Here is a 72,089-nt window from a genome sequence, read left to right on the forward strand (position 1 = left end):
TTTATAAGAGTAAGCAAAGGGCATTTGCCACAATCTTGACATTTGAGAAAGAAAAGAATGAACAGAACCATGTAGTGTCAGAGGGAAAAATATGATGATTTCAGCAGTTTAAGAAAAACATAGTATTATAGGTATTGAAAAAAGTTAGCAAAGGGCAAGACAAGTTTTGTTATGGCCTGGGACATATGCTTAGATAAATGACATGATAGTTCCAAAGAACACAAATGAAAAAAACCCGATTCAAGTTCATGAAATGACAGACTATGGGAAAAGCAAGAGAGAATTTGACCTAAAAACCTATTTCTTAGAATATGATTCCTACTCTAAAATTCAAAGACAAGCCAAAACTAATAAACAATTATACAATGTCAATGCTTATGTATAGCAAATCATGATGTGCAAAGAAAAGAATATCAGCAGTTCAAGTTACTAAGTGAACACCCAGTGAGGTGTATCAGTTGCTCAAACATTCATGGGGCAATGAGATGGCTGAGAAAGGCTGCAGCAAACTCACTCTCTTAAACACAACAAAAGAGGCCAATAGATGTGTGACTGGATCCAACTGGATCTTTGGAGTGCACCACTGAACAGGACTGATTTCTTCAGTGTTGATAACACTGAATGCATGAATATGGGCATTGCTGCTTAGAAGTCATAAATATATAAGTACAACAATGTATTTACAGTTGTGTTAAACAGCAAAGGAAAAAAATCTGTGAGGAATGACACCTAGAAAACTATCCCCCAGCTTGATAGTGAAAGCCACAATGCTAAGCCAGACTATCCACCTGAGAATAGATGGATATGTCTCAAATATGTCCCAAGTCAGAAAGAAGCTTCATGATGGGGTTAGGCTTTCAGCTACAGACAGTGGGCATGGCTGTCCCAGCTGCCAGTGTGGGGCACCTGTGGCATCCCAGCTAGACAGTAGTGCAATGCAAGAGGGCTAATCTCTCACTGCAGCTTGAGGGGATCATATATGATGAGGACAGTAAAGTACAATTCAGCACATAGGAAAGAGTTCATTCCTATTTAACCAGAAGAATAATACAACTGAGTTTGCTGATACCTAGATTTTCTATTATAAAACAAGTAATAGCAGCTCTACTAGCAGCTCTAACAAGTAAGAGAGTGTGAGAAGAGCACTATGGACACATTTTCATTCTCCTGCCCATATGTGTTTCCCTCCCCCAGCTGAGTCTCAAGAGGTGGTGGCAACTATCAGGAGACTAAGTTTTACTAGCAATGGAGAAAACAGCTCATATAAGTAAGTTCCTTTCAGGTCTTTACCACTCGGACAGCAATGCTGAGATGTGAACCAGCATTTTCATTTATTTAAAAAAGTTTTGATATAAATTCTCTGCTGGAATGCTCTGGAATAAATTAATTCTATGTGGAAGAGGAAAAATGCCAGGAGGAATGGGATTATCTGTTGTGATGGTCTTCTTTTTTGGGATTTTCCAGGTAAAATTTGTTCCTCTTACAAGCATTCCTTTGATGAAAATTCAGTCTCAAGTGTTGAAATAAGCAACATCTGTGACAGTGAAATAGAAAAAAAGTAATGTGTCAAACATTACACTAATGACTTGAAGTTGTTGCCTATTTTCTGTATCCTGGTCTGAGTAAATTAAGTTTAGTGACTGCAGTCCTGTTCACACAGCACAGAAATCTCCATGAAAAGCAGCACTGCAATCCTCTGGCTACACCTGGTAGGGAGGTAAAGTATTTAAAAGCCAACAATATTACCTAAGGCCATCTCCAGATAATCTTCTTCCAAAGCAGGTTAGAGAAACAGCAGAGGGATAATGAGAGAAAATGTACGTTAAGCACAATTTTCTTTTTGAATACACAGTTAAGGTTGGTTTTGCTTTCCGTTAGCCAAGGACAACAAAAGCCCTAACTGTGATAAACATTTTTTGAGCAAACTGAACAGAAATGCCCTTTAAAATTAATCTAGGGGGGAATAAAAACTCCTTCACTTAGCAACAATCCCTTAGTCCCTCAACCCTTCTGAAAGTCTATCCCTCCAAAAGAGGTGCCTCTAGTCCTGTCTGTTCCTTTTGGGCTGTTAGATAGGAATCGTAGCTCTCAGCTAATTTCCAGTATTTGGGTACTGTTTTGTTATACAGCGGCACCAGCTATTCCCACAGGTCCTTCAAGGGGCCACTGTTGCTGCACTGTTCTAGTCCTTCTTCCCATGCTGTCAATATAGCTGTCCATACTCCCTACAATGGCAACAAAATTAATTCTGAAAGAAGAATGCTTAAGACCCCTCCCCCCCCCCCCGCCCCCCATATTTTAGACCATAAGTAGAACTTTGTGTCCAAAAGGACGTTTAAAGAGCTGCTGGGCATGACTTCTTGTGAAATTTCAGGGCACACAGTTCCTTCAGCGATCACATCTGATACGACTCATCAGATCTCAGATCTTTTTGACAGCACCAGAATTTTTGCTGATGCTGAGAACATTTCACTGCTAGTTTATATCCTTTCCCGAGGAAGCACAGAAAGACAAGCCAAAGCTTTAACTCTTCTAAGCTATTATTTTTATTTTTCTTTTGATACACAGTTTAGCCATAGGCATCTTGGTTGCTGGCTGCAGTTGAGAGTTCCACAAGTACTTTGGAACACTTCTCTAAGGATACTTGCTCAGAAATCTGTTTGCTGAGAGCTTGCTGAATAAAACATGTTCATCTTTAGCTTCTCCTTACAGACTTTTCTAGGAACACATACTACTCCTACCTTCTGCGGTCTATTAGGGTACGTGGGGTCCTACCCACAGCACTACAGCACGTGTTGTGTAGTCTGGTTCTTGAGAGGGTAGGGCTGTCTCTGTGACACTCTTCTGTGCTATTATACCATATCTAAAGCTCTAAGTGTTGACATGAACTTCATGAAAACAAAAGGGAGATTCACAGGTTGGTACAAGAAAAAACAAATCTGAGGAGCCTATTCCCACACCCTACGGTGGTATCTGTGTTGTGTGTATATGCTGTGTATCTGTGTGGTACCAAGAAAATCCCCTGCTTCTGATCTGTCTTTTGTGAAGAGGGACAGGACAAGAAACTAGTTGCTATGATCTGCAACTGAAATACAGAAATACTGTACAGGGCAAAGGAGTGGTAGGATAAGCTCTACAACAGACAAGCAAACTCAGTCAGCACATTGTTGCAAGCAGATGACGTGCCAGCAGAAGAGAACAGCAGTCCCAAGACAATTGTGGATGGCCCATGACCTCAGTCTATGTCAACTCTGTGGCCTGTAAGCCAAAGGTTTGCTTTTTTCCCACTCCCTTGCCATACCACATGGCATCTCCAGCCTTACACAATTACTGACTTCTCCCTGGATCTTTGGGTGACAGAAGCAAAGTTGAGGGAAGACTACAGATAGCAGCAAACAGTATGTTAAACACTCAGTCTGAGAGCTGAACAGGAGGGGTAAAGGCTTCTCTGACTCTGAAGAATGTTCCTCCCTCATTCAAATCAGCTTTCTTGGACCTTCTGCACACATGACAGCAATCTGTGCCCAAGAACAGAGCAATTCACTTTTCTGGCAATTCAGGTACTCTTTCACAGCTACATAGAAGTTGTTCCTTTTTACGCATGCTCTCACTCTTTCCTGGTACCTATGTCAAATGACTGTGGTTGTTCATGTAGTTCTTATTTTACTGGAATTCACCCCTTTACAAGAGGCTGAAAAATTCCCTGTGGAACAGTTTGAACAGAGAAAAAAAGTCTCCACTGGATTACAGCTCATTGAACGTAGCAGAAGTTATTTAAATTAATTAAAATTATACTTAAACCCAGACTGTTCTGCAAGATAATTACTTCCTCTGCAAGATCATCATTATTCTAGCTAGTGTGCTGTTTTAAGTTGTGTGTCCTTTAATGATGGCCATGGTATCCAAACAGTGAGATACACACAATCAATTATAAAGTTGCTCTTGAACAATCTTCCATATATACCAATATGCAATTTACATTAAATTCCTCAGATTAACTAGTCTGGGGCCTCTCTGCAGCAACACAGACTGTTAGAATCAGGTATTTGGAAGAGATGATAGTTCAAAATGATTCCTCCTTCACAGAGAGAGGACAAGAACTAAGAGACAAACCTGTTCTAATGCCTATCTCCATAGAACATCAGAGAAGCTGCTGACTGAAAAGATGCTTGATAATCCAATATTTCTTCTGGACACAAAATAATACCAAAAGGGAAGAATTTTAGTGTGTGGGGAAGTGAGGAGGGAAAGAATCTGGGAAACTTGATCAGGCCAAGTTTTGAGGGCTCATCAATATGCTACAGGCAGTACAAGATTCTAACTACACACACCAAGGCGTAGGATAAAGGTAGCTTCCCTACCCTTTCCCCTCCTTCCCGGCATGTTGCCCCCGCACGGCCGGTCCGCACCAGGAGAGGGCGCTCGGACACCAACCAAGCGCGGGAGTTGCTCTAACGAGCTCTCCCGGCTAATTAGCGCTGCGGTGCCGGCTCCCCTTCCGCGGGATTAGTTTGCTCGCACGCACAGCCGGCTGCAAGCAGGACCGCAGCGGCCAGGGCGTGGGTCACAGGCCTGCTGGACTGCAGCAACTGCTGTCCGTCTGCAGAAGCTTCTCTTTTTGCTTTTCTTTTTCACTATGCCTGCCAAATTCTTCCCCAATGCAGGGGAGCACTATGGCTATTCCTTACTCTGTGACATCCCTGGGGCTGTGAGAAGCCTCCCGCTGCTCCTTTTCCAGCGTGCAGTACCTACAGGAATGGACACACTGGGAAGAAAGCCAGAGCTGCTCCTGCAAGAGTAACAGCATACTGGCTTCTGTCCTCTTGCTACCCTCTCACATCCCACCTCTCCATTAGACCTGGCATGTATACTGAGTGGTGATGAGGCAGCCATGGGGCTTCTGGAATGCAGAACCCACATCCCACCTACTGTGGTGTCAAGCTTTGGCCTCCCATGATGCTCAGGATGCCAGAAGCATCCCTCTAATGCCTGCATCAAGAACTAATGTTCAGAAAACCCTGCCCCATGAGGTCCCTCTGCCCCCAACCCCTAACCCAAAATCTGATCCATGAGGTCTCACATACCAGACAGAAATGGTGACATCCTTTGGACCCCAGTCTAACCAAGAATAACTCCAAAGTTGGCCTTGCTTTCTACAGGAAGCTGGGCAGTGACCCCCAAAGGTCCCACCTAAATCAAATGGTTCTGTGATTGTCACTGCTGGGTAAGTACAGATAAAATATCCTATTCCTATCTGATGCTGCGGAAACAAAAGTTAGAGATGGGTAAGTCAATTTTGACCTGAACATACAAGGACTAGGAAAGCTTCAGACATTGCAGACTCTGTAAGGTGATTGCCTCAGCACATCACTGCCTTCCTCTCTACACTGTCCTGTTCACATTTCTTTTACAAACTCTGTAAACAATGTGTGGGATGGGTTACATCCTGGATGCTCTGTACATTTGAACATCAATTCAGTTGATGGTGGATATCCATCCTGTAAGAAGATATGATGTTTACTGATGGGCCAACTAGAAAAATGTCGAATTTGCAATCATCAAGAAGTTTCTTTTAATGCTAGCAGGCAAAGGATTGTCACATTTTGTCATTACAGCTGCTCACTAGTGAGTCTGCTGGCTCACTCACTCTTTCAAATTCCACCACCACCAATGCAGAACTGGTTTAATTGAAGTCCTTGAGTCTTAATCAGTTTGCTTTTATTGCAGCCTGGTAAGAGAACTTATCCATACCTATATATATGGATATTTTTAAAAAAACATTGTCCATGATTAAACTTATTTTTAAGCTATTGTGACTATTATGAGGGGCCAAATTTAATTCAAAAATGAGTTAGCATATGATAAAGAAGGTTGCTTTTACTTTGTTCCTGCAACTGCTCTGATAATATGGTAAGAAGATAGGCTTGACCTAGTGGATGCTTCTGTAAACTTGCACTTGGACTTCCCAGGAGTCCCTGGATAGACTGTGTGCCACACCTCCCTTTTCCATCTGCAAAAGGCAGCTAACAGTTCCCTGCCTGTCAGGGGCAGTGGGACTAAAATCCTGCTAGGATTGCAAGATGCACAAACACTACATCAGTGAAGGCCATATAGGTGCCAAGAACAGATATCTATCTACATATTCACATAGCTACAGAATTATTGTGACTTAATCAAGTTTAAACATTTTAAGATAAAAACTGCTATTTCAAGCTTCTTAGTCTCAAGGAAATCCATAATAAAAACAAACCATCAGCACAGAAATCATTTGGATTACTCACACTCAGAAGAAGTGAGAGAAATCATTTGTCAAGGTCACTTTTGAGACTTTGACAGACTGAGGAGAAAACAAAAAAAAAATCAAGCATATGAAATCCATGACAGAAAAAAAAGACATTGGATTAAAAGTTCTTTCCCCATTACTTATTCAAATGCATAGGTAAATCCAGTATTTTATCTCCAGCTGAATACTCCTGCAGGCTGAAACACTGAAAATTAAAACAAGTTTGTACATAAAAAGCCAGATTTATCTTTTCTAAAATGCCTTAAGAACAGGTCTGGGGCATAGATTTGGTCCAGAACATTTACTCTTTGAGTAAAAATCAGTTAATCTTGAAAACACTGCAGCCATTCATTTGCCATAGGTTGCTGGAGTGTCAGGTGACAAATGCCTCATGATTTTTTACCTTCTCCTTCTCAGTTCTCAGATTCTGGTCTAATTCAAACTAATAAATTAGAAGATTGGTTAAATTTTAACCTCTGTCAGGAGGTTTTCCTCCTAAATGCTGCCCCACAGGAAATTCTTGTTTTAAAATAAGGTGGAGTGACAGTAGCAGAGACTTTCAATCAAAAGAAAATTTTGATCCAGCAAAAGTGCAAGACTGGTCCTATTGCCAATTCATTCTCTTGTGTCAAAGTTTTAGAAATGCAGTTGCTTGTACAGACAGCACTCATCCACAGCCTCTTACAAGGGTGGGCCTGAACTACCAGATTCTGGTCTGAATCCAATGTCTACCCCATGTACCCCTAATTCTGGATTTAGAGTTTTGTTCAGCCACAGTTCTAACACAAATAGTCACAGTCACAGTCACAGAAACATAGAGATATGCACTTCCCTAAGTGGGAACTTTCAAACATATATGGGCTTAATTGGATCCTTATCCCCATAGCTAATGACCAAAGGAGCATGAAACTCAGTGTTACACACTATGTGTAAAATGAGCTCTTCAGTACTACCTCGCCCTTGCTAACGAGGTTATATTTTTTGTGTGTGCATGTCTGACATGGACAAGCAGTACAATCCCTGGAATGGATTACTGAGGCAATTCTTCATGAGTTACTTGCTGCAGAGAAGATCTGGGACCTTTCCTGTAGTAGTTCTGTAGTTCTCCCACTTCTGCACTTCAGTGAACCCCTTTGGTCTGAGGCTTCCCCTACTGAGTTGCTTAATTTCTCTGCATTAGGGTGCATGTGTGTGTTACGTAAAGCATGGGGAAACATTAGTGTGGAGTCCTTACATAGCAGCAAAAGTGTCATATGTCTGCTTGGCAAGATATAGAGTGCTTCATATGCAAGTTATTAGTAAGATATGGATACAGATAAAGACATAGATATAGCTAGATATAGATAAGCATCTATATAGCTCTGGAAAATGTTGACTCTTTCCTGTGCAGGGGATAATTTTAAATCTACTAACGCCAGAGAAAAGGCAAGGCATTGTTCTTAGATGGTGTTTGAGGGATGAAAACAGTTGGTGAGTGCTTCATTTGGTAGCTGGAGTGAAGCACTGCTATTCAACTCAAAATTAATAAAATATAGTTGTGAAAACCTTCCATCCAAGTATGACAAAATAATTTCTCATACTATTACTTTTTAACCTTGTATTTCACTCTTAATTCCTGCATTTTATTTCAAGTAACATATTTTTCCTTCTTTCTTTCAAAGGAAATGGAGATCAAAGAATATTGTAAATCCAGAGAATCTCTGTTACAGAGATTGCCAGTTACCTTTTGCTTCTGCTACCCTTTAACTGTAATGAAAATGTGAGAACAGAGAACTGGAAAGGACCATCTGGAACCATCTGTGAACCGTTCCTTGCACTGTAGGCTACTATGAATTAGATGTTTAATTACAAACAGTGCATAGAACATCTACTCCACATGTCACAGGCCATGAAACAGTTCCTATGTAACACAATTAGGAAAGATGATGAATAATAATGATCATCCAGAACTATAATGTGTCATAGAAAGAATACAGCATCAAGCATCATCACCATCTAACTACTGGGAGCTAAAATCATTTTAGGGTAAAACAACCTTGAGAAATAAAGCATGAATTTTGCTGTAAGAAGAGAAACCCCCAAAATCCCAACATCCACTACACTGACCTAGGGGAATATTTTTTCTTTACTTCAGAACTTTGTAATCCATTTAGCTTGGAGTCTCTGAATCAGATTCACCTCCCACTCCCTTACAGGAGAGGAGTTCACGATGGATGCAGGTGTTATTGGCTGCAATTCATCTCCTTTTCATTTCCCCCATCAGTAGTACTACAGTCACCATATTTTAGCCATCAAGAGTGTCTGTAAAAGCTAGAGAAGCCCATGCAGTAGAAGTGCAACCCTGGGCCAACTCACCTGAAATGTACCTGTACTACAAAGATCTAAGGGTGTTGTTGGAGTACACTGATCTGCTGCCAGTGGCATTGTAAGGGAAATATAAGTATTTGAGGCTGTATTAAAGGTATAGCTTAAAAAGACAGTGCATGAAAAATGCTGCTGTTTTGTGCACTGGGCTGAAAAAACTTTCTTCTTTGCATTAATTCCCAGTAAGTCTTCCTCAGAGAGTGTGACTTCACCATCTAAAAAGGAACAGTAATAGATAATGGATTCTTTAACTGCATAGCTTTTGGGTTTGGGAGGGTATCTTCTAGCATTAAGGCCAGACTGAATCCCTGCAGCTTCAGTTTGCCACAATCATAAAACAGAGCTTAAAACAAGTAGCGAGAAGTTGAAAAAAAAAAAAAAAAAAAAAAAGCAGCCTTCAGCTTATTTTTCTCTCCCCTCATCCTTACGGGCTCATTAAGAAAAATGTGGTCTGTGTAAATGGAAGATATTCCTTAAATACATTGAGTGGAGCTTACAGTCTCCCAAGGGGGCTATTCATCACCTCCAACAGGAATACGCGCTGGGAGGCCTTCACTAAATTAAAAAAAAAAAAAAACCAAAAAGAAAAAAAACTCAAAGAAGGGCTATCCACTTATCTCATCATTTGGTTGTCTCTTATTTCAAGGAGTGAATAGAGAAATGTTAAACCTTCACTAGATTTTTAAAGCTCAATGTCTCTTTCCCTCCCCCTAAGTACAGGAGAGATATCCAACAATTTCTGCAAGTACTGTCTTGCATTAAAAGTACATTTTAATTACTTCTACATTACATGGGATTTAAATATTATTTTTGCACTCATTTAGAAAAAGTTATTAAAACCCAGACAGAGCAATTCAATACTCCACTGACAGACAGTTTTAAATACCATTGGCATGTACTAGTGTCCATTCTGCCTGAGCTTCAGCAAAGTTTTTGTAATTAAATTTAAGATTCTTTAGAGACTGTAAAGTGAAAAAAAAAATAGGTCAAGGTTCAATCTTACGAAACACTAAACATTTTCAAGACAGGTTGAGTGTCCTCAGTTTTATCTTAATCCAAATGAAAGCTAATGGTGCTCAGTATCTATCAGAAGTGCTCAGCACTTTGCAAGTTTAAGTCTCCCAAGGATACTGACAAGCCTTTAGAAAACACTCTCATAGTGACCTCAACCATGACCTGAGGGGCTATTTCTTGTGAGGCCAGAGATAATTCAGTGTCTGTCTGAGTTCACACTTGAGACTTTCCTGACCAGAAATGGTCAAGTTCTACAAATTACAATTTAGTGGTCAGGTTTCAAGATACAAATTACTATCTATTAAGAAGCAAGAGCTATAAATGAATTTTATTTGGGGCTCAACAATGGTATAAAAAAGGATACGCTATCTGAAATGTCATTGTTCTCAGGAGACTTCCATCTCCGATTGAGAAGGTCTGGAAAAGAAGAACATATTTATATTGACTCCACACTTTATTAGAACTTTTACATTGAATTCATCACTGATCTGTGAAGTATGCAAAGAACAGGCACATTTTGAATTTCACTGAAGTTTCACTTTTTGTCTATAGAGCAAAAGGTAAAACTAAGCATACAAGTTGTAGAAATCAACTTAAATTTGTGGAAATTACTAAGACCATTTTGAAGCTGTCTGATTCTTCTACAGTCACAAATGAACCTCAGCATTATGCACTTCACTAACCTGATCCTATATCTGGCCTGATGATATTTATCTCAAGGTATCAAAGAGCTGGCTGATGTCATTGCAAAACCTCTCTCAATGGTTTTTCAGAGGTCTTGGCAATCTGGGTAAGTCTCAGTCAACTGGAAGCTGCTAAGTGCCCCAATTTTAAGAAGACCAAGAGGGATGATCCTAGTAACTATAGCCTGTTAGTCTCAGTTCAGTGACTGGTAAAGTTATGGAGAAAATTATCCTGGAAGTTATTGAAAAACACTTGAAGTAATTGGTCACAGCCAGCATGGCTTCATGAAGGGAAAGTCTTGCTTGCAAACAATTCTGTTTTATGACAAGGTAACCCACCAAGCTGACCAAGAGAGCCTACTTGTAATCTTTTTGGATCTCAATAAAGCTTTTGATACTATCTCTCACAGGATCCTTTTAGACATAAAGTCCAATCCACAGCTGGATTAATACATCATGCAGTGCGTGAGCAACTGGCTCACAGGTCAGGTGCAAAGGGTTACAGTGAATGGAGTGACTTCAGACTGGCGACCTGTCACTTAGAGGGGTTCCACAAGGCTCCATCCTCCACCCTGTGCTCTTCAATATCATAGATTACTTGGATGTAGGACTGGAAGGAATACCAAACAAATTTGACAATGACGCTAAATTGGAAGGAGCTGTTGACTCCCTCTAAAGCAGAGAGGCCCCACAGAGAGACCTGAACATATCAGAGGGCTGGGAAGCAGCAACCATATGAAGCTGAACAAAAGTGCCAGATTTTGCACCTTGGACAGGGCAAACCTGGATGTATGGACACACTAGGGAATGAGATGCTGGAATCTGAGAGTTCTGCTTGGAAGAAAGCTGAAAATGAGTCAACAGTGCCCTAGCAGCCAGGAGGGCCAACGGTGTCCTGGGATGCATCAGGAGTTGGACTCTGTGATCTTTTCCCCTTTTCTAGTTGAGCACAAATAGCTCAGAAGTGAAGGGTGACAACTTGTACACATCACACCTCTGCTGTGTAGAAGGACTTTGGGAAGAATACCATGCAGGTAGAACTGTGATGGAAAGTTAGATCAGCAGGATGTAACTATCAAGTGAGAACTGATCAAAGAGGCAAGACTGAAGTAAATAGTTCGTTGTATGTATTCTTAGGCTGGGAACCATAATGACTGCAATTGGGCCAAAATTTGGCCTTGCTTGTTCTCCCAAAGGCATTATACCTTACCCCAGTATTAATCATTTCAGCTTCTGACATACTGGTACATGTTCTGTCAAGACAAAGAACCTCTTTGCCATCAGCTCCCCCATTCACAGTGATACCTTTCATCTAGTGCTGACACATCCATATCACTTTAACTGGATGCCTTAAAGAATGGTGGCACTGCCAGAAGGCAAATTGCTACACTTTTTATAGCTTAGCTTGTATGATTAAATCTCTCAGAATCAGAATACTACTGCATATAATGAACTTGCATCTTGTCAAATGAAAGAGACAGCCAAGTGACAGAAGGCAGTGGCGTAATATGACACTGCATTATAATGCAGTTCTGGAGAATAAAATTCAGTTGGAAATTATCTGGATGGAAAATGTTCAATCATATACAAGTTTTTTCCAGAAAAAAATGTTGACTTGGCTGGGCTGAAGCTTAGTAGAAAAGGACAATTTTCATTTATATCTTCCCTAGGAAATTAAGACAGAAAAAGTACCTGCAATTTCTGAACCAGTAGAAGTGTCAGTCATTCAGAAATTGAAAAACAGGGTTTGAAAACAATTTTCAAATTACATTCATAATGACAGTATGAAAATTTAGAAAAAATAAAAATGGTTGAAGCAATATAAAATTTTATTAATATTTCATTAATATTTTCTCCAGGTTTGTGGTTTTTTCCTTCATTTGGATTTTGATTTTTTTATTATTCTGTTGCAACTGGGGAAAATTTAAAATATTCTAGCAGCTTTCATACCTTATATTTTTCTGCCAGACCTGAGGACTTCCACAGACCCAAACAGTACTTTTCTTTTATCAGGGACTTGTATACCATAAAAGACAAAAAGTAATTTGAAAAAGGCTCCAGATCTAACTGGGCAGACAAGGATACAAGAAGGAAACTAGGATTATGTAGAGAAGCTTTTGTAAAAAAGGAACTATGTATGCATGAACAAGACTGCCTTTTGGAGATAAAGAAGTGTAAAGTTATATTGAGTCACACAGACTTAATGAATTTCCTGACTCTTTTTGAAGAAAACAGCAAAAGGTCCTTTGTTCAATACAAATAATAAAGTAACAAGAATTACTGCTGTGGAGAAAGGGTGGGACAGGACTCAAGGCATGGCTTCAACAATGCTCTGAATGTGTTGCTTCAGTTTTCAAGTAAAGATGCAGATGTTGAGCCTAAAGGGTAAGGTTATAGAGTGAATGCAAATGAGATTTTGTAACAGACACCTCTGAAGGAAAACCAAAACTGAAACAGATAAGCATGCTCAAATCACAAGGTAATTGCCACCCCAATTTTTACTTTTTTAAAAATTGCCCTGTTAAACAGTAAGCCTGGTAACAATCTGTTAATCAATCTGTCAAGCTGTGGGAGCACTGAATTACTGGCAAAGTTTGAATGTGGCTGCCAGAGATAACAGGGGGGAGTGTGATGCAGGCAAAAAAAGGACATTTGAATGATCTCATGAGGACTTTAAAGGAAAGAGTAATTGAGGGCATGCAGCTACATGCAGCTGAGTAATAAAAAGTAAACAGAGTTTCTTTAGAGGTACTGTGTGACAGAATGTCCACAAATGTTTCTTTGATTTTGAGAAAAACTTCCTAGAAAATTAGGACAGCTTGTATTCAAGAAAACATTTGTTTTGATGCCACAACAGAAATTATTAGGATCTTTAAGAGGAATCGTACTTTAAAGCTTAGTCATGTCCCAGAACAGAGTACGGAGAACTTCTGATACTTTCAAATCTTCTCCTCTATGGTGAGTAGGGCTTCTTTCCCAGTGGTTTTCTAAGGAACAAAATCTGGATATTTTAATTAAAGTCTTCAGGAACTCCAAGAGAATATAGTGCAGTGATGGTTGAAAATGGGACCTGTGATTAGTTAGGACTAACATGACTTCAAGAAGAAAAGCTTTGAAAGACAGATACAAAGGCAAGAGATGATGGCTGCAATGGTATTTATATTACTGGCAATCTAAGCTATCATCAGAAGATACTTTAAATCCTGAATACAAAGAAGAAATATCCAAGAATAAAGATACCAATCTTTGGCATCATTATTCTTGGACATTGTTCTTGGCAAACATTACAAATCCAGAGTTAAAAATCTCTGTCCTGAAAGGTAAGTTCAACAGGTGGAGGAATTCTCTATCTGTTGCACAGTACAAAAAATGCCAGGGCTGACGGCACTGAGCACACAATCACTGAAATGGAAATACGTGAATTGTGACCAAAGCTGGTGGATCTCACAGACCTAAGGTGACAGCATCAATGCTTCTGACAAACTCACAAGTCCCTTGACCCATTGTTGACTGGCATCATGACTGGTGACCAGCATCCAGTTTTCCCAGTGGTCTGTGCACTTTTTTTCCCTAAGGTCTCAGGAGTTGTAACAGCCTGGGTCACCCTGTGAGCTCTAAGAAGCATGATGTTCCTACTGTGCAATCTGCCTTGTAGCACAAAAAGAGAGACTAGTTTCAAGAAGAGCAGAAACCTGTTTTCAAACAAGAATCTCTTGAAGAGGAGACTCCACAAGGCCTCAAAAATAATAAAAGAATGTCAGTCTGAAACTGAAATAAGATGCAAAGCCCTTGAAAAGGAAACTTCTACAAGAAAAGAAAACAGTTAACAAGACATCATGTGAACTGAGGGCTGCTAGACTGGCCTGATGCACCTCAGTGTGAAAAAGTCAGCCTCAGTCATCTGTTAACTTTATAAGATAACTAAAGGAAGTTAGGACATCAACAGTGAGACTCACCTGCTTGAATGCTACAATGCAATGTTTCTTACTGCTTTGCTCTACTATCACAACCATTATGAAGATGCAGTATGCTAGCTCCCTAAATTCACCCCTGCTGTTTGGTTGGAGGGAATGAGATACAGTGTCTGTGATGCATATACAGGACAAAGAAATTGTGCTTAAAAAACTTAAACTGACAAGACAATCCATACAGACATGCTTCAAAAGTCCACCTCCTTTCCTCCTTTGCTTCCTAACAGTTGGCTAGTGAAGCATTTGGATCGATTTATATATATATGTGTATGCAGATGTATTCACAAATGAACATACAGAAACTGAATCAAACAATACTAGAGAACATAAAGTTTCTTATAACTTATAATGTTGCTGGGTAATGCATTATGTTTTGCAGTATGATGCAAATGTACATTCAAGTATATTATAATGTGAATATGCAAATACTGAAGTGAGGTCATATGGAGCAAGTTATCAAATCTAGGCACACTGAATTTTATGAATAAGCACATGAAGTAACTCCAGTCCAATTATAAGCTGGGTAATTCTCTTCCCACTGCTTATATTTTCCTTGAGATGTGAAATGGATGCAGAATTATTTATTTCCTAGGATATACCTTTTTGGCTGTGAATTTTGTGTTCATGAAAGATGCCAGATTAGTGGCCTGGAGAACAAAATCCGCTTTATGCATAGAACATAGCATGTTACAACCAGAAGCAGTGCAAGCTGTCTTCATTCTTCCAGTAACACTGTTCAAACATGGCCAATTGCTTTTTGAGGGTTATAGCATATATCACAGAATCACATAGCATCATTTCAAGGCAGACTGGAGTGAATCAGGCAAAATGGTATGCATGACAAATATTATGATGTTAAATATAAATCAAGTATCTTTGAGAAAGATGGATATTTTGAACATTATGGCAACTTATGGTTAAACTAAGTGGACTGGAAGATTAAGTATTATCAGTTTACATGAGGTTAAATGGCCCTTATCTATAGAAATACATATTTCTCCAAATAATCTTATTTTATGGGTGTTCTTTAGTGACATGATTTTCTATTTTTCCTAAAGCACTTAGTACCTAATAAAACTTGTGATTCTGCTGGAATATTGAACAGCATGCTATTTCAATTAATATAAATTAGATGCAGAGGACTGCAAGTAATTGATAAGGGAAGGAAAAAGTATTAATGAAATTCCATGATCAAGAGGTGCTAATGCAGAAATAAATACTTCTTGCCCTAATTAGCTTATAAATCAGGTATAAAAGGAACACCAGCAATACATTAGATCAAATTCTATTTGGAATTTTTATGTCAGCAATAATGAAAGAAAAAGAGCAAACATGCATTTTAACTACTTCTGTTCTGTTCTGTATTTTTTCTGTAAAAAAGAAAATGGAACATTGCACACATGCTTTTTAATGGATTACTTTCAAGTTTAGCAATAACTACAGATGTTCTATGCCATAATGTACTCATGTTAACAAAATCTGGGTCAAATGCTTTTTTTCAAACATTTTAAAGGAGATGACTTCAACGGTCTGTTAGCACTCAAGTGCTGGTTTATAATATTTATAAAATAAAAGAAAATTCAGATTATTAGGAATAAAACACTTAGTTTTGTTACAACCTCTCTGATTCCTAAAGATTCAATTATGCCAAACAACCTTTCCAAAGTTTAAACAGGTATAGAAGATAAGAATTTATTGTGTATTGGGGACTGCTTAGAACAGTGCAAGTCATTTAAATTTCACCAAACCTTCCAGTGTCTCAGTATTACAATCTCAATACATTACATGAAATATAATTTTTAATCACTGCTGGTAACTCCTAAAGGCAGTGAAAGTTTGGTGTCATAGTAGCAATGGCAATAATATAGATTACTTAGGCAGAGTGCCCAATTGGCAATGGTCTGTGTAAGTGACCTGTCTTAATTGCTGACCAAACTTCATAAATTCTGCTCAAGTGCATTACAGGTGTCTCAGCACCACGGAGATCGATGCAATACACCTTTCAACAGAGAATACCTGTCATAGTCACCATATGTGGCATTTTGCCCCAGGAGAAAAAATTAAGAGGTCACATTAATTAACAAAATGAGCAAAGCTCTTTGTATTGTATTGCAAAGGACTAACAAATTGGTGCTTTTTCTGTCTATCAAACTAACCTTTTTGGTTTGTTTGCTTGTTTAGTTTCTTGTGGGGGGGAGGCTGTTTTTTTGGGGGGGGTTTGAGGGTTTTTTTGGAAAGGTGTTCAAGTGGGAAGACAAAATCATAAAGGTTTTGGGAAAAATACAAGAATAATTTAACCTAGGGGACTGTTCATTGGCAAAAAATGTATGAAGCTCAAATGATTAACTGTCCAAAGAGAATGTTAATATGTAATTTCATGATGTTTTCTAAGACTCTACAGTAAGAGAAGGCATCAGATAGCAAAAATATCTCTAACTAGCAGACAAATATGACATGCTGTCAAACTAAGTCCTGGTGTGTTTCCTTCTCTGGTGGGAAAGAATAACTTGCCCTAATGAAATACCTCTTGCTTACTGTCTACATTATTCTTCTCAACTGCACTTCTCTTGAAGGTATTTTTGGCTTGAAAATGACTGAAATATGGAGGCAAAAGTAAAGGGTAGAATCTGTCTCTACCTTCGTCTTAGGCAATAGGTCAGCAAACATTGACCTCTTAGCAAACAACTAATTACGTATCCTTCAAAAAAATCAACAATTAAAAAAAAATCCTCGAAATCTAGCTTATTTCTCTTTTTTATACAGATAGATGTACAAGTAGACAAACATTTTATGTCATCCAAAACAAAAATGTGCAGAAAATGTATACTGGAACTTACCAATGCTGGAATCACACAAAGAGTATGAAATAGCCTCTATCTAGAACACTTCACTATATTATACTACTATTATTATTATAATAAATACAACTAATGTTTTATATGGCAAGTGACTTCATCTTATATGGATCCCCTGGAATGTTCCAACTTCCAGTTAAAGATATTCTCTTTCATCTCTAAATAGATTACACCTTCAGTAGGTGTTTGAAATAGGCAGAGACTTGTAGCCTCATAAAGGGGGAAAAGGGGAATGATTGGTCAGACATGGAAAGTGAGAGCCGGTAATTATTTTCATGTGACACATAAGAGATGTTATAGCAAAGCTGACTAAAGCTGAGCATGATTTAGCCAGTCTTCTTCAACAATGATGTCACTCTGTTTTTGCTTTCTATAAAGTTATGATTAATAAAAGGGGAGGATTATTACAGTAACTTACTCTAAGTGGGCAAGGGGTGACATCAACAGCAGCTGAGCAAACTGACCAAACTTTGTTGTGTGCTGCTGAGGGGTTTTTTCTCTAGCAGTGACTAACAAGGGGCTAACAGTGTCTGACAGCACAAAGGGCCCTTGAAACAAAGGACACTTCTGGTGGAACTTCTGAATAGGAGCCACCATTTTAACTCTTCTGCTTCATTTTGCAGGTGCAAGATGCTTCTTTTGGCCTGCAGCAAGCTCTTCCCTTTCTCTGTTAACGCACAAACACTCAGACTCAAAATTGGTCAAAAACTATCCCAATGGTCTTTCCAACACAAAGCTGCATGATCCACATTTTCTGCCTCACCTACTGGTATTGTGATAACTTTTTTTTCATTGCAAATTAAAGAACATCTTTACAAAAGCTTATGCATCTTTGGAGCATGGATTTTACCAGCAACACAAATAAGTTAGACATGTTGTAGAAAATCCTGAGCCTCTGGTTCATCTGTGGGAGAATGCTGTGTTTAATTACATTTTCTTTTTTCAAAATGATAGAGACTTATAACAATCCTGTTTGCTATTTAACCTTTGCAAATTTACCCTCCCTAAAATTATACTTGACCACCTGGAAATGCTTACCAACTGAACTGAAATGCTTCTGTGAAAAGACTTCCAGTGTAAATTGAATTCTTACCCCTACAGAGTAATAGCACTTATATTGTGCAGCCCAGGATATAACTACAGGTGCTCTGAGAGAAGGTCAGATACTTTGACCTCTTTCCCTCAACCTAACTTTTATGTGTGAGGTGTACAGCTTATGCACTGATAATACAAGGGGCATATGACATTGCTTTCAACTTCTCTGTCCTACAGGCACTAAGACAACAGTTCCAAGGGGGAGCTGCAGAGGCTGGACATTGCATTACTAAAATGTTCCCCAAGGTAGCACAATTCAAATGCCTTTTCTGAACATTATTAAAAGATAGAGTGTGAAAGCTGATCATTTTCTTGTCCAAACAATAATAATATTGTACTTCTCATTTTCACAAAGACTTCTTGAGAGGGAAACAAACAGAATTTCCTAAACTGAAACAGTGAATAATGGTCCCAGAGGTAGTATCTGAAAATTCATGGAGAAGATGAGCTGAGAAGTACTACACATACTGAAATGGTCAACCACGGACCAGTTAACTGCATTCTAAACATTTTCATTCTGAGGCTTTGTGCATCTTGGTGTTTTACAGTTCATGTGTAGGTGGCAACATATTTTATCAAGTAGGAAGAAAAGTTTAGGAATCACCGTAGGTTCCCATTTTCATCCTGACTGCAGACCTCTTTGGTAGTTCTGAACAGCAAACTCCCACCTCATATCTTCAAAGTTAAAAAAGTGACACACCTGTTTCAAAGGATTTAGTGATTAATCAGCTGATTTCTTTAAAAATATATATATACACCAAGTATGCATGCTACCAGGGATCAGTCATTTTTATCCCTTATACTTAGCTTCACTTTCCAGTTAGAACACATTTAAAAGACAAGTTTAGATTCTGTACAGTTCATACTGCGTGTTAGCCTATTACTGAATCTCAGAATATGTTTGGAAACAACTAACTTTTTCTTCTGGGATGACCAAATTTTCAGCATATGCCTAATGTCTTATATCTGTAACTGTGGTAATTTATATCCAAATATGTCTATATTTGCATGTTCAAATAGCTCATTGTATGTAAAGATTAGGTATTGAAATACCTAACTGTCCCTTAAGCAGTTATTTCATGTCTGTGAGCTGGAGAGCTCAAATGAATGAGCTTCTTCATTTGGGTGGCTTTTACATAAAAGAATCACCTCCTGACTTTCACCCCTCTTTCTGAGTCAGATGACATCCTGCAATTCCAGCTTAATAGCCTGTTTCTGTTTCTAGATGTTGACATGCATCAGACTTCCCATAAATGTTAGGACATCTGGCCATACCTGGGCAATTCAGATCAGCTTTGCAACTAGACAGCAGAGGCAGTCTTTCCCAGTGATTCAGCTTCAAGACTATGAGAGGGCAGTCTAATGTATACAGAAGATGTTTTCTTAACTCTTTGTCTTAACCAGACCTTGACGTGATACTTCAGCATCACTGGCTGAGGAAATGTTTCCAATTGCCCGTGATCAAAGTTAACCAATAATCTGATACAGTGTTTTTTGCTCTTAAAAGCACTCACCAAAATGACTGTGAGGTGTCTGGATTAAGTTACTGTATATGACACTTTTCTCTGTTCTAGAGCAGCAGTTTAAACCCAACCTGTGTCATTTGTGATTAAATGTGGTTATTCACAAGACTTCCTTTTGTCTATGGTAGATTTTCTTTGAAATTGGTGGCAAGAGATGGGCTTTTCTGAAGGTGACTCAGGGCAGAAGCAGTTACATTTTGCTCTGAATCACCTTCCTTTCCACAGCACAGACAGGAGTGCTTCACTACCACATAAGTACACTTCCTGAGTAGTCCCCCTGGTGGTTCATCTAACCCCTTTTTCTCATACCAACATTGGCAACAATAGATGCTGTTTGGAGAGAGAATGTGAGCGTGGCCAGTCTCTGCATGCCTATCCCTTCAAGATCCCCTGCATCTGCAATTGTTGTATTAAGGATGTTAAAGGATATGTCCCTGCCTAGTTCCTCTGGTAGTTTTTAATGGATCTTCTTGAGTCTTCTGATACTGATACTGTCTGCCTCCACAGCCTCCTGTGGCAACAAATCCCAGAAGCTCAGTCTCCATTGTGTAAGCTCTGTATCTGTTTTAAATCTTCTCCTACTAGTTTCAATGCATTTCCCTTAATACGGCAGGAATTGGTGGATAACAGTTCAGCATTCACCTTACCTCTACAATCTTCATGGTTTTCTAATCCCAAAGCATATGCTCTTTCAGCCTTCCCTTCTTCAAGCTGCCTTTCAGTTTCTTGATTAAGCAGATGATCCAAAACCTTAATAGTTTTAGCATCTCTTTAACTCTCTTATGTCCTGCTTGAGTTGCAGAGACCAGAACTGCAGACAACATCCACTTTGTAAATGCACCATATATATAGAGGCAACATGGTGCCCTCTGTCTTGCTCTCATACTATTCCTAACAACATCCAATTTTTTGTTGGCTTTTTGAACTGTCAGTGCACATTACATTTTTAAGTTTGGAGACCTCTAAATGATACATCCAAGACTCATCTCTCCCTACTCTGCACATACTCCTCATGAATACTTACCTGAATGTCACTTCTATATTGGTTATTTGCTGATTTGTATGAAAGGATTCACTTCTTTCAGCTCATGGCCCACTCAAAGCAAGACACTACAGCAGGTAGCTCTGCTGAATGTCTTCAGAACTTGTTTAACTGAGGGTATGAGCAAGTCTCTGTGTACCCAAGAATGTGGGTGAAGAAAATTGTCCTGTGGCTGTCCCTGCTGTTCTCTCCTGTGAGCGAGCAGATTAAATTATTGTTCAAAGCTGTCAATTTGACTCTGATCACGTGAGATAAATTCAGTTTAAGGGGCAAAAAAAGAACCAGAACTAACCCTCTCAAAAAAGAATCTGCTTTATGAGAAACATCTGAACACTTCTTTGTTGTTTTTATACTTCCTAGATGCTTGGTTACTGTCCCTGAATGGGCAGCTTCAAAGGAGCAATTAAAAATGTGCGCATAGACTCACAGTTGAGCCCTGTTTGCACACAAAAACTTTATTCTGAGCTACCTTATGTCACCCCTTTTAGAGGAGTCATCATGAGGGCATGACACCAATAAGCAGACAATGAATAAAGAAAATAACTGTTTATAAGTTCATAGTTGGCATACAAAAGTTATTGAAGAGGAACTGATATTCTAGGCAACTCACCATCACTGCTGCCTATCAACCCTCTGTTCCCCCAACTGTTACTGGGCATTATAGAGCTCATTTTAAAAGACCTGTGAGCTTGGCAGGTGCTATTTTGTCTTTACTGATAAAGAGGTGTAAGCCTAGTTGCTCATGAACTTTGTAGTCTGTAAGCAGATACCAGGCAAATAGGTATTTAACTGTCTACATGTTACATGTCCCACCTGCACTGAACTACAAGTACAAAATTTTAACCATAAAATGTGAAGTCAAATTGGAAAATTTAACAGAATGGAAATTAAATCCAGATTTGAGGATCTGACACCCATTCCAAAAGTTCAACTTCATGCTACCAAGTTAAATCTCAAGTGCTATAACCCCAGATTTGAGAAAAAAATCTGAGATAAATTCTCAAAACATAGGTAGGTTTACACTGGAACCTGGAATCTCAGGGTAATCGCCAGTGCTTTTTAAAATAGAGTTGGGGCAAGGGTATGTGCACAGAGAAGGGCAGCAGCTTCATTATGTCAATAAATGATGACTGTTCATTGTACTCCCCTCACTTCTCCACATGTGAAATTCTCTCAGTAATTTCTTGTGTTTCCCTGAAAATAATAATTGAAGCCTAACCCATCCCTCAGATTTAACCTGTGTCTATCTTGGAAATCCAAACATTATTTTAAATAACATACATGAAAACCAGTGATCATGAGAAACAAAACAGCAGCAAGGTCTCATTTGTCATTTTTGACCCACAGATCTCAGAAGAGATACTGATTCCTTCAACTATACTGATGGGGACATGAGGTACTTGTCCTCAGCAGTTGATAGTACAGCCATAGTATCCAGATTTCCTGGGTCCCCATTAGCACTCTTTTCATTAAACCATTGTAAGCAATCAGGCTTCCTCTTAAAATTTTCACTGCAGAATGTATTTACTTCATCACAGTGACAAAGCAGCAACCATGCAGAAGTTCAATATATACTTTTTAAAATTCACTTTGTTGGTGTCCTGAGTATGACACTTATGTCAATTCGCTGCTGGTTACTCTCACAGATGGGAATATCTGCTGATGTGTGACACTGAAACTTTTCCCAAAGGCCTGTACATGATGACTACCTTGGAAGATTTGCCAGTGTAATCTCTTGTTGAGTTCAGCTCAGTGAAAAGAGAAAACTTACAAGCTTCATTCAATTCCCTCCCACAATCAGCAGATTTATAAGTAACCAAAACTTAGTACACAAAATGTATCCACATCATGGAGGGAGCAAAGCCAAGATGAAATTGGACCTTTCAAACCAGACAAAAACTGGGATCTGCTTTTAAAAGGAAAAGCCAAAACCTAAACATTAATATGTAGAAGTTAAATTAAGCAAACAGACTTTACATCAGACCTTCTACTGATGTAACTCAATCTCTGAAGTCAGAAGAGCTACCCCAATTCATATTAACTAAGGGTCCAACATTCCTCTTGCAAACACAGTTGTAATTCTTTCTAAAATCCACAGGCAATATTACTTTGGGAAGTACATCACTGAATAATCATCTGAAAAGCTTTTATCTAAGATGCGATGTTTCATGACTCTTTCTGTCCATCAATGGTTTATACTTATCCTCAGGGTCAAAGCTTGATTCAACTAACTTCTGCTCCCACAATCAGCACTAACTTCAGTGACATCAAGAGCTGATCCTAAAAAACTAATGGGAGTCTGTAACTTGAATGGTTGTGTGTGCTGTGATTTGATTAACTGTAGTAAAAGGAACACAGAACAGAGAATTCAGGGCTTGTCAGAGAAATAAGACCACTTCCTATTATTCTGAAGTTGGTGCAAAGATATGATAAAACTCCACTGACTGAAGGACAATTACATAAGAAATTATTTTGATGTATGCTTTGAGCATCAAAGTTTTCAACAGCATGCAAATTATTTTTAGTGAACTTTCAATAATAGTTTTAATTCACCTATAATTGTTTTCACCCTACTTGGAGCCAAATGGTATCTGTCACCTGGTGGTCCTTCCCTTTGGGGTTTAAATCATTGATGTGACTCTTATCATAATCTCAAAATATCTTTGAAGATAGCATCACTCAAGATATTTTACACATTACAGAACTGTTTCTCAAGAAAAAAGATTACTTTTGCAGTAATGTACTGAAAAGTCACCTGTCAAACAAGCTGTGTGAACAACTTTAGTTCTGTGGACTACTCTCTCCAATTACAATTTAAGTCCATACTCTCTCTATAAATTCAAGAAAATTCTCTTTGTAAATAGGTTTTTCCCAAAAGGAAAAGTTTTGAACAAGCTCTGATTATAACATATAGTTGTGTCATATTGCATCACACTAATAAGATCATCTATATCACCAGGTCAAGTATTCATATGCCTTGACTTTTAATTTTAAGTGTAAATAGGCAACACATATGCTAAAATAACATGGACATGAAATATTTTTGTTAAAGCTCACTATTCCATGAGCTGGCAAAAAAAAAATATCAATGAGTGACATGTCAGGAAACATAGGTATAGTTTTGAAAGAAAATTAACATACTTGCTTCTATTTGTCAGACTGACTTTATATAAGGTTCTTTTAAAAGAGAACTTATACTTACCCTGACCCCTGTAAAAAGCGTCATCCATCAATATTAAAAAAGAAAGCCAAGAAAGCTCTTATTTAACCTACCCTCTAGGCTGAGTTCTTATCCTCAGATGAACTTTATTTTTTGACCAGCTCATTAATTATTATTGAAATCACTGACCCCTCTAAACAGTACATAAGCATTTGAGTTAGTAGCAATAGCAAGACCAGCCTTAATTGGTCCACTTACATAAAAGTAGAAACATAAAACTTCTAAATGTAAGTTTCTGTCATATCTTTTCTTATTATTACAGGAAAATAAGGTATAACAGAGTGAAATTCCAGCTGATTTGCACAGAAATCTGTGCCATGTTTTCTAGCGGCTGCTCTTCAAAGCAGGGATGGAGATGGACAGACACTGTTGTATGCAATTCAGGATTCCAAAGTAGTCAGTAAATCACACAATATCCAGTGGGTGTATAATGAAGTGGCATTGGGCCATTTTTTAAAATTGTTTGTAAGTGAAAATCCACAATTAGGAAGGGAATAAAAAAAGAGAGACAGGTTGCTGGAGTACTAACCTTTCTTTCTCAATCACATTCCTTTAGTTATTTCTGATCCAGCAGGGAACTAAAATATGCCTGTGAGCCAGCAAGATAGGCTCAGCATCACTCCAATGTTTTATGTGGTCTCAATTGGTGGTATCAGAATTTAAATTAGAAATCCCAATTGAACAATGATTATCTGGACTCTGAAGGTGACAGAAAAAAAATCAGAAAAAAGAAAAAAACCAAACCCAGCTACAGTCTTTCCCAAGAGCAATTGCCCTTTCTGGCAGGAAGGGGTAAAAATAGAGGCAGCTCATTAATATGGCTTGGCAGTGCTTAATGGCAGCTGGTCTGAAGAGTTAGATCAGTGGGTCTTTCCAGCAGTACTCCCGGACCACTGCCAGCAGGTGTTGCTGTGTTCAACAAAATGAAAAGGAGTACGGGGCGGGGGGATGGGGAGAAAAATATTTATAAAGAAAGAAATAGGTGTGAAAAAAAATTAGTCACCGAGTAAAGCTTTCATTAGGCCTTTGGTAAAGCTATACACAAACTCCCCGAGGCAATAAGGAGCATGCTCTGAAATGAATAATGCTTTTCACTTCTCCTAAACTCCTTTCAGAACTTATCCTGCACTATAAATCACATACATGCTTGCTGTGCTTCACTTGGTAGCTTTCTCGTTTTGTCATGGACCAGACACTTTCTCACTGGGAATCCTCTGCCCCACCGTCGCAGTGGGAGAAGCTCGGCCCCAGCTGGGCGCTACCCCAGGAGGGGTATGATGGTCACAGCTGGCACCACACCACTCTGACTCCAAGGAGAAGATAGCTCCGTTACTCCCGGGGCAAATTTTCTATTCTCCATAAACGCAATGCAATGTAGGGACTCCTGCAGAGAATATGTCTGCTGCCAAATTGCAACGGGCACTGCACTACTAGTACGCAACAAATTTCAAAGAGTTTTAGGATGTCAGTTAAGACCAAACTCAGCCTGCTCCTGAGAAAAACAGGTGGAAAAGTCATTTGACAAAACTTGGGTTTAGGATCTCCACACAAAATAGAATCCTGAGACTAACTGGGTATATACATGCTCATTATCTATTTCTTGAAGCGTCTCACTGTCCCTGAAGAAAAAGAAAGGAGGGGGAAAAAAAGCAAAAAAAGGGAAAAAAAAAAAGTGTTGTTCTTTGTAGCAACTGGAACCACCAAACTCAGATTGCAGAAATGCTACTACAACCTGTTTCACTTATTATATGCGTATTAAAAATGGGAAACAAAGCAACCTATCTGGTCATATGTTTCCCATTAACTTCTGATTTTTTCTCATTCTACCAAAGCTGTTGTGTGAATACAGCACACACACCAGTTGGGATCAACGCTGCTAAAAGGACTCCCTGGTATCACTGTAAATTGAAAGCTTGAAATCTTTCTTTGATGCAGATCAGCCATATTCCACAATAAATTAAAGTTACAATACCAAGAGGACATAAAAATATAATTATAAGTACGATTCAGGCCAAAAAAAAAAAAAATCTGAGGGATGGGGATTTTCTGGTAATCAGTGGGCGTTATGAATGAGTAAAGACTGTATGATCATGCCATTTGTCATAAACGGTACCACATAAAGCCAGTTATTATATGTGTTTAAGAAAGGAGATGGATTTTGGATTTACTTTTGACCTTCTATGTGTTACTTCTGTACTGCCTAATTGGCATAGTTATTTCTGATTTTCATTAATGTAAATTGAAATGAAAGTTGACTTTTATTTTATTCCACAAGTGTTAGTACCACACTTGCAAAAAATGTGAACTGTCGTTCATTGTAATTTATTTTTAGATATCTAAACAGTTTTTAATAGTGTGATGCAATCTGCACATCAAGGAACCAGGAGAATTGGACAGGAGCAATATGATTCATTTTGTAAAGAGCTTTAAAGGGATCCCTAATTTAAACAGAAGGACATATTTATTCAGAGGTTGAAATAAGAAAAAAAAAATCATCCAAACCCAAAGAATTCTTACTTAAATGCAGTTTCCTGAATTTGAAAAAAATCCAAATTTGCAGAAAGATTATTTGGTATATCCTTAAGTATGTACAAAGAAGAAAACTATTTGCAAAGTAGTAATTAAGTATCTGGCAAATACTGTATTTGAACTAGAACAGTGTTATCTACATCTAATAATATCTATATCTAGCTATGCAACACAACAAGTTGGAGTGTATCTTCCTGACTCATAATGTTTGCTTTGTCTGATTTTAAGTTCTAGTCTTTAAATGGATACAGAAATCACCACAAGTTGATCCATGATATTTTGTCATGCTAGAGAATTAGGAGTTTCCATTAGATAATTAATTACCAAAAGTATGTCTCATACAGGAAAAACAGTCAATTGCTGATGTAACAGGATTAACCAATCCAGCACAGTGATCCGGCCCACTTTTGACAGACGTTATATGTGATGTGTACACACGAGAAGTACAGTATAAAGCTTCGCATTATGAGTACCACAAAGAGGAACTTCAGCAGCTCTTAAAGCACAATACAGCAGTCTCCTTCTGAGAGTCAGGACTAGAGAGGTAAAACTTTCAATCAGCTTTTTTCCTTTCAAACTAAAACTTTTAATTCCTGTGCATGCTGTTGCATACTGTTAAGGTTACATTGAATGAATGCATATACAGAACTTTGCAGCTCAGGTAATTTGAAGAAAGAGTCTGAACCAACATTTCTGTATGTATTCAAACACATTTCTGTATGGATTTTTGTACATATATGTATATACATGTAAGTACAAATAAACCATGTATCAGCGGTATTAGAAGACTCTTCTAGAAAACAGTGGTTTTTAGAAAGTTATTCTTTAACATTAAATCTGTCATCATCATGGCATGCAAGTAAAATATGCTATACCTCTATGTAATAGAGATTGTATGCAATAACTGTACCTGTAGTATATGGCAAGAAACATATACCCCACAGCAAGAACCCAGACATACTTATCTGCATTTTATTTTGATTTATGCCACTCCCTTACTTTTCATCAGACACTGTTAGGATAGGTACTATATTAGAACTATATATAGCTCCTTTAATTATGTCATCTGTTAGTACATCTAATCATGAATGCATATTTTCATCTGAAATTATTTTTTCATCCAATTAAACTTTTAGTTCTATTTCAAGCTGACTTTCAGACTTCATATAATTACAACAGACTTTGGTCTGTTCACAAGATCCAAGAAAATTCAATGTATTATAGTGAGGTTTGTGCTACAAAGATGTGTTTATAAGAATGGCTGCAGGGTTTATAATGCTGACAGACCTGTAAGTGTAACAGTATGTAACAGTATAGTAACTGAGGTCAGTAAAACACAGATGAGGGGGTACTGTGGATGCCTTAAAACAGTAAAGGACTTATAAAAGATCTTAATTGAAAAGGACTAGCAGTATATAACATTTGTAAGACTTTGGTTGATTGTTCAATTACTTCTGTATGTTTCATTTACTCTACCTATAATTCCTTGCCTGTCTCTTAGCCCATGTGCCTGTAGTCATCTCATGGAAATGAGAGACCTTTCAATGCTAATATTTATAAATTACTCCTTTCCACTGTGAAATACAATGGTTGACAGTAATATACTGAGATATGCCGGAATATTTGCTGGGTAGGAGGTAAACCCATCTGAGAAGACAGAGGTGTGGTAGAGAGAGAATGAAAGGAATGAAAAGAAAGGGTAAATGCTAAAAAAGAAGAAGCTGCTCTAAGAAAATCGGTACCAGATAATGCCTGAAAAGGAAGAATCTCAAAATTTATAGTTATAGCTGTCATTTTTCCACTATCAAATTCAAATGTAAGCGAGTTTGCAAACTTTAACTTCGCTGGGTATGGAACAGAATGGAGAGGATACAGAATGTAAAGGCAACCTGAAGCCATGGCAATGGCACAGGGAACACCTTCTCACTGCAGAGCAAAGCCCTCCCTGGCATAAACTGACAAGGGGCTACCAACACTGGTTGAAACTTCTTGTAGTGCTTTAGATTTCTTTTAATTTCCAATGTCTTATTCTAATATTATGATTGCTCTCTGTGATTTAAATGAATGAAGTAATAAGTGCCTTCTAGTAACAATGGGCCAAATGTAGGAGATCTTACTCAGCTTTCACTCAGACAGAATTATTATTGGCATCGATGAGGGATTTGCCTGAGTCAGAAGCAAGTATGATTTGGCCAGATGACATGTAACACTTTTCACATTCAAAGCATTTTTCAGGCACTGCTTTATTAACCCCAAACCTAAATATATCTACCCAAGAATTTCCAGGCACAGACTAGCACAGAAGTAGGGCTATTATATGACACTACCATGTCATGTCACATATATGTACCAGCTCCTACTTAGGCTTTCAGTGCCTGACTGCATTTTGCAGCTGGGGAGTGTATCATGTATTATAGAGCCCTCCAAACAACAGTGCTATTTTCTGCCTGTCAGACCTTTTGCTAGTGTTGATAACCCCCAGCATTTAGAAGTGAGCAGAAAAGATGTTTTTTTCATCTACTCCAGGCAAAATAATGTTCTGTTCAAAATATTCACAGCCCCTGCCCTCATTCCCATCTCATTCACAAGCTATTTAACATCTCCTGCTATCCCTAACAATACCAGGCAGGACCAACAGCAAGGTGCTCCTTAAAGATTTCACTCTTTTCATTCATTCATGTTTCCTCTGTTTAGTTAAGACAGTGATACTGTTGAAGGAACAAAACAAACAAAACAAAACAAAAAAGAAAGGAAAAAAAAGGGGGGAATGACAGCTGGGGGGCGGGGGAGGGGTCAAACAGAAAGGAAAAAAAAGGAAAAAAAAAGAGTAAATTTACAGGAATGAGAAGATATTTTAGAAAGGGGGGAGGGAAGGATCCATGAGTAGTGATATTTGAAGAGAGGTGTGTGTTAGGGGAGCAATGAGCATAAGGAAGCCAGCCTGCCTGTTCCTCCCCCTTCCTAATCATAGCCTTTACTCACAGACAAAACTCCCTCCCTCTCTCATTCACTCACTCACTTTAGGCCAATCCGTCCTCTCTCTCTCTCTCCCTCTCTCTGTGTCTCTCTCCTACTCTGAGACAGAGTCAGAACTCTTCTCCCTGACAGCCACAAACATCTACAGCACTTATTGCATTCAGAGAGGGAGCCTGCAAACAAAACTTCACAGAAAACTTTTGGTTCTTGTTCCAGAGAATTTGCTGAAGAGAAGGAAAAACAAACAAACAAACAAACAAACTAAACCAGCCCCCAAAAAAACTGTTCGTGAAGGGGGAGGAAAAGCAGGGCCTTTTAAAAAGCGAATCACAACAACTTTTGCTGCCAGGATGCCTTTGCTTTGGAAGAGAGGATTTCTGTTGGTGCTTTGCTGGATTATAGTGAGGAGTTCCCCAACCCCAGGATCCGAGGGGCACAGTTCAGTCACTGACTGTCCATCATGTGCCCTTGCCACGCTCTCAAAGGATGTGCCCAGCTCACAGCCTGAGATGGTGGAAGCAGTAAAGAAGCACATACTGAACATGTTGCACTTGAGGGACAGACCTAATATCACCCAGCCAGTACCCAAGGCAGCACTTTTAAATGCCATCAAAAAACTCCACGTGGGAAAGGTGGGAGAGGATGGTTATGTGGAAATAGAGGATGATGTTGGAAGAAGAGCCGAAATGAATGAAGTTGTGGAGCAAACCTCAGAAATCATCACTTTTGCAGAATCAGGTGAGTGCTTAAAAAAAAATAATGTAAAATATCCTTTGTGCCCAAACTGAAAAATATCCTTTCTGCCAAAACAGCAATTAACTTATTTTCTTCTCCTCAGCAATAATATTTTCTGCAAGGTTGTAGGATGAGACCTGGGGTAAGGGAGAAGGAGGAATGGGATGTGGGGGTAGGACTCTGAAGGAATTTGATTTTTCTGACTTAGTCTTGGCTACAGATTACACTTGCTAAGCACAGTCAGTCACACAGGGAGGAAGCTCTCTAACCAGTCTTGAACATAAAGTCAGGCTGCAGCAGGGTCCTCCAAACTGTCTGTAAATCCAGAGTACTTGCAGTAAAGAGCTAGATTGCAGAGTTGATGGCAAAAGAAAAAAGACTGTAGCCTTTTGGGGAGTTTATCAACTACTTCAGAAACAGCCCTTTCATGTAAAAATTATAGTGGAAGTTATAAAATCAGATGAAGCAGCTTTAAGTTTTAGAAGTGAGATGGCTTTTTTGTGGGCTTTTCCCCTCTTTTTTTGTCTTTTTTTTTTGTTTTGTTTTTTTTTTTTTTTTTAATTTAACACAGCATCTTCGGCAATAAAGAGTTGCAGGGACTGTCAGATGACTTCAGTAGAACTGGACAAGTTGCTGTAGCTGATCCAATTTGTAATGCAGACTTCTGCATACTGGAAAAGAGATTCTGCTCCTAAAACACTCCTGCCAAAAATGCAACCTTGGTAGAGTGTATTTTGAACTCTTTCACAGTTCTTTTCCCCCTAACTCTTAGGCAGCAAGAGCTCAGAATATATGTATTTAGTAAGTAAAGTCTTAAGGCTCACATAAACTGCCCATAAGAAACAACTCTAAAGTTGTACTTTGCTGTCTTGTTCCTACATGAATAGGACCAGAACCCATTTTAATTCAATGTATGTGTATCTGCACATAAATCTGTTAGTGTATGTGGGTATGCTAGTGCATGCATCAATAGCAGTTACTTGCAATAAGTCTATCATCTAACTAACAGCAACTTTTTATGATGCTGTCTAGCCAGAGCATTTTTCCTGTTGCCAAGACGGTTTTAAAAGAATGTCATTGTTTTGTTTGGTACAGCATATGGTAGGCAAAGTATGCAAAGGAACTCCAAGCATTTTTGTTTAAAAGTTTGCTGCAGCAGTATAAACAATTAAGACAACACTCAGAGTTTCCAGTCCTGAAAACCTGTTGACTCAGATGTTCTGATTGCAGAAGCCATGCACAAGAAGTGTGCATGCTTGTAAGTGCAGACATTCCTGCTGGCTGTCTGATTTCCAACTGTACAAGGAGCCCTTGCCTTTGGAGTCCTTGTCAATATACATATTATCAGTTCTTTCAGCATGACAGCTCAGGCTTTTCAGATTTTCCATACCCTCCACTTCAGAAAGCAGGGAGAAGGTATCAATGCCAGAGGTCATTAGAAGCAGGAGTAGCTCAACATTAGTTTAGAAATGAATTTATAAAAGCAAGGAAACCTCTAAGCTATCTATAAGTCGGATTCCCCACCTGGTTTTCAGCAGCTCGCTCTGAGCACAGTGGAACACATATGGCATGAAGAGAGGTTTCTCTTCACTGTGTACATTGCAATCATTTGTAAATACATTATTGTCTCTCCTGAGCTCTGACACAAAGGAATTTGGAATTTGATATATGCCTGCTCTGTACAATACCCTCCAACGGCAGCTCCCGAAGCCATTGGCTCTTGTGGTCATGTGAGCAGCAAAAATCATGCCATTGCCCACACACTGGCCAATCATCCTGCCACCGATCCCCTGCCACCAGCCACCAACACTGTCACTCAGCTTGATTTACATAGCGTTGTCCTACTGTTGCTGACAAATTACTTGAAGAGGACTTACGCTATGGAGCTGCAGGACAGGGGCATCCACTGTGTTCTCATGCCTTCTCCTCCCTGCCACAGTTCTCTTCCTTCATACTAAGATGATCCTGGAAGCCCAGGCAGGAGGGCTGCTCTGCCCTTTTCCATACCTGCTACCTTTCCATATCTCTTTGATTTGGGACAAGAGAGGGACTATTAGCAATCTAAAAACTGAGCTCTGGTTTGGGCTTATAATGGAAATGATAAATACACTCTTGTTCCAGAGAGTAACTGTGGAGTAACTTCAGATTACTCAAGCATATTCTTCATCTACAGCCATTCATCTGGCGACTTGCTAACATCAGAGGATCTACCACATTTTACAGGTGCCAATGCTACAACAATTTAAGTAAACCCTACTTGAGATCCTGAGCTCTTCTGCACTGGCAGTTATTCCTGTCAAATATTAAACCAATTTTTTTTTACTGTAAAGGAAAGTGAAGCAAAAAACAAAGGCAAATGGCATGTCATATAGGAAGTATGAGTTAAAAAGACAGGAATAGAATATAGCCACAGGGACAGTCTCCACTTTTTGTTCTGTGGAAACTGGGAATAGCATGAAGAAGTTTAAACACCGAGCAGGAGAACAAACATGTTCTGCTCACAGCCAGGTTAATGTGTTTTCTGCTTTTAACCTCAGCCTCACTCTGCCTCAATAGAAGGCAATAGGAAATCAATGAAAATGAATTAAAATATCTCATATTGTATCAAAAAATTGTCTACAAAAAGCAAAATAAGACTTTAGGCTTCTTGTTCCTTTGGGTATGGCTTGACATGAACCAGCCCTTCCTCATGTCTTTCAGATGTCACATTTACTACTTGCCTTTATAAAAAAGTAGTATTTCCATCTTTCATCAGCCATATTCTCAAACATACAAAGAAATGGAGTGAATGAACAAGCAGCACCCTGTGCATACGGCTCTGTCTTGAGACTGCTGTTTTCTAAAATAGACCAAAATTCAAACAAGCACAGACTTCAGACAATTAGAGGGGAAATAAATGCAGTAAACTTGTCTGAAGAACAGGTGTAGTTATGTCCAGGAAATCAGCAAAATAGTTGGCAGGTAGTTTTCACAGCTAACAAATCCAGACAGATCTCTACAAAACTAATGACTGTGAGTATTGGGCAAAAGTTACAAATGCACCCTACTGTCCTTTGGCACTCTTACAAGTAAAACATGAAAATTACTTTCTACTTGCATATCAAACAAAGATTACTAACCTTGATTAGTTCTGCTGTAAGGGAAGTTGTGCCAGAGTTCTGCAAGTTACTTCAAAGTCTTAAGAATAGTTTTTTGAGGAGAGGGGTCATATAATTTTGTGACAAGCGAATCCAACAAGTTCAACAACAGAGATACTCAATACTTATAAATATGATTGGCTACTAACTCATTCATTATTTTAAGTAGACAGCTTAAAAGGCAGATCTGAGATTCTGCCAACTGAATTTCTTCAGGAGAAATTCCAGGGGAAAAAAAGAGAAGTATCACTTCATAGAGAATCCCAGGTGAACTGACTTGACCATGTGATGACTACTTTCATGTGCAGAGGAGACGTGTATGTATTTTCCCATGTCTTTTCCCAGAAGATACCTACCCTATAAAACCAAGCTGGCAGTTCAAGAGGGAAAAAACCAAAAAATGTGTCGCTTATGTATTTTGAATAATTTCAACAATTTTCTTTTGAAAGGAGCTGTATTTAGGGGTACAAGTATTCATGCTGAATAAAGAACGGCCACGAGAGGGCACACTCCAAAGGCTTTTTGCTCTACACGAGGCAACCTTCCTGCAAACTCTTATTTTACCTAATTGGATTCTGAATCCCAGAGATCTTTATGCTTATCTGTAGCTGCTCTGAGTGGGGATAGTTTCTCTCTTCTAGTTTATTTAAAAGGCAGGGATTCACTGGAGTGAAAAGCTGCAAGGAAAATCATGCAGGAAGGAAATAGGTAAAGGGGTAAAAGATTGATTCTAGAAGCGCTGGAAATCTAGAGAGATCAGAAATTAAAAATATTAGTTTTTTACAAGATACTGAGAAATGTGACCATGAATCATCACATGAGATGATTTGCTCACATATTTTTTTTTAATGCAGTCTCCTCAGCTTTTAGAAAACAAGCTTATTTTCCCTTTTTTGTTTCTTCTCCCCCCACCCCCTGCCCTTTGCATACCAAATCAAAGATTTCAAGTTTAGCAAATGAAAGCAAGTTACTTCCAGAAGAGGACAGCCATTCTGTATTGAACTGTTTCACTGTATCAAAACTGTGAGAATCAAGGGAGGGTTGGTTGGTTTAAAGAACAACGTAAGAAAGCAAAAATGAATCTAGGAAGGTGGGAACCAGTTTAGAAAACCATACCTGAGAAACAGAAAGTACTGTATGTGTCCATCTCTGTGTAGCCAGACCCAGAGTTTTGTGTGCTAATAGGAAATATCTGAATATGTATTTGCCTGTATGTGTGTATAAGCACGCGCATGTCCTTACATGCAGGTATACCAGGGCAGACATACTTGTACACCTGTACCTGCACCCATACCATTCCTGCAGACAAGGATGTGCATTCATGCGTTTTCCTCTGTGCAGGATATATCTACCTTGCATACACATAAGTGATTCATGCTGAGGAATTCTTATATCTATATCTATATCTAGAGATATGCCTATGAGAAGGCAGTCATTTAATGCAACAAAGCCTTGCAACGTTGATATAGGATTGAAGCTTAGTTTACTGGAAACAACTGGAAGTTCTGTTATTCATTTCAGTGGGCCTGGGATTTGGGTCTTAGTGCTCCGAAATTAAATATTTTAATGAAAACAAACAGGCAGCCTCTGATCCACTTAATTTTAGAATTTACAGCAAACTATTACAAGTATGCACAAAAAAAATTGGTCTCAAAAAAAAAAAAAAAAAAAAAAAAAAGGCTTGGGATTGTTTTTACCTTGGAATATTTTATGGGTGCTAAACTGTGCTTGAGCTATTTTAGACATAAATGAAGAAATCAAATTAAGAAAAAAACCAACTTCAACCAAACAAACACCTTTTTTGTTTCTAAATATTTGAAGCCATGTGGGGGAAGGGCTTTCAATTTGGAAAGAACTCAAAGCTGTGGATGTAAAGTGCTCCCTAACAAAATAGCAGAGGAGAGTCAAGGTTCACCAGAACTGAATTACTTCACATTCTGAATGACTGACCTCTTTGGGTTAACTTTTGGGTCAATGCCTCTCTGGGTTAACTTTTCAAGAAAAGGTATTTAAATAAAGTCGCTGCTGCTTTTTTCCCCCGTGCGAACGCTCAGGGAACAGTTCTTTTTTCCTGATATTCTTTTTTGGTTTATTTTTCTCTTACAACAAAATCTCCCTTTTCTGGCAGCTAATGGTAGGTGAGCACAAAGATAAGGTATTAATTGTGCCGTAATTTCTCCTCCCACTATAAGAGGCAACAGTAAGGGAGCAGGAATGAAAGTATGCAACCTGGATGACTGATCACATGTGCCGGATAATGAAAAATCAGGATAAATTGTTTGCCAGTGATCCATAGGCTAAAATGCATTCACAGAAATGGCCACTGTCTAACTATGGCAATAGGAGATTTGTAATCATCAGTCTGCCTAGGGGATAATTACCAGATGATAACATTAAATCCTCTGAATAAATCCTATGCTGCAAAGAATTCATCTAACTACAGTGGTCACTCATTAGTAAACATTTTGAGCAATTATCTCTCAATAACCACGCTCTTCTCTTCACTCTCTTTAGAGGAACCTTTCTAGTAACCTATTTTTTTTTTCCTGTCTCCTGGGGAACGGAAATGAGAAGTGAAGGGAAGGATGCTTTTGAATGTAATTACAGATTGGCACGCAGTACAAATTCCCCCAAATCTAAACATAGGCAGTAGTAAAGTTAGCAACTAAAAAAGGAAAAAAAAGCTTGCTTTGTATGGAAAAACAGTTCACTTACAGTATAATGTAAAAATGTTTCAAAATTAAGCACCGGTGAAGCATAGATACTTAAAGCGACAGCACCTCTTATACACTGAGCATTTTTCAAAGGAAAATAAATCCTGTGTATTAAGAGAAATTAAGAACAAGCCACATTATAATGTCACAAAGAATAATTACTTTCATTATGAAAGAAAAAGCCTTATTAATTTAACAGCATATAGGTCAAAAAAAAATTTTTGTATTTTACTCAAAAGAAGATACTCTCAATTGTATAGTTTTGACCCCACCTAGTATATGTATATAGCTTGAACTAACATGGCTTGATCTTGAATCCTGCTGCAAATTGCAAATAATGGAACTTCAACTGTATAGTTAAAGCCAACCATACTGAAGGAAGGATCCTTAGCCTCAGAGGAAGAGCACACTAGACCTGCAGATTCCTGCTGGAGCATAGCATGAGCTACCTCATGCAGGGCTGCCCCTCCAGTCCTGCTGTGCCTGGGCCCTCAAGGGCTCTGCCAATCTCTCCACGGGTTACTGTGCCATGCCCATCACCCATGTACTGCTTGGGAGCAGGTGCTGACTTCAGAGTCCTGTGTGAGCCCTGGCCAGCCCTTCCAGAGGTGGAGAGGAGGGTACCTGTGCAGGCTCCCCTCTGCTTGCATGTTCAGGTTTCTCTCCTAAAAAGGTGCACGAGCACTAGTGAAGAGAAAAACAGATATGAGAAAATTCCCATGCTATATATACTGCTACACTTTCTTTCCATTCAGTAACTCCTTCCATTAAACCTTTTACCATATATGCACTTCTTCTTAGAGCTTGTATTTTTAACCACTTCTCACATCATTTGCTGGTGTCACTTGCCCTGCTAGACTGCTCCTTTGGCATCTGGAAGGGACTTTGCTCAGCAGTAGAGAGATAGCTTCTCCAAAGTTTTGGGAAAGGGAAATGAGGAAAAGCAATCAATAGAAGCCCAAAGTAATCCCTTGTCTCCTCTTTCAGCTGCCTTCTGCTATGATAACAATCCAGATGGTTGACATAGCTGTTTATATGAGCACGGAAGTGATGAAGGCATTATCATTGTTGGGCTGTGGGTCTTTCCTCAGCAGTCAGGCAGGAGGAACAGGATGATTACAAATGGAAAAAGACCCTTGCAAATCAGCCATGGCAAATGTAAAGGTAGGACAAAAGGGTAAACAAAATGTAATTATGGAAGGAATCTCCCTTTTACCTTCAGTTTGATGAACAGTATGTATTTCCGAAGCTTTGATCCTGACTGTTAATTCAGACCTAAAAAGAAAGACTGCTAAAGCCCTAAGAAATATCTGGAGAAATTTAAATATAGATTTTTTTTTTTTTTTTTGTCTCAGAAGACTTGAAGAATTTATTTTATTGTAGCACTGAACATTTTAGAAACAAAGATCCTGTTATAAAGTGAATGTGTAACCATAATAAGTCACATCCTAGGGTCTCAATTTAGTTTTAGAACAGGCCAAACTCTGACTCCAGAATGAGCCTGTCTGAGAACAGTGACCTCTTAAAAACTGCAGGATTCATACCATTTGTGCTGTGTGATCGTAACAAACTAGTTGTGAATGTGGAGAGAATTCAGAAAAGCTTCGTTTTTTCCTAATGTGAAAGCATGCTTTTTATCCTCAACCTTGAACCATTCCCAGTCTCCTGCTAAAAAGACCTATGAAAGGAAAAGTGTTTTTTAATGGCTATAAAACCTTTTATTAGCTATGCAGGTTTCAGGATTTTGTTTCATTCAGAAATATTAGGCTCAGATAAGCTTCCTGCATCTTTTTTCTTTAGACTCTTAATCCACCATTTGTTTCTGAAAACGTAGCTAACGACATCCAGAGAGGCTGTTGTTGTAGCTAACAACCTACAAGGAGACTGTTATCCCTGTATAAGGACATGTCTTAGGCTACCTTGTTCAAACTCACTTCCCTTAAGTAAAGAAAAAGCAAGTACTCATGTACTTTCACCATACTGTTCAAGTATTTTTAGTAATGAGGAAGAATTCTACTTTCACACATAGAGGAGCATTTGAAAAGCTACTTAAGAGGGTTTTTGAGGTTTTCTGTTTCTTTCATGCAATATTTGTCAAAAACACTGCTTGCATCACTATGCTTCTGGCCAGCGCAAAAGGTAATGTGAATATTTGCTGTTGCAGATACGTCACTTCGTAACTATTTTCAACTCCCACTAGGATGGAAATAGCAGAATATGAAATACCATGCACTAGCACCTATCAGCACTAGGTTATTCTGTAATTCGGGGCTGCCTGGCTTTTCAGATTAGATGGGTCATACAGCTTCTTCCACTGTGGAGCCAGGTCTGCACACCCTACCTGCTTTCTTTAGAGCAGGTGACAAGACCATGTTTTTTGTCCATGTCCAGCACAGATGAGCTTCTCATGCATCCAGCACAGTTGATCTGCTCATGCACAGGACCCCTGTTAGTGCCAGAACTGTTGTCCGTGCCCAGTTTGGTTTGTCAAGAATGCAAAATAAATATGGCAATTCCCAGCAATTCATGTTTATTCCACGCAGAAGTCTGTGAGCTCTGGGGAAAGAGAAGCAGCTGGGAAAAAGCTGCTGGTGCCAGAAGACCTTCGGCAGCTTGATCTAAACCACTTTTTTTTTTCCACTAAGGTTTGCTTGGGTGGAGGTAGCAAGCAGAATGGGTTGGATGGAGAGTCTTGGTTGGCAGAAACCCACCCTTGGCTCATCACCTGCCTTCAGGTTCCCTTTAAGTCCAGGTCCCCCTCAGAAAGGATTTATCAGGACTGGAAAGGGATAACCTAAAGACAGAAGCTTGCTTTAGGAGAGAGAGTCAGGGAGAATAAAGCCAGAGGCTGGCTGGTTCTCACAGCCCTTAGAAGTAGCCATTCTCATAGAGAACACTCCATAACATAATACTCTGTGTACAAAGCAACCAGATTTTTGGACTTCCTTTGGACTGGAGGGATGTCACTGTACAACTCCTCATGCTCTGAAACTGAGTCAGGAGTGAGATTGGTGTCTGTCATGTGACTACTGCTCAAACACAGCTGGCAGCTTTGACATAGTTTGATTACCAGAATGGAAAAAAAAAAACAGCATTAGCCATTCAGTTATTATTGAATGACTAAAAAAAAAATTAAAAAAAAAATAATAAAAAATAATAGAAAAAGGGTAATTTCATTATGCCTCACAGTACTGGTCAGCTTGCTCTGTCTTTTTTTACAAGCTGCTTCCTTTTCTAAAGCAAAATCCCTCTGTTTCATGTAGCTCCCTGAGAAATTAATGTAACTCACTCTGAAGACTGGCATCATCTGTCTGTGAGAAGCAGTTAACACAAACTATGTGTTTCCATATCTCAGTAGCAGTTAAAGTCTACAATTTCACACTCTCACTTGGAGGGAAAACAAAAACAAAACACTATGCCTTAAGGACACTGCAATTCAGAAATGTCTCTCCCTTTGACCTGGGAATGCCACCAGGGAAAGCTGGATGTGTCAGTACTAGTACTTCACAGAGAAGAAAAGCAGCAGGTAGCTCAAGGGGCAGCACGGCCTGCCTACAAACTTCAGAAATCAGCAACTCTTGAATTTGCAAGTGAACACAAGGTAGATGTCTCCTGTGATTTTGCTCTGGTCCTGTCTCACCTGTGAATGAGAGAACAGGGAAAAGTTCAGTGAGACTGTAGTGGTGAATTCAGTTGCAGGGGAAGCAAGGAGAAAAGCCTTGATACAAAAAGGGCAATTTTTCATGTATGTGTCCTGCTACTTCCATTTTAATCAACACTTTCTGGTTTTAGGCTGCAAAGTTCTGGTTCACTGACAAGATGAATTGCTGCACAGAAAATTTGGTAAACAACTATGGGTAGCTCAAGAATAATATTGATGACAAATTGATAATTATGAATACTGTTTCTTTCTCACTAAGGCTGGGTATCTGTACATTTCGAATCTGTGACCCCAGTCTATCCTGGCCTTCATGCTGAGAAGGAACAAAAGATGTCATCAGGGCTTTTTTCTTTGTCAAGAAAATAGAAAAGTACCTCTCTTGAAAAAATAATATCACCACCACCCCCCAGCTAATTCATTCTCTCTTAACTTCTTCATGCTCTAGTGATCAAATCATTAAACAGCCCTCATTATTCATTCCAACTTCTGCCAGGGATATGAGCTCTGTATCCGAGAAACACCTCCTCACCATCACAATCATCATAATGACATCTCAGCAAGTTGATACAATTATGCCAGAGAACCATCCCCATAATTATACAGTTCTTTAGCTCATTTCTCAGTGTATTCACCATTACTATAATCACAGCAAGTACAATGTGTTAAATTCGGAACAGGATCTACAGCTAACATCTAACAGGATGAAAAGTCTGCCTGCTGCAATTCTTCAATTCTTTACAATATAACTCTTCAAACTTCTTAAAGTAGAGGTTCATATTTTAGCATGTGTTTGTTTTTGAAACAATAGATATTTACAACTCATTTTAAGATGCAAATGAAGGACGTATGAGAAAAAGTGTAAACCTCTTCCCCACATAATTTTCAAAGTATTGCTAAAGAACTGGTAGCACTGGACCTTATTTCCTAACCAGATATTAGGTGTAGATTTTTATGCATATGGTACATATGGACTGCCATCATAAAGCATTTTGCCTTTCAGCTCACAGTGATCACAAAGACAGCTTAAGCAAACCTTGGCAGCCACTGATGCTTATTTGCCATGAGATCCTTTACATTAATGACTAGATTGTCACTATGAAAAATGCTCTGGTTAAAATATGCTGGAAATCAGGCAAATGTATAGTTTTCTAAAAAGAGAATTTTCACATAATACAAACTGAGGAGGGGGTGAAGGAAGGTTAGAACAGAAGATCCATAAAAATTTAAAGAACCAAATAGAAAACCTAGGGCACTTCATGCCTGTGGAAAAAGTAACAGAAGTCTCTTTAACAAAATGCAAGCAGACATACTAACAAGTTCTTCCTGTCTATTTCCATTTACCAAATCAGGCACAGCCAAGAAAATGTTGCACTTTGAGATTTCCAAGGAAGGCAGTGAATTATCGGTGGTGGAGCATGCTGAAGTGTGGCTCTTCCTGAAGGTCTCCAAGGCCAACCGGAGCAGGACAAAAGTCACCATCCGCCTGTTTCAACAGCAGCGGCAGCCAAAAGGCAATTCTGAAGGAGCAGAAGATACAGAGGATGGGGGGCTGAAAGGTGAAAAGAGTGAGACTTTGATTTCAGAAAAGGCAGTGGACACCCGTAAGAGCACTTGGCACATCTTCCCTGTCTCCAGCAGCGTTCAGAGACTGCTGGACCAAGGCAAGATCTCTTTGGATGTGCGGATTGCCTGTGACCTGTGTCAAGAGACTGGAGCCAACCTGGTGCTACTGGGCAAGAAGAAGAAAAAGGAAGATGATGGGGAAGGGAAAGAAAAGGAAGCTGGAGAATTCACAGGAGAAGAGGAGAAGGAGCAATCACATCGGCCCTTCTTGATGATGCTTGCCCGGCACTCAGAGGATCGTCAGCACAGACGACGGAGACGAGGCCTGGAGTGTGATGGCAAAGTCAACATCTGCTGCAAGAAGCAGTTCTTTGTCAGTTTCAAGGACATAGGATGGAGTGACTGGATCATTGCTCCTACAGGTTATCATGCCAACTACTGCGAAGGAGAGTGTCCCAGCCATATAGCAGGCACATCTGGTTCATCATTATCTTTCCACTCCACTGTCATTAACCACTACCGCATGCGGGGCCATAGCCCCTTTGCCAACCTCAAATCATGTTGTGTGCCCACTAAGCTCCGGCCCATGTCCATGCTCTACTACGATGATGGCCAGAACATCATTAAGAAAGACATACAGAATATGATTGTGGAGGAGTGTGGCTGTTCGTAGACGCTAGTGTGCACAAGACCCTTCTTGTTAAGTAGAAAATGTATCAAAAGCCCAAGAAGAGGAAAGACCAGACATGGTATGATCTTTTTTGAGTGAAACAATTATCAGAAATATAAGCAAAAACAGAAGAGAACAAGAAAAGGGAGAGAGAGAAAAAAAAAAAAAAAAAAAAAAAGACTTATGGAGGACCAGAAAAGACTTCAGCTACAAAAAAGGAAGAAAACATCATGAAGCCAGGCTTGAATAAGATAGGTCTGAAAGGTGGTATGGATTGGGGATTTCCCCTTTCTTTCAGTATGCTCCTTATCTTGTCACATAGTATACTAAACATTAGTTTCTACTAGGGGAAAGAAGTTCTGTTCTCTCCCTTAGTTACCCATCAGGTAAAGCCATGGTAGCAGCTCATCCAACCTGCAGAAATTTGGACAAAGTCCAAAAGGTTAATGAAAAGCCAAGTGTATGATCATTGGCGCTTCCCCCCCACATTTACAGAGCAACTGAGTAGGTGTGTAGTGTTTGTGTTTGTATATATATGGCTATGTATTTATATACATGTCTCTATACATACAGACACAATACACATACATATACTTAACATTGATCAAGGGTCAATAGTGTGCAGGTGTGTACACATTCATCTTCTGCACTACATTTACAAAAAAAAAAAGGAGAAAAAAGGAAAAAAGAAAAATGAAGAAAAAAAAAGAACAAAAAATTAATGAAAGAATAAAAGTTACATTCTGTAAAGGTGCTTACAATGTTAGAACTATGCAACCTAGATGGTTTGAAACTGTTTACCTGCGAGAGAAAGAAAAAAAAAGAGAGACTTTTTTTTTTAAATGGAAGTAACTTGTTTAAAAAAAAAAATCTTTGGTGAGAGATACTTGAAAGGAACATGTTTGTCCAGTTACTGGAGTCAAACATTTCTATATTTTGTAAAAAAATTTTTTATCGTTTACTATTTGCACTACAATGGTGTCTGATCTGTCTAATCCTTATTTAACAAATATTTGCAAGGGAGGGTGGTTGGGTGTGGGAGGGGTTGAGAGCTGCACTTATTGTGAGCTATACAAGAACTGCTACAGCACACAGAATAGCTATTTTTATTATTATAATAATTATTATTATTTTGTACCTTAAAATGAATAGACACGTACACCAAAGACATTCGTGCAAGCCTCTATAAAGTCTGTTTGTGGTTGGTACCATTCACCTGTAATGAGTTAGGGTTTGAATTAAGAGTCAGTGGGTTGATTACATTCAGGCTAGAATATTTGTTAACCAGTTAAATTCAAATAGTGCCCTCAACAAAAAATCGCCATTTGAAGTAAGCCCAGAAAATCCCTAGGATTTGGATCCAAGGTGCTTGGATCTGAGCTTCATCTGAGCATAATCATACTGTTTTGTATGTACAACACTAAACTTGGCCCTGATGCACAGCAAATGTGCATTGTAGGGAAACAACTTTGTCCAAGGGATATACATATATATGTATATATTTCTGTATGTATATATGTATGTATACACAAGGCATAAGCATTTCTGGCTTCATTTTACTATTCTTAAAACAATGAATGTTTGTGTGCAAAGCACAGTAGGTTAAAAGATTTTTTGTTTCTTGCTGCCAAGTGGGATGCTACATGTTCAAAATGGTATTTGTGCAAGAGAAAACTAAAGTGCTGGTATTTGTGCAAGAGAAACCTAAAGTGCTGATATACATTTCAAATGTTGATGTAAAATTGCAAGCAGCCTTGGGCCCTGTCCACCATTGCTCCTGCAAATATACAGAAAATGGCAATTGTGGTTGGATTTCTGTTTGAAATACAGTCTTTGCTGAAATACTGGCTTTCTCAACCACCACCCTCTAGTATGACAACTCTTAATGGGTTTGCATGATACCTGTAAGACCCAATTTTCAGTGTCAACATCTAACCTGAAGGGTCCAATCCGTACGGCATAGGTAGATAGTAATTTTTTAAAAATTTTTCGCTGTCATATTTAAAAGAATGTTAAACTTACATTTGTCTTTGGGTAGGGGGAGATGATAAGAGGGAATGGGAGAAACCTTTAGGCCCTGTTTACATTGAGTTTGATAATCCTGAGCCTGAAGCTTCAGAGTCTCATAGGTTTGCTGAACCAAGCCCCAGTTAGCTGCCTTCTGACGGGACAGGCTTCTAAATGCCTCTCCTGGAAAGAAGTACTAACACAGCTCCCTGTCTTGTCAGGAGAACAGTCTGTTAAAAAAAAAAGAGAAAAAAAAAAAAAGAAAAAGAAAAAAAAGATAAAAGCACAATATAACCCAGTCACACTGGCTAGGGATAGTGTGTTAGCACCTTCATGGCGAGAACCATGTTTAAACAGTGTAATCAGGGCCTTCATTTTCTGTCAGCCAAAACTGTTTGTGTGTGCATGTGTGCGTGTGTGTTCTCTGTGTGTGCATATGCGCATGGGCGCATGTCCATATTTGTCTGTATCTATAGAGATAAAAATGAAAAGGGAAAAAAAAGAAAAAAAAAAAGAAAAAAAATAGCCCTTTCCTCTGTTGAATAGATATCAACATACATGCGTATAGCTAAGTTTTCTATCTAATTTATTCCACAATATTTAGATTGCATAGTACAGCTAATTGGTTATACATTTATGTACTTTTTATACATCACAGATTTTTTCACAGACTTGTTTGCAATTTGCAAAAAAAAAAAAGTCAAAAAATAAAATTGGTTAAACACTAAATTTGTCACTAAAGTGTTCTGTAAAATAACAAGGCTTTCTGAACTAAATTATTTGCAGAAGTTTGTTGGGTTTTTTGTGTTTTCTTCCTGGGGAAAGGGAGGGATACCAAATGCTAGTAGGAAAATTATCAGGAAAAAAAAAGATGCACAACTAATTTATCTTTATAACTTTAACAAAGTTCCTGGCCCTGCTTATTTGAAGCATGTGGCAGAATTTCTGTCCATTTTTCTAGAAGCAGAGCCAGCCTTTGGGGCAGCAGGAGCAGGGACACAGTCTGCGAGAGTTGTTGAGGATACCATTTAGTTCACTGGTCTTTGTACTTGGCCTTAAAATTGGGTGCCCCAGAACTCTTATTTATACAATCAGATGTCCCAGAATGGTTACTCATGTCAACAGGCTCTTTGATGTCAACTGGTCTCCTTACAAGATCAGTAAAACTACTTACATGTGTAAAGTTGTGACAGGGTGAATCACAGGTTCCTTCTGCTGTGGGCACTGTCAAGGGAGAGAAAGGATTCTGAGTGAATGGCACCACAGCCAACATTGTTTAATTCAATTACTTGAATGAGGCTGTTTGCATCATGGTGGATCTCTGAACACAGTGGTAAGGGAAACAGGTCAGATGGCTCACATTGATAAAATTTATTCTCAACAGTGATTAGCTAGAGAGTATTGGAGACATGAAATCCCCAAACCTTCCTGTAGATGACAATGGCAAAACTCCCATTGGCAGCTAACAAAGTAGGTTTAGAAAAACTCGTGTTTTTTCTGGCTAAAGGAGAAAGATCCTTTAAAAAATAATTCTGATCCTGAATTTGATAGCAGATTTAATGTGATGAATAGGGACTGGCCTGAAAAACTTTAAACTAACCTGAGACAACTTCCAAGTGAGGAAAGAAAACAGGATTTTAGATATTGTGAGCATGTTTCATGATAGCTACACAAAAAAGAGAAGAAAGTTTACAAATCAAGAAGTAACTGTTCCAAGCCCTACTTTTTAGCTTGCATTTATGTGTCTGTACTGGTCACAGATTTGAATGATTTCTCCCTGCAATTTCTCAGTCATGGGGTTTTGATTTGCGGTCAGAGTTATTTAAAGTAGGGGGAAATGAAAAACTGTATGATAAAGTAAAATAAGAAATTTGGATGCTAGTCAAGACTGAATGATTCCAGCAAAATAACCCATCCCTGATAATTTGATTTAATTAAATCTGCATGTACTTAAACTAGCATTAGAAATTGTTACCATATTTAAGCAGTTGTTCTAGGGCATGCAGCCTTAAAAATTACTTCTCCTTTCAGGTATGACTGTACCAAAAAGAAGAGAGGCTCTTAACTACTAACACATTCCTTTCCATATAACCTACTTACTGTTTATATTGAAAATACGTTTTCAGTATATACTTAATCACAAAAATGTATTTGTTTAGTACCTCTATAATCTTATTGCTTGAGAGCTGACCACATTTGGTTGTCTTTTGACATCTCCATGTCAGATACTCACTAGTTACAAAGCCTAAGAAAGTGGCATAAGTGCATGCTAAGATGTTTCTTTGGTAGGGCTGAATGTATTTGTATCCTGTAGATTTAGCAAAAGGAAATGCTTATAGATGCTTGTAATTATTATGCACTCATATGGTCTAGTGCCCAAAACTGTAGAATTAAATTAAATGGGAGTTTTGTCATTGACTTCAATAGAACAGTCTCCTACCAAATCACTGCGAAGTAGGGTTCCAATATATATACCTCCTTTTTCTTTCTATTTAGTTAAGAATTAAGCTGTCAAGTTCATTTAACAGTGACACCACAAGACCATGTAGAGGCTAGCAGCAATATCTCTTAGGTAAAGAAGTTCAGGCATCTGTAAAGTTTATGTGCAAAATTAAAAATTAATGGACTATAGTTGCTCATGTGGAATTGTGCCTTACTCTGTAAGCAATGCCATTGATTTGCAGAGGGTCTCCTTTCCTAGAAAGTTACCAGTCAGCATCAATAAATTGAGAAAAAACTATTTCTGAAGTATAGGTAGATACAATGGAAATTTTAAAGTTTTTTAAGTTAAACCTCATGTCAATAATGTACATCAGTATAAGAAGCAGATGCTAATCCCTTTCCTTACACTGAAAAGGTTTTACTCCCCCATATGCTCTCACTGCATTACATGTTGAGTAAAACGTTTTCAGCATGAGTAAATAAAATCATAATTTGATCTTCTGTGAACAACTAGAAGCAAGGTTTTCATGGGCCGAAAAAAAGCAGCACTTCTGGGTTTTATAGCTATTTATTTTTTGAGATATAATGAATCTGTTAATTCTCAATGGGTTTCTTTGTATTTAAATACTTTCAAAAACTTTCATTGACAATGGGTTGAAGATATATATATGCACATATATATAATCTATATGTATGTGTATATATATCTTCATAATAATATGTATATATAAAATATAATACAATTTAATATGGCATAACATATTATATAATACTTTGTTATATTAAATTGAGTTATATTATATATATACATATTATATATATGTCTACAGTATATATATATACACACACAACTATATATATGTATATACATATATATAAATTATGAAAGCCAGGATATTATGAAGCCTATTTTGTTTTTATAATTTTGTGTTTTGTTGTCGATATTATTATTATTGTTATTATTATTATTTTGCATACTACATGCAGTGCTTTAACCAATGTCTGTTTGGCTAATGTAATTAAAGTTGTTAATTTATATGAGTACATTTCAACTATGTCAATGGTTTCTTAATATTTATTGTGTAGAAGGACCGGTATTTTTTTTATTTACATTATGTTTAAAGAGGTAACAGTTTGATATGTTCTCATTTGTTTATATTAGAAGTTATTTATTTTCACGGCATTCCGTCTGGTATTTTGATATTTGGAAGGCATGCTACCTATACTTTGTACAGTTAGTGGGCAGTATTCAGCAGCTCCCAGTAGATTTTTAGGCCCTGTATTAAATAAAAGACTTATTTGGGCTTTTTATTTTAGATTTTTCCTTTTGGTTTGCCAGGACCACTCAGTGCACTTATTGCCAGACACTCTGCCTGTGTGACCAGTTTATTCCTACTGTATTTACCCAGGACAGAGGACCAAAACCACCTCTGGTGTAAGTCCAGTGACTTCAGTGAAGTTATACCAGAGATGCATTTGGCTCACAGAGAAAATGCTTGTGCAAATCAATGCAAAGAAAAGGCAGAAAGAAAGAATCTTTGCATTTGGAACGGGATTTCAACATGTTAAAAATGTTTGGATCAGCTGTTACTTTATTTTACTTTGTTCTTTTTGTTATTTTGCTCTTTCTTATACAACAGCAGCAACAACACAAGTGAAATAAATAAAGGGAGTTTCACCAAGCCCTGTGTAATCATTCCTTAATATGCATTCCTTGCTGGGAAATTCATGGGAACTTGGGAAATAATGCCTCTTCAGACTGAACAGTATTATATCTCTCTTTAATGTGAATATGTTAAATGGACATTTGAATTCATATCCCAACAAGAAATGAAATTTTAGGTTGTTCACTTCTCCTTGTGAACCACATGGAGTACAAAAACTAAAGCCAACTGCAACTTCCCTATGCCTGCAGCCTGTTAGGTCTTCAGCTACTATCACCATAATTCCCTTGAAATAATCCAGAACTAGATGCTTACATAGATAAAAGAGGAATTTTCATTACTGAGAAAAAAAATAAAAATAAAAAATTGGAAAGCTGTCAGTTCACATAGGTTAATTTATAAATTGATAGGTAGTCAGATGAAATGATCAGAGGCCTGATTACAAGCATCTGATTACTGTTCTGAGTGAGAAATTATCTGAGTACCCTCATATTTGAAAGCAGGGTGAATTTATGACGGGTTTTCACCAATCATTGCATTCCTATGGTGATAAATGGGCTCCTGCTACATTCCAGTGAGGTGACAATTCTGAAGTTGATCTGATCTTTAAGCAGATTTTTTGCATGATGCTCAAGCATAGGCCATCACAGCTATGAACAGGCCTTTAAATAATTAGGCACTGAAAGCCATTCTACAAAGTCTGGAGAACTGAATTGGCTTCCTCTTAGTGAAAATATATTTTTTAAAAAAGCAATGCAATCAGTGCTAGAGAAAGCATTCTTTTCAGAGACTACTAAGACATATTTGAATATATGCTTTCTTCCCTTCATTATGATCACTATTATACAATGGGACTCAGTGATCTTAAAGGTTTCTCCAGCCTAGATGATTCTATGATTACTATTGCCAGCAAAGACAATTTCAACTGGATTTGGAAGTTGCTCTAAGAGAATAAAACCCTAAGAGTTACTTGATTCCAACTGCTGGCGTATTAACCTGGTACAACTGAAGCTTACACTTCAGGTGTAAAACAAAGAGCTATTGTTTCTCTTTCATGACACAGAGTGCAGGAGTAGATAGTGCAATCCAGATGTTTTCCATTTTCTCCAGCCATTATATTTCCTTTTTATTTTAAGAATGCTGTTGAGAACAGTTGCTATTGTACAAGCTTGTTGAAATGCTCCATCTGAAAAGAACAGTGGAGAGCTAAGAACTTTCTTTTCACAAGTAGAACAATATGCTAATACTGAAAAAAACCTATCCTAAACAAATGAGACCAAGTTAATAACATACAAAGGCAGATAACACCAAATTATTCTGGTAAACAGATACATGGATAGTTTCTGCTTAGTGAGGATTTCTTACCTTACAGCATCTTCACACTGCTGCTTGGGCTATTGAGTCACTGGGTTAATTTCAGTGCACATCACAATTCTTTCCACGCTTGTCAGTGGGCTGACAGAGTCAAAGTTTTGATAGTCCATGGTTAGACAGATATGGATGCCCTCAGTGATTAATTTCTTAAGTTTTTCTGTCTCCTGGAAATACAAACACAGACTGATTTGAAGTACTGCGTGGGGGTCAGGGTGACTGTCCTCCCTTATACTGCTGATAGAAGTATAGCACAGTGATCAAATCTGTGACTTGCAAATACCTGCTGCCCAACTTCTATGACCTCTGGATGCTTCATGGTTTCAAAAGAGCTGTCTCACACTATGTCACCATATGATCTCATCTCTTCTGTCTACTATTGTTTCTCATCAGCTTTGCTAAAATTGCATTCACTGAGAAAATAGTGCAGAAAGTCACTGTCTGCTAGAGAATCCCAAATACTCTCTGCAGGACAGAGTTAAGTGAACAATGAGGTTTCCTTTTTCTCCTCCAATAGCCAGAAATTCTAAGCACTAAAAGTGAAAGAGTTGGGAGAAAGGTCCACATGCCTAGACAGTATCTATGTATCTTCATCTTATGAAGACTGTGAGAGGGAATGGGTTTATTTTTTCTTTTGACAGTGGACACAGGGACAAATTAAATCCTTTCTTGTAAGATCTACAGTACAGTGTTCAACTCTCGGGGCTTCAGCACAAGAAAGACAAGGACCTGCTGGAGTAAATCCAGTGGACGGCCACAAAGATGATCACAGAGATGGAGCACCTTTCCTACAAAAGCAGGCTGAGAGAGCTGGAGTTTTTTCAACCTAGAGAAAAGAAAGCTCCTGCAAGAACTTAGAGCAGCCTTCCAGTACATAAAGGGGGCTTACAAGAGAGCTGGAAAGGACTTTTTACAAGAGTCTGTAGTGACAAGACAAGGCGGAATGGCTTCAAACTAAACAGGGTAGATTTAGATCAGATGACAGAAATAAATCCTTCACTGTGAGACACTGGCACAGGATTCCCAGAAAAGCTGTGGATGCTCCATCCCTGGAAGTGTTCAAGACAAGGCTGGATAAGGCTCTGAGCAACCTGGTCTACTGAAAGGTGTTCCTGCTCATGGCAGGGAACTAGATGATCTTTAAGGTCTCTTCAAACCCAGGCCATTCTACAATTCTATGAATTATTTAATATATCTGACTTATACAGTTTCTATTACATGACAAAATTACTGTTTCTGAGACGACAGAGTTATGGCTTCCAGAATGTCATATTACAGCAGACAAAACCAACATAGCAGCTTTATTCAAACAAAAGCATTCAGAGGAAAGTTGGCAAAAGATACTAGTAGAGATGCCTAGAGGGGCTCTTGAGCAGACTGCTCCTCCACAACTTAGACACACAGAATGCTCTTATGGCTGAATTAGGATGCAGTTGGCTTGATCTTAATGAAGGCAGATGGGTGTTACAGACCTGGGTGGCTTAACTGAAAGCAAAATGAAGTCCTATTTTGCAAGAAAGATCAGAATATAAAAGAGCAGATAGTAAGGTGGTAGAAAACATGTGCACTTTACTGAACTATATATGAAAGTGATCAGAGTTGAATACTTTTGGAAAATGTGAAGATAACTGAAATCAGGCTAGAGGTAAAAAAAAAAATCCAGTTACAGAATACAATTATGCAATATCACAGAGTCTTTCTACTGAAGGAGCCCATTCAAAAGTCAAAATCTTAGTTCTCAGCTGAGCTGTGTGTCTCCCACAGAAATGGCACAATTCAGGAAGAAGACACAGCACCATTTTCAGACATCAGACACTCATCACTTTTCCCACCAGGAGAGTATACAGAGGCCAGAAATCTACCTGAGTCTGGACAGACATATTGGTTAACAAGTGACTTATCACATTATTACCTTTTTTTTTTTTTTTTTTTTTTAATTTCTAGCAGATGACACAACCCTCAGAAGCAATTCAGACCCTTCTCAGCAATGCAAACTACCTTAGTGTGAATCAGGTTCAAATTTGGCATGCTTTCAGATGCATACCTTTTCATGCAAATCCTACTCCTTTCTCACGCTTTCAGTGGGCAACCCAGTCATTTGTACACAGCTGTTGTGGTGAAATTGTCTCCAGGTTTAGGCTTCAGGCTTTGCTCCTCCATTCCTATTTCTATAGCCTAAGAAAGTAACCTCAGGCATAGGAGCTTTATGCTACCCCCACATGTCTGGACAGGAAGAAGAGAGATCAGATAAATAAATTAATTATGTCAATAAATAAGAGACATTCTCTATGAATAGAAACTCCAGGTCCAAACAGGAGCAGCCCAGTACTAGACCTGCCTTGCCAGTGACCCACCCAGGTACTGAGAGGTTCTGTAGCATCTAAGGAAAAGTAGAGGGACTGCAGAGAGAGAAAATGCAGCAACAGAGGAGTGTTTTCAACTACTCCCATGCAGTAACAATCACATTAGGTCATGATGCAGAGATTGATTTCTTTGCTGCCACAAATGGCTTCTTCAGGAAGCATTTAGACAAGAAGAAAAGCATAACCCAACTCAATAATCTATTATCATAATATTGTTCTGAAATAGGAAGAAGATAAGTTGTACTTGTCCATCTTTCCACCTTCCTCTGCTACAGCAGAAAAACAAACCTCAAAATCTTGTGAAGACTTTAAGAGGCTAAAAGGGATGGCTGAATATTTCAAAGCAGCTTCCAGATTATTTAGGGATACTGTAGTAGAGTAACAGTACTGAAAAACAGCCCAAAATTCAATATGAGGGGGCAGTAGAAAAAGTATTTGAGGAAAAACTAAAAAGAACAGAAATGCCAGTAAATAATTCTAAAAACATATTAGAAAACATAACATTGGAAAAGAATTAGAACAGCCTGTAAAATCCATAACATCTAAGAATGAGCTACAAGATCAAATAAGATAAATGACAATAATGGTCAATGTGCGCTATATGGAAAACCTGTTTCATTTCTATGAAGGAATCAACAAGTTAATGGAAACACCTCCACACACTGATACAGTCAGCTTGGATTTTCCAGGAGGAATTTACAAAGATACCCCACTAACTCTTCCTAAAGAAACCAACCCATCATGGAATAAAGAGGACAGCACACATTAATAGTTTTAATTAAAAGAGATGAAAGAAAAGGGAAAATGTGATTAGTGTCTGGCTCCACATTAGGGACTGCACTGTGAGCATGAAAATCTGAAAAACAGAATGAAAAAAAGGCTGGTGGCATGGAGTTGTTGAATAACTTGACAAAATAATGAAAGAGCAGCTGAATATCAGAAATCATAGAATTATGGAATGGTTTATGTTGGCAGGGACCTTAAAAATCATCTAGTTCATATCCCCCTGCCACAGGCAAGAATGCCATTCACTAGACTTGGTTACTCAAAGCCTCATCCAACCTGGCCTTGAACACTTGCACAGAACTGTGCTACATGCATAGAAATGAACCGTCCCTCAGGAAAAAGAGTTGAGCATTATAATGATTAGTGTGAACTAAATGTGTGTCACCAGTAAGAAAAGCAAGCTGAACATTTTATTCAACTGTTGGTACAGTGGAAAATGGAAAATGCAGACATGGTTTTGGGCATTGAAAGAGAATGGCAGACTTTAGGGTAAAACAGAAATTCTCATTTGGTATGTGTCAGAGACTGAAAAGAATAATTTCTCTCTAGACATCTTGAGATTCTTGGTGTGGGTAGAGGGTGGGTCAGGCTTTGCTCAGATAAGGTAGTGCCCTAACCCCATACCCCCTGGCCCCACAGTGTCTGTCAATCATGCACACTGGAGGCAGCCTCAGTTTTGCCTAACCCAGTCCCTGAGTGCCGAGGGACCATAAATGCCACCTGGGAAGAAGGCCCATGATGCATCAAGGCTATAGGAAGCCAGACCATGAGGCAAGCTTGTTGTTCCTTAACCCTACCTTCATCTTGGAGTTTTCTATCCATTACATCGCTAGAACCCAAGAGTTGGTGGCTATATGTCTGTCTTTCTATATCTTTCCTGTCTTTCTGGTTTTTTCCCTTTCTTCTTATTTAACTCTTTTTTTCACACAATGTAACATCAAATAGCTTTAAAGGCTTTTATGTTGAATGGGCTAAGTCTATGCTGTGATGTGCTTTATGTTATACTAAATAATTTGCCAAAATTCCTTGATTTTACATAGTTTGCCAGTAAACTTTGTGTGATTTTTACCTCTTGAGAATGTCTGGTCAGTATTTTTCCTTTGTGTTTACCCAGAGCAAAAGAACCTAGGTTTTACCCCTGGATTTAAGTGACTGGGGTGTAAAAATAGGTCAAGACAACAAATAGGCCTCTCTTTTGCTCTCTCTGAGTCCAACTTACTCAAACATGCAATTTTTTTAGAGGGACAGAGAGAGTGAAGAAAAATAAGACATAAATTTTAGGTCATCATGTTTCTGACTTGAAAATCTAATTGCTGATTTGCAGTTAGGTATGCCACTTTTACCTCAGTAAAATACCATATTTTCTCTGGTAGAATAACGTGGTGGATCAGGTTATGAGAAAAAGCATTGATCCCCTGTGGACAGAGAGAATTCACTCTATATAACAAGGCAAGAATACATTTATGCTGCAGCAAACCAGACAGTTTGGTTATCCTTCTGATGCAGCCAGCTACTTGGTGGTTTTGGGTTGTGGGGTTTTTTTTGGTTTTTTGTCTTGTTTTGTTTTGGTTGGTTGGTTTGTTTTTTGTTTTGTTTTTTTTTTTTGTTTGTTTGAATTTCTTGGTTTTGTTTGGTTTGGTTTGGTTTGGTTTTGTTGGTTGTTGCTGTGTTTGTTGCTGTTTTCGGTTGGCTGTGTTTTGGTTTTGTTTTTAAATATATATGTTTAATATCCCTTCCTGTCAAACCACAAAACTGTATTATCCTCATTTTTGAGCAGCTACAGCCTGTGATTGTTGTCTCTGAGCTTTCTTCAAAAGCAGCTGTGCGTTACTTTTCCCAGCCCCGGTCGGCTCCCGAGCGCCCGTATTGGGCGCCTCGGCTTCTAGTCGGGGTCGGTGCTTGCCACTACTTCCGGACGCTTCTGCTGCTGCGCCCTGGGGTGGGCTGGCCACGCGTTGCCATCAGTGCGAGGAAAGAAACGAAAAGGCAGGGAATTCGTCCAAATCCGTCCGCGTGGTGGCTGGATGCTTTATTGGCCATGATGTAGAAGCCGCAGCCCACTCCCAACCTCACTTGGACGAATCTGGCAGCGAGGCTGGGGAGCTGCAGAGTGATATAGGGGGAGGGATAGGAGAAGACGGGAGCCCTCCGACCAATGAATACAGATGCCATGGCGGTGATGTGTGTCACAGCGACCAACAGGAACACAGCAGGGGCGGACATGGGGTTTTGGGGCCAGTGGGAATGTGGGAATGGGGTGACGAGCATGGAATTTTCAAGAGTTGGCAGACAGTGGTTACAAGAGTGACAGGGGGAAACTCCAACGGCAGGCAGCCTGGAGCTAGTTACAGCGGATGTGGGGGGGAACCCGGGGGATGCACGAGGGTACACAGAACCGGCAAACTTACAAGGATCAGAACCCCTAATCTGAACCCAAACCCAGGATGCAACATCCAAAGGCCGGTCATACTTTCTCCAAGCTCAAGTCCTCCTAGCTCTTCCAAGGAATCCCTGTGGAAACAGACCCATGGGCATATGGGCCTATGAATGGCCAGGTTTGCTTTGCTGCATTCATGTAACAGCAGCAGAGATCATGCTGTTTACATTCTTATTCCAGGCCTACACTTTCTAAGAAGAAAAGTGAGGGGCGAAGCAAGGCAAACTAAAATAAAGATGAGTCTAAAACCAAAACTAGTCTTCACAGCATTTTCACATAAACAAAATTGTTTGACAAGATTCTTTTTTTAATAAGAAAAAGGAAAGAACAAGGACTGAAAAGAAGTGGTTGTACCTTCAAAGATAGGAACACATCAGTGGGTAATAAATATTTATAAAGTAAGACATGCATCAGCCTGCCACATAGGCTTTCTACAAAATGATATATGGATAAGTAAAGTGTGATAAAGAAATGCAGAGTAAAGTAACACAGACCCTAAATTTAGACATGTGTAGATTTTTCCAAATGTTGCATTTTCAGGTATATTTTAAAAAAGGCAAAGAGTGATGGGAAAGATGATGGTTTTGTTTTGTTTTGTTTTGTTTTGTTTTGTTTTGTTTTGTTTTCCAAACGAAACACAACTATTTCATGTCTTCATTTTTTTTTTGTTTCTTCCACTTTTTAAAATTTCCCTCAACTTCCAGCCTTTGTTCCTTTGTGTTATAACACATTGTTATGTTCAACATGACAAAAGTTGTACTTTTAATGCTAAATTGGTTGATACATTTTATAAAAAAAAGATGAAAGACAGACCTTTGACTGCAAAGGGATGTGGAAGTTTGCTTGGTGCCACAATGTGCTACATCCATAATTTTCAGTTAACCTCTTTCTCTGCCAGCTCCTGTTTGTACACCCTTAGCAGCACATTCCTGACAAAGCAGCTGAACATACCACCACTTCTGCCAAACTGAAAGGTACTGTTTTCATTTTCTTAGACTCTCCTCTGAGATCAAATTAAGGCTTTCCTGATACATTTAGCAGAATGGTGGCCAGATCTCTGTGCTAAAATTTCTATGTGTCAAACCTAGCACCCAAAAAATGACCTTGAATAGATCCTTACTTGTTTCTGATAGGAAAAAGGATGTTCTACTGTTATTAATAATTGTGATTCCTGCCATTCAAACATGAAGTCTGAGCTGTGTTTTTTTTCTGAAGTGTATGTTTGCCTTGCATAATATGATCCTTTAGACCTGTAACATGCTTATGCAATGCAAAAGGTCTGGCAGTATTACCAGGGGCATGATTTGAAGAAGACAAGGTGGTGCAAGCAAACAGAGGCTTTAAAATATAAAATGGCCTTCAGTGGTTGCAGAATATGAAGACAGTGTGTCAATAACTCAAATCATAACACCCTATGCATTCTGGGATAAATATTAGGAAAGTATTAGGAAAAACAACTTTTTAACTTTTAAAATTAGTATTTTCGCAACAGAAACAGCTGTCAGACAAAAATAGAACCCTGAAATGTCATTTTTATGGTCCTTTTTTCTTTTCAAAGTAATACTACAATTTAAAGTACATCAGAACAAAATTACAGTTTTAAAGAGAAAAAGAACAGATTTGATTTTAAAGACTAGGTGTAGGAGAAGTGAGTCAGACCTGATCTTAGCGACACCAGAAGAGATTCGGAGTTACTGCATTCTGATTACTTCTGATGCAGTCCAGTATGACTGAAATAGAGATCCAACAAACTCTGGAATAAACAAGGGCAGAAATATCCTTCATTATGGAACACTTGAACACAGTCAAAGAAAAAAAAAAGATATAAAAAAGGTACATAAATTAAAAAGTTACATAAAGCAAAAAGGTACATAAGCACAACACACAGCTCCTTGAAAAGCTGATGTCTGACTCAAGCTCAGGTACTTTCAGCCAATGTGAAGAAAGGCACAGCAACTCAGTTCTATCTGTTGAATAAATTCTCTAATTTGGAGTTGCTGCAAGGATGTTCAGGGTATTTTTGAAGAAAACTCTGAGGTAGAAGGAGGATGTAAAGCTACTTATAATGCTGATCCTGGCAGTGCTAGTATGTACTTTATCGAGCAAGAGAGTGAATAGGCAGGAAGTCAGAGAAGTATTCTAAGATACAGCAAGCAGAACAAGATAGATTTTTGAAGTTCTGATCTGGAAGTAAAGCTGCACTTATTTATTTGTTTAGATATGACCCTATTCCTTGTCTTGCAAACTAGATGGCTATGGTGCTTCCATCAGAGGAAGTCTTTAATCTACTAAGGTAGTTGTTGAAAAGTAAAGGATTTCTTGCTTTAGTGATTCATGCAAAGGGGTAAAGACACAAAACCAAAGCATAGGTTGCCACTGAAAGATAGAAAACATACTCTTAGGTAGGAACATTTTGTTTAGAAACATTTTTCAACAGCATACTTGACCAAGCTGAAATATAATATGTAAATCATAAAAATGATGATTCAGTAAAATCGTTATATAGAATAACAAGTTCACCTAATCATAATCCTTTAAGATTAGGAATATTTGGAAAAACTTGTTTTGGAATGCTTTTGTGTGATTTGGCATATGAAGGACAAATGGTAGAGATTGCAGCCACAAACAAAGCCCTTTGCTTTGATCCATGTGTGTTGCTCATCCATTCCAAAAATGAAAAGCAAGGAGGTAGAGCCTGCTTTGATTTGCCTGCCTTGCTTTAGCTTCCAGTATCACACGCCCTGTTATAACTGGGCAAAAGTTCTTTCTGTAGTGGGCAGGAATTGCTTCTTTCTATTGGAGTTTTAATTAGTGCCACACTTCACGAGAGGGTATGTTTTTCAGCTTTCCAATAATTGTATACTGCTTTTACCCGTATCTCTAAATATGTTTTAGTCAGTCTCCATAAAAATACAGATCATCCTTTGTCATCAAATTTTGTAAGAACTGCTCCTTGCAGTAAAGCTAACATTTTTCCTTATTTTCAACTTCAAGAAATAGCTAGTCTAATAGGACTAGAATTATGATAGAGATGTCTGGTATTTGCAGTTCTACAATCACTATATTCTGCTCATTTCAGCTATATGACTTGTTACTCACTTTTTGACCTAAATTATTATGCAATCTTACTTCATGCTATTTAAAAATTACCTAATTAACCTTGAATACCTCAAAGTAATGACAGCTGAAGTAATTTCTATGGTTTGTACTTAGTTTTTGGAATCTATTCAGGTAACAGGCCATACCAATGTAAGGGTGTTATTATCTGACAAATCGCTATGTGCTTGGATAAAGTCTTAAGTCTGAATACCTAATTTGGACTTCTGAAACAATCACAATTTTCAAGGGATAAGTAGTGACTGAACAACATAATTAATACAAAAATATTATTTCAGTATTGTCTAACATAGGGATTTATGATTTTTTTAAACCAGAAATGTAAAGGTATTATTTCATATCCTCTAATAGATTGCAGAGAAACTGGTGAAAAAAATTATGTTTAATAGTATGGTACCACAATTACACAATAGAATTCAATCATGTAGGTTGTGAAAAGAGTCAAGATACACAATTAAGAGGTGTCTCAACCCCAGAGACAGACAGTGGGATGAATCCTGCTGTCCTTGCCAAGTCTTCTTCCTAAGAATTTCTATTGAGCTAGGTACACCTTTCTCTTTGCCCTTGCTTCAGTGGGACAGGATTGTTCCTAAGCTGTTTTGCCATGTTTAGCAGCTACAGTTTTCCTACACATAGTGCTCAGGGCAAAGACAAAGCCATGGGTATAGAGGCAGCATGAGTTCCTTGGCATGTTGATGCAGCCAGCCAGTCAATTCTAGTGATGGCAATGCAGGGCATACTCCCTTCCTCTGGAATAAATCAGTGCTGAAAAAAAAAAAGATGATAGCATGCATCAACAATTGGTATTTTGAACCCCAAGTGGCTTGTGGAAGCAGAAGTCAAAACCAATGGGCTAACAGAGATTGGGCTCTTCTGAACACACAAGAGGGTTTCCTTGGCACTGGACGGAAACTCTGGGAAGGGGAAAGAAGTCACATATGCAGCTGAACCCTTAGGAAACTGGACATCAGTATGTTAGAGGACAACAAGATTGATGGCCTTGGAGAATGGCTACTTGAGGACCTCGATGTGATTTGAATCACGATTGAAAAGTTCAGTGGGGTAGCAGTGACCTACCAGGTCTCTGTGGAGATAGGTACAGAAATGTTCTGTGATTACATAAGCCTCTATAGGGCAATATTAAAGCACTGCTAGCAAAAGCAAAATGAGTACCTACTCCTGGAGCCACACAAACTTTGATGGCTAAATTTCAGTGGCTGTCCAGAAAGCCCATACAGCGGCCAGTGTGAAGTTTCTAGCCACACTGAGTTGCAAAGGGCAACAGCTCAACAGGGCTTCAGAAAACAGACTCCTCCCAGTTGTTTCATTTTGTCATGGATATGATCAAAACTTCACAGCATAAAGCATTCTGTTAGAATAATCTCTATCCTCATTAATCAGTGGATAGAAAGTGATTTAGGACATCTAAAGCATAGGAACTAGGAATTCCATAGCCCTTTCCCAAAAGGACTGGAATTTTCTCTGAGGCCTCTAGCAAATACATAAAATGTGGCCATTTTGCCACATAACCAAGTGAAGGTTTCACTTGCTTCAACTTATTGAATTCAGAATATGACAGCAAAGTGTTTGAGAGATCTCCATACAAATTATTTATGACACGAGTACACACAATCAGGTGAAAGTTTCTGTCATATTTATTAAAAAAAAAAAATGCCAAAGAAAAGATCCAGTATTTTCCAGCCATACTACCTTTCTTTATCATTTTGTAGCTCCACACAAGCAAAGTTTCACTGCATCTGGTAAATGTCTGTGGGGGCAGGATGACTCGGTCACTTAAGTATGTAGCATGATTTCCCCTATTTCTGCATTAAAGCAACACCCCAGTTTGTAACTCATAGCAAGTCACAGGCTCTCTTTCAAAGGGTATTTAATGTGAGGTTCTCACTGCTTGCTAAGAAAGATTCCATTGCACTTTTCACAAAAGTAGGGCTATCAACCTCTTTGACTCAACCATATTCCAATATGCATTAAGCACCACGGGAGGAAGAACTAGTTCAGCACTGAGTGAGAAGGAAGACTTCCACCCACTGAACTAAAAACATCACACTTAGCAGCAGCATGAGTAGATATGTACATAGACATATGTCTGGTTTTAGTATATACATACTAAAAACATAGACAGAGTATGTTAAACAGAAACCAAGTGGTGTGATAGCTATAATTCACCGTGTCTTAGATTAATCTGTTACATCATTCAGTGGCAAAACTGACAAGATGTTACACGATCATGTTTAATCACATTAGGTGTGTTGTAAGCCAAAGACAGGATTTTCTCTGATGAAGTTTCAGCATCCAGGGAGAAATCCCTAATCTATGACTAATCCCTAATCTGTACCCTTAATCTGGTTGATTTACACCAGTAAAAAAATGCAGCAGAGGAATGAGGCCCACATTATTTCTCTCATCCCATTGTTTCCTCTCTACATTATGGCGGCTAAGAACAACTTTCCTACTTGATATGTTTTTCTTTCTGTCAGCTGCCACCTTAAATTAGCCTTTCTTATGTCATTTGGTAGTAAGGATCTTTGGGTTCATGTCAGAAGATGCATTTAACGTACTTCTGATACTCCAGCATAAGCAGCTGTGACATGTGGGCAACTCTGAACGTCCACAACCATCACCACCAATTATCCCCTTTATTAATCTGACCTCGTAGTGGATACCCAGGGAGAATTTCACTGTCAGTCTAACATTTCACAGCTTCCTACATTTCATGAATATATATGTGCTGTGTTTCACATTTCACTTGTTTGCTGCCCTCCCAAGCACCAGCTTCTTAATATTAGCTGCTTTGGTACTAAGACATAAATCACTTTTTTATGGCTGCTGCACCACTTTTCTGCCAACAGCTGCCATATTGCATTAGGCTACATTATACAAGATGAAGAACTACAGAGAGGTGGAGCATGATGTGTGCAGCCTAACAAATTTATTATGCTGTTCAGCTGATAGGCCTATTCATCTTTCAACACTGAGAGTACAGTAAGTCCTGCTAACCCAAACTAACAGCACTCCAGGAAAATGTTAAGAATGTACATTATATACAAAACGGTAAACTCTGATACTGTGTATTCAGCTTGGATAATCTACTTCTTGATAATGGAGCTGATATATTTTAGGCATCTGTTACCCTTAGGGTGCTTTTATAGAAAGGCATTTATAATTCCATTCCCAAGCACAGCAAAAAACTGTATTGAACAATGAAACTGTTTAGCTTGTGATTATGTTTATACAGCTCAAACGCACTCGGGACTTCAGGCTGTGGGGTGACAGAGATACTACATCTCAGCTGAATTAACTTACGTCTTCCTACCTCAAAATGAACAATCCCTGGACTCACATTTTGGAAGAATGTTAAGTACCAGCCTAGAAAAATGCAGGAAGACCCTAGGGTGTCAGAATTGCTGCCCCCTCTTGCCTGAGAAGTCAAGACTCATTCCTCTGTTTGAAGCATCCCATGTCATGTTTATCATTTCATGCAACTGGGCTTCTTTGACACCAGCACATATTTTTAAAATGGGCTGTAAAACCTGGCAAATGTGAAAACCTGTTTGAAAGCTCTGACCTCAAACCCATCAGGAGTTCTTGCAGCTATTTTTATTGATTTCTGAAAATGAAATTTGCAAGCAGAGTTCTTCCAACAGAAATAATAGTCATTTCTATAAGAGAAAAAATAAGTAATTAAAATATGTAAATTTGGAGTTATAGTATCGATTATTTAGGTTATAATAGTACAGACTGTAGAGGATTTCATAGGTGGAACAAAGTTTTAAGAAGCTCTTAAAAGAAATACTGTTCTTCCTTTCCCACGCAAAGCCCCCTGCATCATCTGCAGTTATTGGGAGCTCCTTAAATCATAGCATTGAGACTCTGTATTAAGGAATACACAAATTCAAATCTTTACAATTCTAACTTTTCCCTAATTATCTTTACAGCAACATTCATAGTGTGGGGAATACAGTAAACCATGTGGTAATGTTAATTATGTGCAAATGGCAATTGTAAAGGTTTTAATAATGACCTCTGCAACTAGAAACATTATTGATCATTTCTATATGTATAATCACATAATGCTGGCTTAAACACCAAAATCCTAGCCTGGATTGTACCAAAGTCTAGGTAAAATCTGGACTGGACTCCTGAGGAAAAAAAATCTTGTTTGGGTGCTCCTCAAAAAATATCAAATATTTCCCCCTTTCCCTCAATAAACTGAAATACTAAAAGTTCAACAATGATTCTGAATTATTTTATAGAAATATGAAGAAGTCTGATTGAATCAAAAATTCATACAAAGCAATCCATGCTGATTTGAATCTAAAGCATTTGCAAAACAATGACTGGAAAAAGATTTTGGCAGGTGTGAAGTGAGGGTCTCTAGTAAAGCAGAGTCCCCAGGCAGGTGCAGAGGAGATGTGAGTAACCCTGCTGCTCTTTCTTGCCTAAGAAGTCAAGCCTCATTCCATATCGGTAACAGGCAGGTCTTGTATTTTCTGTCAGGATATCAGCACTATTGCATGATGCCCTCATTTCTTGTGTTTTCTGAGACCTATATACAATAGTCTTTTGCTAGTTCAAATAGATCTGGTTTTTGTTTGGTGGTAGGTTTCTTGTTGTGGGGTTTTTTTTTGTGTTGTTTTGTTTTGTTTGGGCTTTTTGGGGAGTTTTTTCTTGTTAATTGTTAATTGGTAGGCTGGTTTGGGTTTTTTTAAAGAGTCTGTAGACTTGGGAAGCCGGTGACATCTGTCTGAAAATCCACAGAGCAACAAAGCACAGATTTTGTGCTTTTCATCTCTGTTACCCACCGGCACAGATAGCCAAGATTTTCTTAAAAATCATGACTTTTTTTGGTGAGCCACCAATCATTTATACACAGAGCTGAATACTATACACAGGCTCAATACTATGTTAAAACATTTAGGTAATATCTCAAAAGGGCTTTCTTTTGGCACATGGGAGTTAATGTTCCTGAAAATTTAGATTTTTTTGCTAAGACTCAAAAGCACATTAGACACCACTTTGTCTTGTCAGCTTTGCTGTCTGCTGTAAACAGTAAATAAGAGCACATTTTTTTGTTGTCTTCATCTTTAAAATTAAGTTCATGTGAGCTTCAATGTGTACCAGCATACTTGCTCAGCAAATATGCAGTTAGAGCTTTGCACTATATAGAGGTGTTATCATTCACTCCTTCAATGCAACCATACGAGACATTTTGTTTTGAAGAGGTTAATCTCTGAACCTTATGAAGTGTTTTGAGTGTTAATGGTCTCTGTTGAGTTCTGTATTGCTTTGAGATGCCCAGCTTATGCATCTGTTTATTTTGAACTCAGATTAGCTAATGCAGTTGTTTATTTTTCCTTAACTAGAGCACTAAAACCTTTATTCTGTATAGTTTTAATCATCAATTCCTAAAAAATACTTTTTTTTTTCCCAGCATAAGAACTTGGAAAAAGTTCTTCACTTTCAGTGGGAAGAGTGAGATAATTTTATCCACATTTGGGTCTTATTGTTTTAAAAATGGAAGAGAAATTACAAAATCTTGAGACCATTACATATATGCAAAATTATTTGTTTATTTGATGTTTTTAACTTAGTGAAATGCATGAATTTATTGAAATTTTGTTTGAATAAAACTTTCCCTTGACACTATAGTCTATATATTTTAATTTGGTTTAGTGCCTGGATGCTTTGTATAAAGCCAAATCCAAAAAGTACATTCTCCAGCTATACCTAAGAAGATTGATAGTTAACCACTTTTTAACCTTTTCAGTTCTATGTGAGGAAGCATCACTGGTCTCAAAAAACTTGCTCTAATTTCCTTACAAGGAGCAATCTTTATTACAGCAGAATTAAACTTTTTAGTCAAAGGAACATTCAAACAGAATCTTTCCAGTTCTCATTTTGTATTAAGGGTTTCTTTTTAAATTTACCTATATTGGTCTTTAATCAATGTTAAAAAACCTACTTGAAATGTCTTCTGACCTGAAATTACACTTTCAAATTTGTGTGTTGCTATTTGGCAGTAAAAATGACAAATTTTAATTCTGGGTAGACCAAAAGAATTCTTTAATTGTTGTTGATTTTTTTGTTTGGCTAGCATAAAAATACAAATAAATAAATCCTTTATAGAACTGTAGTCTTCAGATATAACTTGATCAGCAAAATTGTCCTTTTAATTTTACCCATGTAAACAACAAGTAATCGTATTTGTTTTCACAGGATTACTTCATACTTATGCAAGACAAAAATGAGCAAGATTTCCTGTCAAAATAGGAAAAAAAATAGGTTAAAAAAAAAGAGAAGGAAAAGAAAAACAAACCCGTGAAATAGAGCCACATCTCTCCTGTGTGTTGCTCGACTCCAGCTGACACAAAACTGACTTGAGACTCTGCAGAAGCATAGTTTGGAAGTGAGAAGAATAAATTGAATCCTGCAGCAAGTAGAGCAATTCCCCCAGACACCGCACTGGGAGAAATCAGGGGAGTTTCAAGGGGCTGTGGGTGGAAAAGAGGATTACGAAGAGCCAGCGGGATTTGGCTGACCTTTGCTAACTTCCTGACCCCCACTTTCCCGCCATGGGAGCTGGGCTCTGGTCGTGGGAACAACACCTGTCTTCCCCAGCCCCATCTCCACAGGGGCTGCTGCTGCCCCATGGGCGATGGGGCCAGGAGTGACCATAGCAAGGGGAAAGCCTCCTGTGCTTCATCAACCCTGTTTCTGGGCCACAGGGAGGGGGTAGCAGTGTCATGAAAAACTTCTGAGGGATGGTGAGCAATGTGGCTCGTTGCTGAATATTTTTTGACACCCTGCTGAGGAAAGCCCCCAGCCCCACCTCCTTGGGTAAGATCTCAGCTGATGGGGTCCCATGGACCCAAGCCAGAAAGACAGCTCACAAACAGAAGCCACTATCAACTTTAACTATGGCCTGTGCTCCAAGGTGTTTTGGGGGGGACAGCAGGGGTTAACCACATGTCTAATTCAGTCATCTATGCCTATACCATCAGCATTTCCCTTACAATCAATGTTTAAAGCATCAGCTACAGCAATAGGCAGGATCTGAACAACACACATGAATGAATATTGAATCCACTTTCTGTATCACACTGTATCTCTCATCATAGTGCAGAGGACTACAGTAAGTTACACACATATTTCAATATATGTGTTCTATGGACTAAAAATATATCTACACTTGGGGCAACACCTGCACTTCTATCAATTCCTATACAGACAGATTTTCATCTACAGTGTTACTTGTGCACTCTTGAGCATGTGTGTGAGTCTGCACACATTTATCTAATGTGCACATCAGCTATCCTTAAATTCCTGTTCAGAGGAAGATCATTTACCCTACAGTAGTGATAAATCACATACCACTTAACATGTTAACACAGTGGTCATAAATGACCCAGTACCCATACAAAACACAGGCTAGTGACATCACCACTAGCAAATATTTTGGCCCTGCAAGGTTGATTGTAGGCCCAGGGCAAAAGATGAGGGGATTTCTGTTGAAGCACACTTTTCCTCTTTCTAAGCTGTCATTGCCCTTTTTTTGCCCTTCCAGTTTCTTCCTTTTCTTTCTCCAGCTCCAGCTCACCTTTTCCTTCCTCTGAATAATACAACCATTACATATTTTTCTAAGTCTACCATGCTGAATCAAATTAACAAATCCATCTCATGACATTACCATAGTGTTTTTTATATCTCTTTTGTGTAATATTGTTCTCATTTCTATGACTTACACAGAAAGAATAATTGTATTTATTTGTTTGGGGTTTTTTTTCAACAGGAAACTACAAGACTATTTGACATCTTAGACAGCAAAGACTTGTAAATGTCCAGATACAGGAGAATTAAACATAGTATAAAAGTGTTGTGTTATACATACCCACATATATTTTGTATATGGCAGTATGAAGAGTAAATTCCTAAACTCCTCAGCTCTTAGGAGCTGTGGGTGCTACAGGTGGAGCAGATAAGGGGAGGAAGCTTGCTCCCTCCTCACTTGTGCTAGTGGTAATCTGGATAAATTAGAAAGGAGATAACAGACTTCCAATGTGGACATGAAGAAACTCCCCCAACCTCACACAGATCTTTATAATTCACTGTTTTATTATTATGTGCTATAGCTCTTTTATTTTAAAATGTAGAATGCAATAATGCAAATAAGGCACAGTCTGAAACATAGAGTTATTCAATATTGAATTCCACATGAAGGTACTAGAACTTGAAGTGGAAAATTATTAATGCAGAGAAAAACTGGACAGGTTGATGTCTGCAGATAAGTACAGGTTTTGAGATAAACAGTGAAGCAACTCATTGTCTGAAAAATCAGCAATGGGAGGGAAAGGTCGGTCTGTCACAGTATCAGATCTTGGTGGTTACTGCAATCCCTATTGGGTAAATAAGATGTGGATCTGTCTAGAACTATGTGAGAAGCAGGAGACCTCCATTCTGATTGTGATCTTGCATCTTGCAACGTGTCCATTTCAAGATTATTTTACTTGATACATTTCTCTTCACACCTGCTGCCCCCTCCTCATCTTTGGAAGGGCAGAAGGTGGCAGAGATAAGCACTTGTTTGTGGTCCTGCCTGGTTACTGGGCCCCTGCTGCATGAGAGCATAGCTCATATAGGGTGTGGTCATAGGTCTGACCTGGGAATGGTACTTCCATTGTAGAACAGGAGATCTTGACAAAAGTGAGTTGGGGAGTCCCAAAAGTGAGCTGCTCTAAGTGGTAGTTAAGCTAATGCCATAAAAAAGAAAGCTCTTTTTATGAGCCTTTAGTGAGAAATAAAACCAAATAAGTTGCTGAGATTGTTTGCAAGAAGGTAGCTCCAATAAGGTGTCATATCTCAATTTCAGTAACAACAATTGCTGTTTTATTGCAATGTGCTTTTAGAAAATTTGGGATGCTTCAGGTGGCTACAACTAATGCTGGAGCTTTAAGCAACAAATGCTTGGATGAGCTCAAACATTCCGGGTTTTCCTGTGCTTAATATGTTGCATTGCTATCTTGATATGTAATGTCACAGATGGTAATATTAGTCATGAAAGAACAAAGAAGCCAAGTCCACAGACAAACTAAGGTGGTGGAAAGGCAGAGAAAAAGAAAGAAAAGGGAGGGAGCAGTGAATGCCTACAGCAAACAAATTTGTTTTAAAGATTCTTCATATATATTGAACACCTTCTGAAGATCTATGTGTCCACAAGAGTAACAGACACATAGATCTTTCAGATCTTCAGAGTAGCCATAGAAGGCTGTAAATCCTCAACCTGGCTTATATCCACTGCAAAAGGTAGTGTGGTGAAAGGGAATACTCTTGGAAATGAATAAATGAACTTAATTTATAGCTTTTTTTTTCTCTTAACTACACAGGCCTTTTCCAACAAGAAAACTTAGAATATTTGCCTGTTGTCTTATTGCACCTTTCAAATGTCTTTTTTAACCATTTGTATACAGTCCACATTACCTATCATGAGGGAAACACTCATAAATCAAATGGAAGTATGAAAATAAATAATAATGCAGTGATTGAAGGCTCAAGGTAACAGACACGTTATAAGCCCATGAAATTGCATTTACTATGTGGAATTATGGAGGAATTGTTCCAGCTCAGCACACAACATGCTCACTAGGGCTTTTGCTTCCTAAGTTAAATCTTTCTATGAACAGAGGAAGTGGAGCTCATGTTAAATGAGGTAGCAGACCTCTATAAAAGAAACACACCTCTTGAGCAGTTTCTAAAGTTGAATTTGCAATACTATTGAAATAAATTCAAGTGTAGAAGTGTACTGGTGATATTGCCCTTTTTATCTCTGAGTCATCTAAATGTTCAGGAAGACATTGAGAAAGGTAAGAATTGGTCCAAAGTGCTTTGAACTGATACAACTGTGAAATTTTGTGAAAGAGAAGGCAGATATTTCACCTGTAGTAAATGCAAACAGTTTGTCTGGAATTTCAGCTTAAAAACAGATTTCCCACTGTGCTTTTACACTTGTTTGGCTTCACAGTTTGGAGTACATATCACAACAATTTACAAGAGTTTGATAGTTGAACTCTTAAGAAGCAAGCACAGAAAAGGGTGGCTCACAGGTGTGAGTAAGGCAATACAAGAGAACAAATCTATTTTTATACTGAGACGTAGGGAAAATTTCCAACACTAATTTTATTGTGGAATAGAGTCCTCAAATGATGGGGTAGGTGCTTATTAGCCTGAGATGGAAAGTTCTGTATATTGGAAGTACATTTCCACTGGAAGGGAAATGCATCATTTAATAGGTTGTTCCCATTTCTATGAAACTATAACTTGGGGGTATTTCAATGTGTAAAGTAAAAGGAAAAATACAGTGAACTTCTGCATCCCTTTCATAAAGCACTTGACCTATCTTGGCATATACAGGCATATATATTGAAGCTATTTTGTTTTAAATATTTTACTGTTTGGAAGGAGATTTGATCATTCTCCAGAGAATGGAAAAAAAATATAATGAATGCAGAAATAATGGCAAGTGTTACCTTCTCCCTTTAATGCTATTTATTTTGTAATCCAGATTTGACAGTCTTGCTACCCTGCTTGGATTTCCTTGAAAAAGAAACAGCCAAGTAAGTTGCATTGCATAGGAAGATTTTGTAATCTTCCTCGCATTCATCACACGTCACTTTCATTCTCTGTATCCAATGCTTTTACATAGCCATAAAGCAGAAAGTCAGATTTTCATTTATTACTTTGTTTTACGCCATATGTAAGGGGCAAGACAGAAACCTACAGTCTCTCCTCACCTCCTGCACTAACTTGAAAATACACAGATGTTTGGCCAATTCAAAGCTTTCTATTTAATTGAAAGTCCAGTGTGTGGCCAAACTTTTTCAGACTAAATACTTTCATTAACATTTAGCAGAGACATATTTTACAGAAATAAACTCAAAGGTTTACATGGTTACAGTGATTGTTTCTGAGAGATTTTTGGGCAACATAAATGTGGTCTCAGCCTTCCTGAAAAACAAGAATTCAGGACAATTAATCTTTGTTCAGCTGCAAATGTATTGCAACCAGGTAACACAATCTAAAAATCCATTCCATGGGATGTTTCTTCAACCTTCTAGATGCATAGGCACAAAATTTGACTGTGCAAGGCATTAACACCAGAGGATCCTCTGCCTCCCAATGTTCTCTGTAATTTATGTAATCTGCACAGTTGGGCTAACTGATATATTTTCCCAGATTACCATTCTTGTTAAATATAATTCAGCACTAAGAGAAAAAAGCATGTAGGACTTCTGCTCCAGGAAAAACTTCAATCCTTGGACATCAATGTTCATTTCTATTTAGGATTATACTTATTTCCAATGAAAAGTTAGATTTTAGAATCTTATTTTTCAGAAGAACAAAATACTTAAATGTACATGGATAAACATCCTTATTCCTCTTCACATTAGGATGTACAGTTTTTAACAACTGGATTCATGCACATCTAAAGATGTCGAAGGGTGGAGAAGAGTTTTTATGTATGGATATCCAAACAATGCAGATTTATGAAAATTTCTCAGGGGAAAAAAAAAAGAAGAAGAAAAATGACAACAAGATATAAAAACCTTAAAAAAAAAGAGATGGTTTTGACTATCTTGTGGTGTTAGAAGCTTTTAACATGTTGATGGCCAGCCGTTTAGCACACATAGGGGGGCCTGGTTCTAGTACCATGGATCCCAAACCCCATAATGCTGTAAACACTGTAGTTGGATATTTCAGTAAGTTCAATAAATAGTTCTTCTGTAGTTTAAGAGTGAATACTGTTACAGGTCTGAAGATTAGGTGCCAGAATTAGCAGTACATGGCAGAGGTCTGTTAGAGAAAATGTTCTTACGGTGCATGAAATACAGTTGTCTGCTGTAAGGTTTACTCTAGGTAGTAAAGAACATTAATGTTGTCTTTTTGACATTTCAGGATTTGATACATGTGAACAATATCCTAAGGATATCATCTTTAATGTTCCAAATTGTAGATAATTTCCTTTTTTTGAAAGAGATTTGAGCCTTCTGTTTAGGCATTGTGTTTGTTTGTAGAGAATTCATCCCACTGGATAGACTGTATTAGTAAAATAATGGCTTGAAAGTATACATAAAATAAAACAAAAACACCAAACTCCACAATATCGTCTACTTTTTTTTTTTTTTTTTTTTCTACTGGGATCTACAGAGAAATATTACTTCATTTATTCATTGTTTTGAGTCTACCTGGTCCCAGAGGGAATATTGGTCCTTTTATCTTCTTTGGAACGTCTAAGATTAAAGGTCTGTTTTGTTTATCTAACATGACACTCATAACCCCAGAGACAGCATGGCATAAACAGCATCACCTCTCAATTTCTTTGCTACTTCAGCATTGCTTTGAGGAACAATGGAAAACATGGGACTGTGAACACACATAGACCAAGGAACTTTCTGAACTTTACATCATTTATCAACTCACCAGTGAGGTCACAAGATACAGACAGGTTGCATGATTTTTCTTGTTGACTATTCTGACAGCCAAAGAGGTCAGTTGCCAGCCCACAAAGCTATGCAAGAAAGGTACCTCTGTATGCAATTCTTCTGTGTATGTCTTAGTGTTTTTCTTTTCTCTCAGCCGACAGTACACACATGGATAGGACATGTTCTCCACCAGAAGCAGGACAGTTTCTCTTGAAGATAAAGATGATTGTTCTTGTCTGACTTGGGTGGGAACAATGCCAGACAATTTGAGCACCATGATGGGACACCTGATGTCTGTGGAAGGGGCAGTACCCAAAGATCTTAATAAATTGTGTCCTGAGCAGTCATTGCCTTGCAACTTCTCGCTTCTTTTTGATACCAAAAACAGTCTGCCAAAAAGGCTCCCTTTTGCCCATTTTTCTTCCTAGTGTCTGGATTTTTGTCCTTCTTCACATCACAGACAGATGGAATGGACACAGAAGGAGGGATATAAGCTATTCCAAGTAGATATGGCAGCATTTTTGGACCAATACTGTGAGCATGAAACCATAGCAGTCTTGCAGTTAACACCTTGAGAAGAACATACAGCAGGTACTAGGCACATAAAATACATGAATTCCATCATTTAGGTGCATCAGGAAAAAACCCTGCTGTTCTCCCCCATAGAGAACAAGGAACTACAGACTTCTAAGCTGTGTTGGAAGAAGTTCAAGCCTTTGGCTGTTTGATTATTTTTAATAAACATCTTAAGAAGCTAGAATATTTTTTACTCTTTTCTCCAGCATGGACAGCTGGGATTTCTCTCACTAAGAGAAGGAATTGCTTTGACATCATTAGAATGCTATCTGTCTAGAAGAATCATCAGATTTGAGGTTTTGTTGTTCCAATATTGATCACTCCTGCTCTAGTCCACAAAGGTGCTAAACAAAACATTGCTGATTGCATAATCAGATTCTTCATCTTCTTCTCTTTGCACTCTATTCTCTCACTAAATTGAACAAAAGAGGGAAACTAAGCTAAGAAAATGCTCTAGAAAAATATTCAGGATAGATTTTTGGCAAAGAAACCATATTGCATGCTCCACATTGCTGATTATTAACTAATGGGCCTAGCTTGGATTTAAGCAGAACGGACTAGATGACCCTCTGAGATTCCTTCCAACCTACATTAGCCTGTTGTTCCATGTGATACAAAGCCCCCTGTATTTCACAGAAGTATGGTGGGCCTGTGTTTCTCCTGGAGATGTCAGACTGTGAAATGATTCAGCAAGGGACATGAAAGATTACAAGAGGTAGCAGGTCCAAGGTCCTTTGCAACGCTTTTTCCACCCCCAAGCCCCCTGGACCCCTGGAGAAAAAGATGTGGAGAGATAT

The 72,089-nt window shown here is 38.4% G+C and overlaps 1 protein-coding gene across 1 annotated transcript; it reads left to right on the forward strand.

The window, feature by feature from the left end:
• Positions 1-29,500: 29,500 nt before the first annotated feature.
• INHBA (inhibin subunit beta A) lies at positions 29,501-42,176 on the forward strand. The gene is made up of 2 exons (XM_053949403.1): positions 29,501-30,293; positions 41,152-42,176. The coding sequence occupies exons 1-2, from the start codon at positions 29,501-29,503 to the stop codon at positions 42,036-42,038; spliced, it is 1,680 nt and encodes a 559-aa protein (XP_053805378.1). The 3' UTR covers positions 42,039-42,176.
• Positions 42,177-72,089: the final 29,913 nt, after the last annotated feature.

The sequence above is a fragment of the Vidua chalybeata genome, chromosome 1 (genome assembly GCF_026979565.1).
Source record: "Vidua chalybeata isolate OUT-0048 chromosome 1, bVidCha1 merged haplotype, whole genome shotgun sequence".
NCBI lineage: Eukaryota > Metazoa > Chordata > Aves > Passeriformes > Viduidae > Vidua > Vidua chalybeata.

What these genes read in the sequence shown, in the direction of transcription:
- INHBA (XM_053949403.1), top strand. Translation starts at nt 29,501, where the DNA reads ATGAGCATAAGGAAGCCAGCCTGCCTGTTCCTCCCCCTTCCTAATCAT. An exon ending in CATCACTTTTGCAGAATCAG is followed by an intron (nt 30,294 to 41,151) that starts GTGAGTGCTTAA and finishes TTACCAAATCAG; the next exon opens with GCACAGCCAAGAAAATGTTG.